Source organism: Myodes glareolus, chromosome 9, assembly GCF_982192425.1.
Source record: "Myodes glareolus chromosome 9, mMyoGla1.1, whole genome shotgun sequence".
NCBI classification, from domain to species: Eukaryota; Metazoa; Chordata; class Mammalia; order Rodentia; family Cricetidae; genus Myodes; species Myodes glareolus.
In genome coordinates this window covers 65,723,157-65,795,245 of record NC_142034.1, presented here as the reverse complement: position 1 = coordinate 65,795,245, position 72,089 = coordinate 65,723,157, and the positions used below count along the sequence as shown (strand labels likewise).

The window sequence follows — 72,089 nt, the reverse complement described above, 5'->3', positions numbered from 1 at the left end:
AACTATTATAGATGATCATCTATTATCTATATTTCTTAATTATACATTTTTAAATAAGCAACACAAATATGATAAGTTAATCAAGAGCAGAAATATACATATGACAAAACTGACCTTAAATTTGTATCAATAGACCAAAAATCCATACCAATGCAAAGTCTTCATCTCTATAGCATATCCCCTTTTAAATGTAAACAGACATTTATAAACAATATTTGGAAATTTGGGCATAGTTCTCTCCAAATTGCTTCCTGCTTTTTGTTGGGTGAAGTTTTTTGTTTTGTTTTTGTTTGTTTGTTTGATTATTTATTTTAAGACAAGGCTTCTCGGTAGCTTCGATGCCTGTCCTGGAACTAGCTCTTATAGACCAGGCTAGCTTCAAATTCACAGAGATCCTCCTTCTTCTGCCTCCTGAGTACTGGGATTAAAGGTGTGTACCACCATAGCCCAGCTAGTTATTAAATTGCAACACTTCTTGGCTTATTAGCTTGTGCATATTTCTAGCTAAATCTTCCATCTTAAATCAACATATTTATTAATCTCTATTAATCTGTGCATCACCATGAGGCCATAGCTCTATCTTCAAGGTTCTGGTGTATGTCTGCTTTGGCAGCTATATGGCATCTCAAGCAGTGTTGTAATTAATATAGTTTCTGAGTGATTATTTCAGGTCTGGGTGGCTGGGAAACAATCAGCCTCCATCAACATATGCCTTCAGAAAAGAGCAGGCCATCAAGGGATATCAAACAAACACAGTGTAACAAGATACAATAAGATTAGGCACACAACCTTATATCAAGACAGAGAAAGGCAATGAAGTAGGAGGAAAAGGGTCCCAAGAACAGGGAAAAGGGTAAGAGACACTCCCACTCCCACTGTGACAAGGCTAGCTGTTTGGGCAAGAAACTGTCCTTGCCTGTACGGCTTGATGGAATGCTGTATAAACTGGACATGTAGCACCCACAGAAAAGTGACTGCTGAACTTTCCAAAAGACAAGATGGTTCTTCATGGTTCTTGCTTCACAGAAGAAACTACCAGACATCCTGTGCAACACAGAAGAAAACAACTGACAAACTTCGTCAGTACAAATTGCTTACAATGCACTTCCTGTTTACTTAGGTAATATTATATCCTTCTGGGGTCTTTGATGGAGTTGAAGACTAGATAGTTATAATTATAGTTTTCCTTAGTTATGATAAATAGATACATTAGATACGAAACTTTAGGCTCACAAAGTTAACATAGATGATAGAATATTTTTTAATTTTTTCCAATACAAATAGACTAAAGTTGAAACTGTAGTTTTCCTTAATAACTGTTGTGTTATATGTAACTTCACTACGTTAAAGTTAAAACTTTCCTTTTTGTTCAGACCGAAAAAGGGAAATGATATGGGATGTCCTTCTGAATATGTGTTGCTTTTATGGGCTAATGAATTAAGCTGTTTTGGCCAATGGCCTAGCAGAGTAAACCCAGGTAAGAAATCTCTCTCTCTCTCTCTCTCTCTCTCTCTCTCTCTCTCTCTCTCTCTCGCTGTTGGCCAAAAGTTTGTAATTAATATAAGCCTCTGTGTGTTTCTTTGGTACTGAAAGGCGATGGGGCTGGACGAGACAGAAACTTCTGTCTACACATGTTCTCCTGGTGTTTTTGACCCCTGGATCCTACAATTCATTCCTCTCTTCTTCTGTGAGTTTCCCTGAGCCCCAGTAAGAGGTACTGAATGGAGATTTCTAATTAGGGTTCTCTCCACCTATTATCTGATGATGGGGTCTCTGCCTCTGCTATCTTCAGCTGCTGTAGGAAAACTCTCTGATGGTAATTGGGCTAGGTAATCTTCTGAGTGTATCAGAATATCATTAGGAATCATTTTATTGGTTTTTTGTTAGGTCTCAGGGCTATCCAACCTGCAGGTCCAGGGAGTTTTGGGCCTAGGCTTCATCTTGTTGCATGAGTCTCAAACTAAACCAATAATTGGCTGTCGCCCCAACAAGTTCTGTGCTTCCGTTGCTCCAGTGCAGCTTGCAGGCAGGACAGGTTGTGGCTGGATGTGTGTCCCAGTTCCACCATTGGAAGTTTACCTGGTTACAAAAGATGGTCAGTTCAGGTTCAGTATCCTCCATTACTCTGAGTCTTCACTAAGGGTCACCCTCATAGACTCCTGGGTTTTCTACTGCACTAGGTTTCCACATTGTCCTTTCAATTCCCCCCCAGTTCCTGTTGTCTCTCCCGCCATCCCTTCTCCTCTAATCTGATCCCACAGACTCCAGGTTCCTCCAATAAATTGATTCTATTTTACCTCCCAGGAAGATCCAAGCATTCTCCTTAGAGCCCTCCTTGCTACTTAGTCTTCCTGGGTCTGAGGATTGTAGCATGATTATCATCTTTTACCTAACAGGTAATATCCACTTATAAGTGAGCACATAGAATGTTTGTCTTTCTTGGTCTGAGTTAGAATGAGATTAAATGTAAGGAAAGTGGACTAATTGGTTCGGCAGAGGAAAGATGTGAGAGCAAGCTTCAAGTTGAAGTTAATATCCTCAACAAAGGTCCCTATCAAAACTCTCAGTCAACATTCATTGAAAACTGGAAGATTCCTTCCGTGGACAAGTTTATAGAGAAGAACACGGAGATAAAAATACTCCAAACTAATTAATTGTATCTGTTATAGCAAAGAAAAAGAGATGGGAATCATGTGTATTGGCAAGGAGAATAGGAGCCAGCTGCCTACGAGGCAGACTGAACCCATATCAAGCATCCTCTGGATGTCAATTCCAGTTGCCACTCTGCCTGAGCCTCCAACCCTTCATCCCTTTCCCCTTGAGCAATGGGCTCAAGGATTTCACCTCAGTGTGCAAGGAAATTCATTCTGCTCAATCTCACAGCAATTCCTATATAAACACTGTCACTACAGGAAGACACTAAGTGGGCACTTGGCCACAATCTAAATTCTCTCCATAGGGTGCCATGAAGTATTAGCACATTTGAATGTACCTAGGCCTTGCAGAAGGGTGAGTCTACTTCAGGCAGCAAGATGGTTTTCAGGGTCAGATATTCCAATATCTGAAGCATACCCAAGCCTGGACTATTCACCTCTTTGAAATATCACATTGTTAGTTTGTGCTGTTTTCCAAAGGTCTACATATTTCAGTTTGTTACTTATGAGCATCTGAGTCTCTCACATGAACATCAAAACCAGAATGGGCCTTAACACTTTCAATTGTGACTATTTGTGATTTGAACAAATATTTTGAGGATTATGAATGTTATTTTAAATGCTTTCCTGAAATGAAATGCAGACACAAACTCTCATAAATCACATCTTTTGTACATGGTGTATTTAATTGTGGACCAGAGACTAGTTTTCCCAGAAGGGCTGAGATGGAAACCCGGTGAGTTCAACACTTCATTAGGTAGCCAGACATTGGAGACACTCAAAGCACCTGAGAGGTTAAGAATAATGACAGCGTTTTGTATAAGTACCACTTTTCACTGAAGTTTTTAGTGCTGACTAAAGGTTTATTTAGATAAGGCAAAAGCAACAATTTCTGAATTCATATGTTGAGATTAGAGGCTGGAGGATGTTAACCGTTCCTCCTCAGAAGATGCAGCTCAGGTGGATCTGTCCCTTGGAGCATGTCACTTTCTTTTTCTATGTCTCTTTTATGAAAATGATCACATGTATCATGATTTCATTTAAAAGTTCCTTGAGGAAGACATAGCTGTGCTCTCTAGTGTCTCTCTCTCAATAGAGGCAAAGTGTCAGGAGCTCTTCTGTGTCTGCCTTTGCAGTCTGTTTCCCTGTAACCGTCCCAGAGGAAAGGTTTATGTGCAACAAAATGGCTAGATGTACCATATTTATTATTGAATTATTTTTTCTATGAAATGACAGTCTGTGTCTAGACATCTGGAGAAAGAGTCCATCCACATTTCCAATGTTCAAGGCTCAGGTGGGTGGAGTGCAGAAGGTTGATTCACGGCACGTTTCCTCAGCTGTCAGAGAGCTGTATGGCCAGTGAAGTCCTGAAGTGAAGCAGAACTCATGGAGAATTGTTGAGAAACAATCAGCCCTGCCCTGATGGTTCAGGTATGTCTGACAGGGATCGACCTGCACAGAACAATGCATCCTTTTCTTGTAGGCTCATATTCTAACTTAGATTTATTCCAGGTGAGAAGTGTTTCCAGGCATTGATTTAAAAACCTCTGTGTTGTTGAGGTGTGTGCTTGAGTCACACAGTGCTCTGGAGTGCAGCCTCTCACAGCTGTAGGGACAAAGGCTGGGCTCAAGGTCCCAGCATGGGAGCACAGGTGTGGTCCTGCAGTGAATTCTCTGCCTGAGGGAACAGGACCAGCAGAGTCACATTCTGTCTTCTGGAAGGAAGCACAACTCTTTCTCGTTTTCACCTACTCAAGGGAAATAGCCACTTCTGAAACATTTTGGATTTTGGATGGTATGAAGTTCAAACCATTGACATCTTTAGGGAGGGTTCAAGATCCCTGCTGCTGCAGCTGTTTGCAGTAATGATTATGGTTTTTTTCTTCATAGGTAGAGAACCTGACTAGGTGATTCTCAGTACACTGAAAAAATCCTGCTCTCATATGTGGTAAAAGGAAGAGAACAGCAAATGTGTCTTTTTCAGCGCCAATGACTTTAGAACATCTATTTTCAACCTGTGGGTTATGACCCCAGAGACCCTCGGAAAACACAGATATTTATATAAAAATTTATATCATTAGCAAAATTATACTTATTAAGTAGGAACTAAAATAATATTATGGTTGGGGCGGGGGTCACCAAAAGATGAGGAAGTGTATAAAGGGTCGAAGCCTTAGGGAGGATGAGAACCACTACTTTAGAACTTGAAAGGCCTGGTGGACTGACTGTGAATAGCACTCCTGATGACCCAAAGTCAGAGCACACTTGGGCACTGTGGTGCAGGCCTCTGATCCCAGCACTCAAAAAGAGGCAAGAGGATGGCAGGTTCAAGACACATGAGGCTCAAAGATCAAGATGGAGTCCAGCCTGGGTTCCAGGGCAGGACTCTGTGTCAGAAAACAAGGTCTGATGCTGCAAAGCACTTGGTTAGGCTGCCCAGTGCTCTGAGATAGAGCCCCAATAACACATGAACACACACACACACACACACACACACACTGAGAGAGAAAGAGAGAGAGAGAGAGAGAGAGAGAGAGAGAGAGAGAGAGAGAGAGAGAGAAACCCACACTCTTAGCAGTGACAGACAATGGATCTTGACAACACCGGACACCCAGGGTGACTCTCAGACATTGAGAGCAACAGGAGAATGTTATCACTATCAGTATAGGAGCAATGTGAAAGCCAGGGATAGTTCAGAATTTCTTTTTAGTGAGGGGAACTAGGGGGATGAGTGAGGTTAATTACATAGCTGAGGGAGACACACAAACACAGACCAGAAAAGTGCCCCAAGTTCTCTGGGATTGTTATTATTAGTTCACATCTGCATTCACGTAGCGTATTTTATTGCATTGTGAGCAACAGATGTTATATTGTGCACATAGTCTAGATTTTACCTAGAAAATCTGTGCATAGTGCTCAGAGCTGAACTGTGAGCAGATTACGATTCATGATTCAGTGGGATCTGCCTGCCTCTACCTTCTGTGTGCTGGGATTAGAGACATTATTTTATTTAACTTACAGTTATGTATATTTATGTAAATCATTTCATAGCCTTCTATTTTCTTTTTCTTGAATGACCTATTTACAACATATAGTCTAGCTACTCAGGTATTTAATTTTTTTGTTGTTGAAGATGTGTGTGTGTGTACATTCTTAATTTTACTTCATTATTTAGATTTTTTTAGCATGTGTGTTTTTCAAGAGCAAATACTAATCCACAGCAGTAGCCATGGATGGAAAAATCATTTTAAATATTTGAAAAATGTTTTCCACTTTCTTATCTTCATAGCAGTTTCCTTTTTGTGTGTTTTTAATTATTAGTTGGAACTTCATGCCATATATTTTCATCAATCTCTTTAAACTCGCCCAGCTCCCTTGAGCTCTTCTCCACCTTCCTAGCCACCCAACTTCATGTTCTTTCTATTGAAAGGAAAGACCAAACCCAAACAAAACACAAAAAAGGCAAAGTCCAACCTGTGTTGGTCAACAACTAAGCACTGGGCAGTTCTCTGCTTTGTATCGCTGGTTTATATTACTTGGTGTGTGTATTTAAAGATATAATTCTCTCACAGATGTATTGCTCTTTCTTATATCTTCTGTAAAATCTTAGGCCAAATTTTTTATGTTACCCTCTTGCCAATAATTTTCACATCCCTACGACTTGATTCTTCTTTCTGAACTTTTGTGAGTTTTTACATCATGTTGAAAATTTTGTAATCTTGAAATTGAGGGTTGATTACTAACAAAACCATCTGCTGCCATGGAGGCCGTCTATGTTTGTCCAAGAAGTATTGTTTGCTGAATGCAATATATAAACTGTTCTTATTATAAACATATTAAAATGGAACCCACATATCATTAGATGTGTATTAACAATGTGAAGTGTTTGAGGTTGCTGCAAATGCAAAAGCTGTGTGATAAAATTCTGCTGCTTTAATAATTGTAACTCATAAGTCAGCCTGTTTAGTGTTTGCTAAGATATCTTCCACTTATTGATTTTACAACATTAAAACATTTCAGTCTCATTGTAATAACTCCATTATTTTTGTGTTTCAGGAACGATTTCTCTCTGTGGTCAGATAATCAAGAGCCAGTGTTTACCAGGACATTAGTTTCCCCCCCCCCCCTGCAAATATGGAGAAGCCAGGCTCCGTGTCAGTCCAGAGCAAAAATTCCAGATCTATGGTTTTGATTTAGCAATCTTCAGACTCAAAGAATAAAAGGTACCAAGTCAAATTCAATCAAAAGATCTTTATTTTACTTTATTTAATTTTATGAGCATGGGTTTGAGGCTTGTGTGTATGTTTATGTGCCACTTATATACTTAATACCCATGGAAGCCAGAATAGAGTATTAGATTCCGCTGGAAGTGAAGATGCAGAAACTTGTAAGCTGTCATGTTTGTTCTGGGACCTGAAGCTGTGGCCTCTGAAAGAATACCCAGTGTTCTTATCTGATGAACCATCTTTCCAGCTCTGAATCAATTGATTTCTTAAATATTTGTACCTTTTCCTCCATTCTAAGTTTACATGAATAAGTTAATTCTAATTCATAAGGATGCAAATAATATATAGGTACTACAAAAACCTTATCCTACTTATAATTGAAACTATGAATTGGAAAAAAATCATTAAAAATTACACTGTGTTTGATCAACTCTGTCATAGTTAGTCACATGTGACAGAATGTTTTCACTGCTCAAAGCTTAACCTTCAGCTTCTCATATAAAGAATCTACAGAGAGGAATACAATATTTGAAAGCAAATTTGATAAAGAAAATAATTTGTTGTTCACATTTTTATTTTGTAATCCTGAAAAATCTTTGTTTCTATTTCCTCTTTGTATTTGCCGAAACATTGACAGGAATTTGCAGATTTCAATCATGGGAAATGAGCAGGAGTAGGGAAGGTGATACCCTGATTTGATGCATGCATTCTGCATTTCTCAAGGTATAAGTGCTTAAAAAACAGGACTAAAGAGAGATTGCACAAGAGCTATTCCAGAACAATCTATCTCATATGATAACTGTCATTTGTTTTCCTCCCAAGGGCAGGCCTCATCAGATCATGTCCCTTCCAGATTGTGTCTGCTCTGCTGGTTCAGTCTGAGCCATGGAAATGGGAAACCACAGCTGGGGGACAGACTTCATCTTGGTGGGTCTTTTCCAGTACGGCCAAATGGACGCTCTCCTCTTCACAGTCATCACCATCCTCTTTGCAGTAGCTCTGATAGGCAACATCACACTGGTCCTCCTCATCAGGCTGGACCGGAGACTCCACACCCCCATGTACTTCCTCCTCAGCCAGCTCTCCATCATTGACATGCTGTACATCTCCACCACCGTGCCCAAGATGGCAGCTAACTTCCTGTCAGACACCAATACCATTTCCTTTCTGGGTTGTGAGATTCAAGCCTTTATGTTTATGATCCTGGCTGGCTCTGAAGCCCTGCTGCTGGGCTTCATGTCCTATGACAGGTACATAGCCATCTGCCGGCCCCTGCACTATCCTGTGCTCATGAGCAGGAAGATCTGCTGTTCCATGGTCTCCTGTGCCTGGAGCAGCAGCTCCTTCAATGCTTTAGGACACATGCTGTATACATTTCAACTTCCATTCTGTGGATCTCGGATTGTGAATCACTTCTTCTGTGAGCTTCCATCTCTCCTGCCATTGGTGTGTGTAGACACATCCCAATATGAACACACAATCCTCATGTGTAGTCTTGTCATTCTGCTGCTTCCCTTCCTGGCCATTCTAGCTTCTTATGCTCGTGTGTTGGTTGTTGTATTCCAGATGCGCTCAGGGAAAGGGCAGAGTAGAGCCCTGTCCACCTGCTCCTCCCATCTGACTGTGGCCAGTATGTTCTATGCCACAGGTCTCTCCACCTACACCCAGCCAAACTCCCTGCAATCTCCTGCAAGGGACAAGGTTCTGGCTGTGTTTTACTCAATCGTCACTCCTGTTCTGAACCCATTTATCTACAGCCTGCGTAACAAGGAAGTTATGGGAGCCCTTAGGAGACAGATGGGGTGATGGATATTGGAGCAGGAAACATGGCTTTGTGTCGCCTTGTGGACTGATCTAAAAGCTGGTCTTTAACATTAACTGGGACGACAGCAGGATTGATGTTCCAGCGGAAGTTCATCAAGTTGTCTGACTAAACCCACAAGAACAGGAAACTTTGTCCTCCCAGTGTCACATCGAGTTGATGGTTTGAATCTGAATGTTGGCTCTGAGGGAGATCAAGGGCTTCGTCCTTGTCCCTGGGATCTCTGGCTGCCTGGAATCCTGGGTTGCTTTCCACAGAGCTTTACCACCTTCTGCACTGATGCAAGGCACCGTGTCTTCTCAGACTGTGTGAGTCAGTATAGTCATCTTCTGTGCACGTGCCCACCTTTTGCTCTGGAATCTCTTCCTGCAGTGTATGAGGACAGCTGCATGTCTGCAGAGACTTTACATGAACCTGAAATAATTTTTGTCAGAAGCAACTATTATTTAAGAGTGTGTATCTGTTTTGATACTATGATATAAGAACAATTCTGAAAAAAAATAGGAAAGGAGATAAGTTACTGCTTCCTTCGATGCTTGTGTGAATATTTCCACGTGAATAAGGTTCCCTGATTCTCCTAAGCCATTTAGTGATGTCTTAGTCCCCTTTAATAATGCCTTTCTCCAAAATTCACTAATGGCTTGGTAGCAGTCATCATCAGTGGATCTGTCTGTCAGCACAGGCTCTGTCTCTTTCCACAAACCCTTTATGTTGATTTTCCAGCATCATGATAACTTATGAGAAGTGCATTAGGGGAAACAGACCCAGAATGGTTCTGCCATAAAAGATTTTTGTGTTTTGTTCATGGTTAATATACAATTAATATTGAGAAAAATAATGTTATTTCAAGGAAATTTCTTGAGTATACCTTTTAATAATAACATTTAGTTTTTACAGTGCATTTCTTTATATTCTTGGCTATCCTGGAACTCTTTATGTGGACCAGAATTGCCTCAAACTCACAGAAACTCTCCTACCTCTGCTCACAAGTGCTAGGATTAAAGATGTGAGCCAATGTGCACAGGTTTCGTTTTATGCATTTTGCTGTTGTTTTACAAGCACTGACTTTTTTGCTTTAATTTGAAGTTACAGATGCTTATGAGTCACCATGTGGATGTTGGAAATTGAGCCCAGGTCCTATGGATGAGCAATCAGTGCTTTTAACTGCTGATCAGTCTATCTACTGCCTCCACATTCTTAAATAATTCAAATCTTTGTCATGAAACTTAATAATCAATAAATAGAAACATCTATTCACCTACGTATGAGTATAAGTAACATTATAATTCTCAGTTTTGAAGCATAAATGTTGTAAGACTAGAGAAGTGGCATGGCCATTAATGGCACCTGCTGCTCTTCTAGAGGACTTGAGTTCAGTTCCCAGTACCAATTGAGGTAGCTCACAACTATCTCTAACTTCAATTCCAGAGTGTTCAAAGCCTCTAGTCTCCAAGGCACTGATGTGCACAAATCCACATCCACACCCACACTCATATATAATTATAAATATAATATAAAATTTTGAAGGTTCATTATTACTTCTTTGTTGCTGAAGCCAAAAACTAGATTGTAAGTTTTAATGACCCCAAGAAATACCTCTTCTTGGCTCTAATAAAAATTAATTGCATCCATGAACATCTCACTTTTGTTATTTTATTTTCATGCAGTTTAATATCATCCAGAGATTTACTCAAAGTCGAAAGACTGAAGTCACTAAGTATTCTCAAAACTTTCATCTCATGTAACCCCCATCATTGCCATTTGAGGGTGATCTGTCCCTACAGATTTCTGCATTGAAATACTCAGTCCCCAGATGATAACAGTGCCTGGGAACATTTGGAACCTTTACAATAGGAAAATTCAAAGGAGTAGGTCACAAAGGCTGGGTTCTGAGGTTATGTACCATGGCTGTACTTCCTATTCTGTGTTCTGCTTCCTGAGTACAGATGCAATGTGATCAGCCAACCTTCAGCCATACCACCATAACGTCCCTTTCTGCTGCCATGTCTTTCTCAACCACTGGAGCAGTGCCCTATTAAATACCCCTGCTTTCTTATATAACTGACAGTTTGTCTCCTGATTGCCAGTTTCCAAATGACCACTCAAAGGCTTAAGATTTCTTATAAATGCTTGGCTGATTGCCCAGGCTTATTACTTGCTTGCTCTTACATAAATCAACCCATTTCTATTAATCTGTGTATTGCTACATGGCCCATGGCTTAGCAGTAGTACTCTGGTATGTTGTTCTTTAGAGTCTGCCATCTCTCAGACTCTGCCCTTCTTCTCCTATATCTCTTCTTGGATTTTCCACCTGTTTCTATCTCCCTTGTCATAGGACAAAGCAGCTTTATTTATCAACCAGTGAAAGCAACACATAGTCACAGTGTACAGGAACACCATCCCACAGCATCTCCACTTTTTTCCCTAATCAAAAAGGAAAGTTTTTCATTTTGACATTATAACATTATCTAAATGAAACAGTTATCAAGCAAGAATCAGTTGCTCTATCCAGTCTATTTGTGTTTGTAAAAGTAAAAAAATACTCTATCATCTATTCTATCTCTGTGAGTCTTAAGCTTCATATCTATCATTTATCATAACTAAGGAAATAATAATTAGAACTATACTGCCTTCTGCTCCATCAAAGTCACCAGAAGGATATAATAATACCTGAGTAAACAGGAAGTGCACTTCAATACTTTAGAGTAAGCAAAAATTTCTGTCCACTGGGTCCCACAATACTTCAGTCCCCCCAAAAAACACAAAAGGCTTATATTAATTAAAAACTGTTTGATGTATTAGCTTGGGTTTATTATTAATTAGTTCTTACAACTTAAATTAACTCACACTTCTAATCTACATTTAGCAATGTGCTTTGTACCTTTGATCAGATAGGCATTCTCATCTTGTTTCCTCTGTGTCTGGCTGGTGACTGCATCTCTCTGTTTTTCTTTTGCCCAGAATTCTCTCAGTTTTGTTGCCCCACCCATACTTCCTGCCTGGCTAATGAACAATCAGCATTTTATTAAACCAATATGAATGACAAATTTTTTGAGTGTGCAAAAGCATCATCCCACAGAACTCAAAAAATTACAAAAACGTCTGACTGCCTGGACAGTCACCCAAAGTTCTTCTGTAACATTGACTATCCTATATGCCTAGAGTTTCTGGTAGACTTTTGAGTGAAGCAGAAAATTTGAGGGTCTGTCCTGCCTATTTTTGGCAGAGTTTGTCAGATGCTTTCCTATGTGTTTTGCAGGATGTCTGGCAATTTCTTCTGTGAAACAGGAACCTGAAGGACCATTCTGCATTGCTTTAGCAAAGTTTAGTGGTCATCTTTATTTATCAACCAATGAGAGCAACCCCATATTCACAGTGTACAGAAAGGTGACCCAACAGTACCCTGAGGTTCCTTTGGGAGGAGGTACTATTATAGCAACAGAGAAGAAATGAACATAAATGTGAGTCTGAATTTGTGATCTTACTATATTTATGTTATCACCAAATGCACTGATATCGAGAATTTCAGAAAATTTACATTCAGGTGTTTTCAATAAGTTACACAGGCTGTCCATCATTCCTTTGGAAACAGTCTTTCTTTCCGAAATGATTTTATTTTGATAGAGTGAGGTTTATCATTACAAAAAGCTTATTGTTTTGGTAGAGGTATAATTTTTTTGTGTGTATGTGACTTTATATATGAATGTAAACATTATGGAAGAAATGGTGTGAGACTATGCACACACACACACACACAAAGGATAGAGGAAGGAGCTGTCTCCCCTCTGTAGTTTAGTTACTGAATATTTTCTTCTGTAGTATAATCAACCCCCTTCTGCAATTCCTAGGGTTTCTTTATGGTAACTTGTAATTCTTCAGAACATGCTCAATGTTGATTTCTCTTTCTGTTTTTTATATTTCATTTATTCTATGTATATTTAAAATCATGTATCTTGATCCCATTAATTTCCCTATCCCTTACCTATGCCCTCTGATTCTACACACGCCCAATAACAAAATTTAAGTGAAAAAAAATGAAAAAAGAAAAAATAAATAAGTAAAAATGCAATAAAAAGAGAAAAACGTTTAAACTTTCATCATGGAACCTGCAGAGTGAAACTGTGAGTCACACTGGTCCATAAATCTCTACTTGCAAGAGTTACTGCAAGGAGTCATTGGTCTGGTTCGAGGTTTCTGCTACCTTATCAACACTGGACACTCATTTGGTGTCTTTCTGGATATCATGTGTTTCTCAGTGTTGTGGAGACCCTGTACCTCTAGGTCTAAAGGTGAGGACCCTTCAAGTGCTCCAACAGATCATAGATGGGGTGGAAGATAGGGGAGGGCCATGTTATATCCTTGGGTCTGGGGTGGGCAGCTGTGCTCTCATCAACACGGTGACCTCAGTTGTGCAGCCCAGGCAGAGTGCAGGACAAGCTTTCCCATGAGTTGCTGCTGGTCAAGGGTTCAGCTCCCTTGACATCTATTATGTTCCCTTTCTCCCTTCTTCTGATACACCTCTGTCCACAGGACCTGAGCCATTTTGACTCTCTCTCCCATGAACCACCATACCACACCTCTGCTCACACCAATAGTGTCCCACTGGCTGGTTCTGCAAGGTACCAGGTCGGCCCGTGCCCCACCCCCTAGTCCAGAGTGGACAGCCCTAGAGCTGCACGGAGGTCTACTTGTCATATACAGGTTGTCCTGGTAGTGTACTAGGCCATGCTGCCTCATCACTAAGAGATCAGCACAGTGCCAAATGACCAAACACGATAGGCTCCTGACTGGTGAGTTAGGCTGTATGGCGCAGGTTGAAGGGTTTCTCTGGACTCTGGTCATAGGTCCGGGTTAGAGTGTACACGCCTGTAGCTGCCTGGTTCCCACAATTCTAGCTGCATGGGGCACAAGGAGGGGAGGGTTTTTTTTCCCATTTTCTCTTTCCTAAAATGAGATCCAAACCATGTATTTGTATTTTCACATTCTAGAAATATCCTCAGCATAGAATCCCTACCCAAACTCTTTGCCAGCATTCACAGAAAATTGGACACTTCCTAACATTGACACCTTTATAAAGTATTATTTAGAAACTGGAAAACAGTCCAAACTAATTAATAACATGTGTTATAGCAAAGGAAAGGAAATAGAAATCATTTTTATTGACTAGGAGCATAGAGCTAGCTGCCTAAAAGGCAAGTGGCTGAACCCACATCAGCTTCCTCTGGATGCCAATTCCAGTTGCCATTCTTCCCGAACCTTTCACTCTTTCTCCTTTTCCCCCTGAGCAAAGGGCTCGAGGATTTCACCTCGGTGTGCAAGGAAATCCATTCTACTCAATCTCACAGCAATTCCCCTGAATAAACACTGCTCCGATAGAAAGACATTAAGTGGGAACTTGGCCACAACCTAAATTCTCTCCATGGGGTGAGATGAAGTATTAGCACATTTGATTGTACCTGGAGCTTTCAGAAATAAAGTCTACTTCAGGCATCAAGATTGTTTTCAGGGATGGATGTTACAATATCTGAAACACACCAAAGCCTGGATCATTCAACTCCTTGTAACATCACATTGTTACTTTGTGTTGTTTTCCAAAGATCTACATGTTTCAGTTTGTTACTTATGAGCAGCTGAGTCTCACATGAACATCAAAACCAGCTCCGGCTTCTACACTTTCAATGGTGAGTATTTCTAATTTGAACAAATATTTTGAGAGTTGATTATGAATGCTATTTTAAATGCTTCCTGACATGAATTGCAGACACCAGCTCTAATGAATTACGCCTTTTGTACATGGTGTGTTTAATTGCGGTCAAGAGATTAGTTTTCCCAGAAGGGCTGAAACAGAAGCCCTGTTGAGTTCCGCCCTTGATTAGGAAGCCAGACCATTGGAGACACTAAAGCACCTGAGAGGATGAGGATAAGGAGAGCGTTATGTACAGTTCCACTTTCCACTGAAGATTTTAGTGCTGACTGAAGGTTTATTTAGATTAGGCAAAAGCAACAATTTCTGAATTCATAGAGCAGTCGTAGTTCCTAAAATATGGTTGAGATTAGAGACTGTAGCATGTTAGCCTTTCCTCTTCAGAAGACACAGCTCAGGAGAATCTGTCCCTCAGAGCACAATACTTGCCTTTTCTGCGTTTCTTTTGTAAAAATAATCACATATATTATAATTGCATGTAAAAGTTCTTTAGGAATTCATAGCTATGCTCTCTAATGCTCATCTCTATGTGGGAGCGAAGTGTCAGGAGCTCTTCTGTGTCTGCCTTTGCAGTCTGTTTCCATAAGAAAGGCTTATGTACAACAAAGTGTCTAGATGAACCATAGTTATTATTGAATTAGTTTTTCTATGAAATGAAAGACAATTCACGTTTAGACATCTGGAGAGAGAGCCCATCATCATTCCCCATGTTCAAGGCGCAGGAGGGTGGAGTGCAGAAGTTGGCAGCACATTTCCTCAGCTGTCAGAGAGCTGCATGGCCAGTGAAGTCCTGAAGTGAAGCAGACCTCGTGGAGAATTGTTGAGAAACAACTAGCCCTGCCCTGCTGGTTCAGGTATGTCCGACAGGCATCGACCTGCATAGAACACTGCATCCTTTTCTTGTAGGCTCATGTTCTGACTTAGATTTATTCCAGGTGAGAAGTGTTTCCAGGCATTGATTTAAAAACCTCTGTGTTGTTGAGGTGTGTGCTTGAGTCACACAGTGCTCTGGAGTGCAGCCTCTCACAGCTGTAGGGACAAAGGCTGGGCTCAGGGTCCCAGCATGGGAGCACAGGTGTGGTCCTGCAGTGAATTCTCTGCCTGAGGGAACAGGACCAGCAGAGTCACTTTCTGTCTTCTGGAAGGAAGCACATCTCTTTCTTGTTGTCACCTACTCAAGGGAAATATCCACTTCTAAAACACAGTTATGGAGTAACAACTAAAATAATTTTATGGTTGCAGTGGTGGTCACCACAAGATGAGGAAGTATGTAAATGGTTGAATCCTTAGGGAGGTTGAGAACCTCGGTTTTAGGGAATGAAAGTCCTGGTGGGCTGACTGTGAATAGCACTCCTGATGACCCGAGGTCGAAGCACACTTGGACACTGGTGAAGGCCTCTGATCCCAGCACTCAGAAAGAAGAGGCAAGAGGATATCAGGTTCAAGACACGTGAGGCTCAAAGATCAAGATGGAGTCCAGCCTGGGTTACAGGGCAGGTCTCTGTGTCAGAAAACAAGGTCGGATGCTGCAAAGCACTTGGTTAGCCTGTCCGAAGCTCCGAGTTAGAGCCCCAGTAACACATAAATACACACACACACACACACACACACACACACACACACACAGAGAGAGAGAGAGAGAGAGAGAGAGAGAGAGAGAGAGAGAGAGAGAGAGAGAGATTAATGCTCAGCCTTGACAGACATCATGGTATCACCTACACCCAGGGTAACTCTAAGACACTGAGAGCAACAGAAAAATGTTATCACTATCAGTATAGGAGAAATCAAAAGCCATGGAAAATTCAGCATTTCTTTTCAGTTAGGGAAATTAGGGGATACATGGGTTTAATTCTACAGCAAAGGCAGACACACAAGCACAGACCCTAAAGTGCCTCTGAGCTTTTTGGGATTGTTATTAGTTTACATCTGCATTCATGTAGAATATTTTTGTGCATTGTGAGAAACAATGCATTATAATTGTGCTCCTGGTCTGGTTTTATATTGAAAATCTGTCACTAGTGCTCAGAGCTGAGCTGTCAGCAGGTCACATAGGCTCATGACCTATAGAACTTCTTTTCATTGTCCTGTTCAGTGCTCCGATTGTCCTCAGAAAGCGACCTCACTTGACCCCTTTGTATCACAGTCATTCTGTTCTTAGAATTCCTGACTCAGGAAATGTTGTCCAGTGTTTACTAGAAATCTGAAACTGTTAGTTCCTAGGTGTTCAATGATAAAAGCTAAGTAATCCGTGAACACTAAGAAAATGCACCCCAGTGCACAACTGACTGTAATCTCAACATCATTTCCTTTTGATCACTTCATGAGATGGTGATGAAGGGTCTCACTCTGTAGAGCAGGCTGGCCTAGAGCTCACAGGGATCTGCCTGCCTCTACCTTTTGGGATTAAAGAGATTATTTTACTTAACTAACAGTGAAGTGTATTCAAGTAAACCATTTTACAGTCTTCTATTTTCTTTTTCTTGAATAACCTATTTACACTTTATATTTCAGCAACTTATGTATTTAAGGTATTTCATTTTTCTTTTGCTGAAGACACACACACACACAGGCACACTCTTTCTTACCTCATTCTTTATCATTTTTTTCAGCATGAGTCTTTTTGAAGAACAAATACTATTACATGAAAAAAAACATGGATGGCAAAATCATTTCAAATGTTTGCAAACTGTTTCCCTATTTCTTACTATCATTTCATGAGCAATTTTCGTGTGTTTTTATTTATTGTTTGGAATTTCAGGCTTTCGACTCCACCGACCCCCTTCTGCTCTTTCTCCGCCTTCCTAGCCACTGAACTTCGTGTTCTTCCTATTGAAAAGAAAAACCAAACCCAAACAAAGCACAAAAAGGCAGAGTCCAGCCTGAGTTGGCCAACAACCCCTCAGCACTGGGCAGTTCTCTGTGCCCTCTATAGCAGCGGGGCACTATACTGTGAAGTCATAATGCATGTGGTCTATATGACTCAGTGTGTGTATTTCAGGATGGAATTCTCTCATAACTGTGTTACTCTTCTTAATCTTTTCCATACAATCTGAGGCCAAATTTCCTCGTTACCATTTTGCCAACCCTTTACCATCCCGTTAGATTGTTTTTTATTTCTGAATTTTTACAAGATTTAACATCATGTTGGGAAGTTTGTAATCCTGAAGTTGAGGGTCCATTACTTCCAAAAACATCTGCTGCCATAGACTCCATCTGTGTTAGTTCCAAGAAGTATTGTCTAATTAAAGTAACATATGTGCTGTTCTATTACAACCATATTAAAATAGAGCCTACCCATCACTAGGTGTTTATTAATAATGTGAAGTGGTCTAGGCTACTGCAGATGCAAAAAATGACAGATAAAATTCTGCAACTATGATAATTCTAACTATCAGTCAGCCGATTTAATGTTTGTAAAGATATTTTTCACTTTTCAATTTCAAAATTGTAAATGCTTCTGTCTCATAGTAATCACTCATCATCTCTGTGTCTCAGCAATGATTCCTCTGTGGTCAGTCAAAGTCAAATAAATTCCAGGAAACGTAGAGCTATTTCAGACCATTTCACCGGGTATTTAGAACGAGTGTTTATCAGATTGGGTCTCCTGCAAATATGGAGAAGCTATGTTCTGTGTCATCCCACAGCAAACATTGCACAGTACATCCAAGAATAAAAAATACTAGTCAAATTCTATCAGCTGATTTTTATTTTACTTTATTTTATGTGCATGGGTGCTTGTCTGTGTGTGTGTATCTTTACAACACTTGTATACTTAGTGTTCATGGAGTCCAGAAAAGAGTATTGATTCTCCTGAAACAAAAGTTGCAGAGAGTTGTGACCTGTCATGTGTGTTCTGGGATTTCAACTTGTGTCCTACATATAATTAAATTTAATCCCTACATATAATTAAACTGAGAGGTGGAATAAAGAATCATTAAAAATTACAGTATATTTGATCGATTCTGATAAACTAAATTAGTCACAAATGTGAGAGAATGTTTTCAGTGCCAATAACACAAGATTAGCCCATCAAAATAATCTTATGAGAATAATAAATTTTTTTTAAACAGAGTAGAGACGCAAAATAATTTATACTGCACATGTTTAATCTTCAATCCTGAAAAATCTCTCCTCCCACTTCCCCTTTGTATCAGTTTTGTATTTTTATCCTTTATATTTATATATCGCCATGACTCTGAGAGGGAAGAATCTGCAGACTTGAATCATTGGAAATGAGCAGGAATAGCAAAGGTGATTCCCTGATTTGATGCATGCATTCTGCATTTCTCAACATATGAAAGCTTAATATACAGGATGGAAAAAGAGAATGCCCTAGAGCTATTCCAGAACAATCTATCTCATATGATAACTATCATTTGCTATCTCCCCAAGGGCAGTCCTCATCAGACCATGTCCCTTCCAGATTGTGTCTGCTCTGATGGTTCAGTCTGAGCCATGGAAACGGGAAATCACAGCTGGGGGACAGACTTCATCTTGGTGGGTCTTTTCCAGTACGGCCAGATGGACGCTCTCCTCTTCACAGTCATCACCATCCTCTTTGCAGTAGCTCTGATAGGCAACATCACACTGGTCCTCCTCATCAGGCTGGACCGGAGACTCCACACCCCCATGTACTTCCTCCTCAGCCAGCTCTCCATCATCGACATGATGTACATCTCCACCACTGTGCCCAAGATGGCAGCTAACTTCCTGTCAGACACCAAGACCATTTCCTTTCTGGGCTGTAAGATCCAAGCCTTTGTGTTTTTGACCTTGGGTGGCTCTGAAGCCCTGCTGCTGGGCTTCATGTCCTATGACAGGTACATAGCCATCTGCCGGCCCCTGCACTATCCTGTGCTCATGAGCAGGAAAATCTGCTGTTCCATGGTCTCCTGTGCCTGGAGCAGCAGCTCCTTCAATGCTTTAATACACACGCTGTATGTGTTTCAACTTCCATTCTGTAAATCCAGGAAGGTTAACCACTTTTTCTGTGAAGTGCCATCTCTCCTGCCATTGGTGTGTGAAGACACATCCCAATATGAACACACAGTCCTATTGAGTGGCCTTGTCATTCTGCTGCTCCCCTTCCTGGCCATTCTAGCTTCCTATGCTCGTGTGTTGGTTGTTGTATTCCAGATGCGCTCAGGGAAAGGGCAGAGTAGAGCCCTGTCCACCTGCTCCTCCCATCTGACTGTGGCCAGCATGTTCTATGCCACAGGTCTCTCCACCTACACCCAGCCACATTCCCTGCATTCTCCTGCAAGGGACAAGGTTCTGGCTGTGTTTTACTCAATTGTCACTCCTCTTCTGAACCCATTTATCTACAGCCTGCGTAACAAGGAAGTTATGGGAGCCCTTAGGAGACAGATGGGGTGATGGATATTGGAACAGGAAACATGACTTTGTGTTGCCTTGTGGACTGATCTAAAAGCTGGTCTTCAACATTAACTGGGAAGACGGCAGGGTTGATGTTCCAGGGGAAGTTCATCAAATAGTCTGACTAAACCAACAAGAGCCTCCAACTTTGTCCTCCCAGTGTCACATTGATGGCCTGAATCTGACTGTTGCCTCTGAGGGAGATCAAGGGCGTTGTCCTTGTCCCTGGGATCTCTGGCTGCCTAGCATCCTGGGTGTCTTTCCACAGAGCTTTACCACCTTCTGCGCTGATGCAAGGCACCATGTCTTCTCAGACTGTGTGAGTCAGTATAGTCGCCTTCTATGCACGTGCCCACCTCTTGTACTAGAAGCTCTTCCTGCAGTGTATGAGGACAGCTGTATGTGCACAGAGACTTTACATGAACCCTGAATATTTTGCTGGGTTTTGTCAGATACAACTATTATTTAAGAGTGTACATCTCTTTTGATAGTATGACACATCTTAAGGACAATTCTCAAAGAAATAGGAAAGGAGATAAGTTACTGTTTCCTTTGATGCTTGTGTAACTATTTCCATGTAAAGAAGGTTTCCTTATTCTCCTAGGCGTTTAGTGATGTCTCACTAACTCCCCTTTATTAATTTCTTTCACCAAAATTCACGAATGGTAGACTCTGTCTCTTTCCACAAACTCTTTTATGCTGATTTTCCAGCATCATGCTAGCTTATGAGAAGTACATTAGGGCAAATGTGCCCAGAATATTTCTGCATAGAAGTTTTGTGCGTTTTGTCTATGATGAATAGAAAATGAATGTTGAGATCATCAATCTTATTTCAAGGAAATTTCTTGAATATTCCTTTTAATTATATATATATATATATATATTATATATATATATATATATATATATTAGTGTGTTCCTTTGTAGTCCTGGCTATTCTGTAGTTCCTTATGTGGACCAGAATTGCCTCAAACTCACAGAAACTCTTCTATCTCTGCCTCACAAGTGCAAGGATTAAATATGTAAGCCGGTGTGCACAGGTTTTGTTCATGGGTTTCTTTCTGTTGTTTTGCAATCATTGCCTTTTGTTTTTGGTTAATTTGAAGTTACACATGCTTATGAGCCACCTTGTGGACGTTGGGAATTAAACCAGGTCCTCTGGATGAGCAATCAGTGCTCATAACTACTAATCAGTGTATTCAGTGTCCCCTCTTTTTTAAAATATTCAAATCATTGTCATGTAGTTTAATAATCAATAAATAGAAATATCTATTCACCTAAGTACAAGTATAAGTAACATTATAATTTTCAGTTTTAAAACATATATGTTGTGAGGCTACAGAGGTGGTATGGCCATTAATAGAACTGGCTGCTCTTCTAGAAGACCTGAGTTCAGTTTCCAGCACCCATGGGAGGTAGCTCACATCTGTCTTTAACTTTAATTCCAAGGGTGTTCAAAGTCTCTAGTCTCCAAGCCACTAATGTGCACAAAACCACATCCACACTCACACTTATACATAATTTTATATATAATAGAAAATTTTAGAGGTTCATTATTGCTTTTTTGTTACTGAAGCCAAAAACTAGAGTGTAGGTTTCAATGACCTTTAGAAACCTGTTCTTGACTCTAATTAAAGTTAATTTTCTCCATGAATATCTCACTCTTGTTATTTTATTTTCATGTAGTTTAATGTCATCCATAGACTCACTCAAAATCAAAAGACTGAAGTTGCTAAGTATCCTCAGGACTCTCCCTCATGCATCCCATCGTTGCAATTTGAGAGTGATCTGTCCCTACAGATTCCTGCATTGGATTACTCAATCCCCAGTTGGTAATGGTGTTTGGGAAGATTTGGATCCTTACAATATGGAAATTCAATGAAATGGGTCATGAATCCTGGGCTGTGGGGTTCTGTGCCCTGTCCCTGCTTCCTGTTCTGTGTTCTGCTTCCTGAGTACAGATGCAATGTGACCAGCCAACCTCCTGGCCATAGCACCATGTCTTTCCTTTCTACTGCCATGTCGTTCCTAACCTGATGGTCTATATACCTCTGGGACTGTGAGCCAAAAAATAACCCCTCTCTCTTAAATAACTGGCCAGTTCTCTCCTGCTTTACAGTTCCCAAATAACCGCTCAGAGGCTTAATGTTTCTTATAAATGCTTGACTAATTGCTTTGGCTTATTACTTGGTACTTCTTACCTTTAAATCAAACCATTCTATTAATCTGTGTATGGCTATGTGGCCCATGGCTTACCAGTGGTACTCTGGCATGTTGGTTCCTTGGAGTCTGTCATCTCTCAGACTCTGCCATTCTCCTGTATCTCTGCTTGGATTTCCCACCTGTCTCTATCTTTTTTGTAATAACCCAAAGCAGCTTTATTTATCAACCAATGAAAGCAACATATATTCACAGTGTACAGAAAGACCATTCCACTGCATCTCCCCGTTTCTGTCTAATCAAAAAAATGTTTTTCATTTTACCATAATAAAATATCATATAAGAAAATCGTTATCAAGCAAGAATCAGTTACACTATTCCGTCTATTTGTGTTTGGCAAAAGTAAAGAATTGCTCTATCATCTATCCTATCTTTGTGAGTCTAAAGCTTCATATCAATCATTTATCATAATTAAGGAAAACTATAATTAAAATTATATTGTCTTAAACTCCATCAAAGTCACCAGAAGTATATATTACCTGAATAAACAGGAAGTATACTGCAAGAATCTTCCAGTTCTCTAGTGTAAATAGAAGTGTTTGTCCTGCCATGTAATACAGCACTTCAGTCCCAAAGAAACACAGAGAGGCTTACATTAATTAAAAACTGATATATTAGCTTGGGTTTATTATTAACCAGCTCTTACAACTTAAATTAAATCACAATTATTTTTAATGTTTAGTCATGTGGTTTGGTACCTTTGATCAGATAGGCATTCTCATCTTGATTTCTCTGTATCTGGCTGGTGACTGTATCTCGCTGTCTTTCCTTTTCCGAGAATTCTCTTAGTCTTGTTGCCCTGTCTACACTTCCTGCCTGGCTAGTGGTCAATCAACATTTTAATAAACCAATGAGTGACAATTCTTTCGAGAGTGCAAAAGCATCATCCCACAGAACGCAAAAAAAAAAAATGACAAAAACATCTGTCTGCCTTGACAGTCACCCAAAGTTCTTCTGTAACATTCACTATCCATCTGCAGCCTATATGCCTAGAGTTTCTGGCAGACTTTTCAGTGAAGCAGGAAATTTGAGGGTCTGTCCTGTCTATTTTGGCAGAGTTTGTCAGATGCTTTCCTATGTATCCTGCAGAATGTCTGGCAATTTCTTCTGTGAAGCAGGAACCTGAAGGACCATTCTGCACTGCTTTAGCAAAGTTTAGTGGTCATCTTTATCAACCAACGAGAGCAACCCCATATTCACTGTGTACAGAAAGGTGACCCAACAGTACCCGGAGGCTCCTTTGTGGGGGTGTTATCATAGCAACAGAAAAGAAATGAACATAAATGTGAGTCTGAATTTGGGGTCTTACTATATTTATATCATACCAAATAAACTTTGATGGAGAATTTCAGAAAATTTACCTCCAGATATTTTCAACAACAAGTTACACAGGCTGTCCTCCATTTTTTGAAAACAGCCTTTTTTTTTCCAAATGATTTTATTTTGATAGATGTTTGTTGTCACAAAAGTTTATTGTTTTGGTAGAGGTATAATTTCTTTTTGTGTGTATATGTCTTTACGTATGAATGTGAGCATGATTAAAGAAATAGTGTTATACTACGCACACACACACACACACACACACACAGAGAGAGAGAGAGAGAGAGAGAGAGAGAGAGAGAATGAATAGTGGAAGAAGCTGTGTCTCCTCTACAGTCTTGTTACTGAATATTTTCTTCTGAAACATAACCAAATCTGTCTATAATTCCTAAGCTTTCCACATGGTGGGTTGTGGTAATTCTCTAGGCCGTGCTCTGTTGTTTTCTATTTCTGTTTTTTATAGTTCATTTATTCTATGTGTTTTTAAAATTATGTATCTTGATTCCCTTCATTTTGCCATCTCTTAACCTCTGTCCTCGGTCTCTGCATATCTCTCAAATAATACAAAATTTAAGTGAAAAAAGAAAAGAGAATAAAAGAGTAAATAAAGAGGTAAAGACACAATAAAGAGAGAAAAACTTTTAAACTTTCGTCACTGAGGCTGCAGAGTGAAACTGAGTCACATCATGAAAATCTCTGTCTATCAATCCTTACTTGCAAGTATTCATTGCAGAGTCAATGGTCTGGTTTTAGGTCTCTGGTTTCTGCTACCCTATCAACATTGGGTACCCGTTGGGGCCATTCTTGATATCCTGTGTTTCCCAGTGTTGTGGAGACCCTGTTGCTCTGGGTCTGAAGGTCAGGGTCCTTCAAGTGCTCCAGCAGATCATAGATGAGGAGGAAGATGGGAAGGGCCATCAACAGGGTGATCTCAGCTGTGCAGCCCAGACAACGTGCAGGGCAAGCTTTCCCAAATGTTGCTGGTGGTCAAGGGATCAGCTCCCTTTCCATCTCTTATGCTCCCCTTCTCTCTTGTCTCTTCTGATACCCTCTGTCCACAGGACCTGAGCCATTCTGACTCTTTCTCCCATGAAACACCATACCACACCTCTGCTCACACCAATAGTGTCCCTCTGGCTGGTTCTGCAAGGCACCAGGTGGGCCCGTGCCCCAACTCCCCAACCTGGAGTGAACAACCTCAGAGCTGCATGGAGGTCTACTTGTCACATACAGGTTGTCCTGGTAGTGTGTCAGGTCATGAAACCTCATCACTAAGAGTGATGCCAAACCACCAGTTCCCTTAGGCTCCTGGCTGTTGCATTTGACTGCATTGTGCAGGGTGAAGGGTTTCTCTGGACTCTGGTTGGGAGTCCGGGTTATAACATACCAGGCTTGTGGCAGGCTGGGTCCTACAATACCTGGGTGCATGGTGCACTAGGAACAGTGTTTCTCCCATTTTCTGTTTCTTAAGATGACATCACAACTATGTGTTTATATTTTCACATTCTAGAAATATTCTCAGCATAGAATTCCTACAGAAACTCTTGGTCAGTGTTCACAGAAAACTGGAAGATTCTTGTCATTGACACTTTTATAAAGTATTATTTAGAAAATGGAAAATAGACCAAACTAATTAATAGTGTGTGTTATAGCGAAGGAAAAGAGATGGAAATCATGTCTGCTGGCTAGGAGCCTAGGAACCAGTTGCCTAGGAGACAAGTTGCTGAACCCACATCACCTTCCTCTGGATGCCAATTCCAATCGACACAGTGCCCATACCTCCCGTTCTTTCTCCTTTTCCCCCTGATGAAATGGCTCAAGGATTTCACCTCAGTGTGCATGGAAATCCATTCTACTCAGTCTCACAGCAATTCCTGAATAAACACTGTCACTACAGGAAGAGAATAAGTGGGCACATGGCCACCATTTAAATTCTCTCTATGGGGTGAGATGAAGTATTTGCACATTTGATTGTACCTGGAGGTTTCAGAAATAAAGTCTACTTCAGGCATCAAGTTGTTTTTCAGGGTCGGATGTTACAATATCTGAAACACACCCAAGTCTGGATTATTGAACTCCTTGTAATATCACATTGTTACTTTGTGCTCTTTTCCAAAGATCTACATGTTTCAGTTTGTTACTTATGAGCAGCTGAGTCTCTCACATGAACATCAAAACCAGCTCCGGCTTCTACACTTTCAATGTTGAGTATTTCTAATTTGAACAAATATTTTAAGAATTGATTACAAAAGCTATTTTAAATGCTTTTCTAAAGTGAAATGTAGAGAGCAGCTCTAATGAGACACATCTTTTGTACATGGTGTGTTTAATTGTGGTCAAGAGACTCATTTTCCCAGAAGGGCTGAGACAGAAACCCTGTGAGTTCCACCATTGATTAAGAAGCCAGACCATTGGAGACACTAAAGCACCTGAGAGGATGAAGAAAAATACAGCGTTCTGTATAAGTTCCACTTTCCACTGAAGTTTTTAGTGGTGACTGAAGGTTTACTTCGTTAAGGCATAAGAAGCAATTTCCATATTCATAGACTGATCATAGTTCCTAAAATATGGTTGAAATTTGAGGCTGTACGACTTAGCCTTTCCTCCTCAAAAGACTCCGCTCAGGAGGATCTGTCCCTCAGAGCACTTAAGTATCTTTCCAATGTATCTTTTATAAAAATAATCAGTTGTATCATAATTGTATATAAAAGTTCCTTGAGGAAGACATGGCTGTGCTCTCTAGTGCCTGTCTCTAGGTGGGGGCAAAGTGTCAGAAGCTCTTCTGTGTCTGATTTCCAGGTCTGTTTTCCTGATACCATCACAGAGAAATGGTTTATGACCAACAAAGTGACTAGGTGTACTATAGTTGAGCTATTATTGAATTAGTTTTTCTGTGAAATGACACAGTCCATGTCTAGACATCTGGAGAAAGAGCCCATCCACATTTCCCATGTTCAAGGCTCAGGTGGGTGGAGTGCAGACAGTTGGTTCACGGCACATTTCCTCAGCTGTCAGAGAGCTGCATGGCCAGTGAAGTCCTGAAGTGAAGCAGAACTCGGGGAGAATTGTTGAGACACAACTAGCCCTGCCCTGCTGGTTCAGGTACGTCTGAGAGGCATCGACCTACACAGAACACTGCATCCTTTTCTTGTAGGCTCATGTTCTGACTTAGATTTATTTAAGGCTTTTTCCAGCAATTGATTTAAGAACATCTACACTACTGAGTTGTGTGCTTGAGCCACACAGTGCTCTGGAGTCACACAGCCTCTCACAGTTGTAGCGACAAAGGCTGGGCTCAGGGTCCCAGCATGGGAGCACAGGTGTGGTCCTGCAGTGAATTCTCTGCCTGAGGGAGCAGGACCAGCAGAGTCACATTCTGTCTTCTGGAAGGAAGCACAACTCTTTCTCGTTTTCACCTACTCAAGGGAAATATCCACTTCTGAATCATGTTGGACTTGGGATGGCATGAAGTTCAAGCCATTAACATCTAGAGGGAAGGGTTATGGATCCCTGCTGCTGCGGCGGCTGTTTGCGGTAATGACTATGTTTTTGTTTTTTCTTCAGAGGTAGAGAAATCTGACTAGGTGATTCTCAGTACACTGAAAAAAATTCTGCTCTCATATGTGGTGAAAGGAAGAGAACAGCAAATAGGGCTTTTCCAGCTCCTAAGACTTTAGAACAGCTGTTCTCAACCTCTGGGTCATGACCCCAAAGACCCTCGGAAAACACAGATATTTTTGTATCATTAGCAAAGTGATACTTATTAAGTAGGAACTAAAATAATTTCATGGTTGTGGCAGGGGTCACCACAAGATGAGGAAGTGTATAAAGGGTCGAAGTCTTAGGGAGGTTGAGAATCACTGCTTTAGAACTTGAAAGGCCTGGTGGACTGACTGTGAATAGCACTCCTGATGACCCAAGGTCAGAGCACACTTGGGCACTGTGGTGCAGGCCTCTGATCCCAGCACTCAAAAAGAGGAGGCAAGAGGATGGCAGGTTCAAGACACGTGAGGCTCAAAGATCAAGATGGAGTCCAGCCTGGGTTACAGGGCAGGACTCTATGTCAGAAAACAAGGTCTGGTGCTACAAAGCACTTGGTTAACCTGTCTGGAGCTCTGAGTTAGAACCCCAATAAGACAGAGAGAGAGAGAGGGAGAGGGAGAGAGGGAGAGGGAGAGGGAGAGAGAGAGAGAGAGAGAGAGAGAGAGAGAGAGAGAGAAACCCACACTCTTAGCAGTGACAGACAATGGATCTTGACAACACCGGACACCCAGGGTGACTCTCAGACATTGGGAGCAACAGGTGAATGTTATCACTATCAGTATAGGAGCAATGTGAAAGCAATGGATAGCTCAACATTTCTCTTCAGTGAGGGAAATTAGGAGGATGTGTGTGGTTAATTCTGCAGCCAATGGAGATACCAAACACAGACCAGAAAGTGCCTTTTAGCTTTCTGGGATTGTCATTAATATTTCACATCTGCATTCATGCAGAGTTTTTTACTGCATTGTGAGCAACAGGCCTTATAATTGTGCTTGTGGTCTAGGTTTACACTGAAAAGCTGTCGCTAGTGCTAGAACTGAGCTGTCAGCAGGGTGCACCGACTTATGACTTACGAAGCTTCTTTTCATTGTCCTGTTCAGTGCTCCAGATTGTTCTCAGGAAGCGACCCCACTTGACCCCTTTGTATCACAGTCATTCTGTTCTTAGAATTCCTGGCTCAGGAACTGTTGTCCAAAGTTTATTAGAAACTGTTAGCCCCTAAGGTGTTCAATGATAAAAGTTAAGTAGTCTGTGTGCACTAAGAAAACGTATCCCAAGGCACAACTGACTGTGTTCTCAACATCATTTCTTTTCTTATTTCTTTTTTATTTTTATTTATTTAGTTATTTAGTTTTCAACATCATTTCTTATTTATAGTTTATTGAGATGGTGATGATGATGATTCTTAGACAGGGTCTCACTCTAGCTCAGGCTGGCCCGGAGCTCACAGCGATCTGCCTGCCTCTATCTTCTGAGTACTGGGATTAAAGAGATTATTTTATTTAAGTAACAGTGATGTATATTTATGTAAACCATTTATAGCCTTCTATTTTCTTTTTATGATTCACTTATTTACAACTTATGTTCCAATTCCTCATGTATATAAGGCATTTCATTTTCCTGTTGCCGAAGACACACACACACACATACACACACACAGTCTTTCTTACCTCATTCTTTATCACTTTTTCAGCATGGGTCTTTTTCAAGAACAAATACATGACAATAGCTATGGATGGCAAAATCATTTCAAATATTTGAAAACTGTTTCCCCTTTTCTTTTTATTTATTAATTTATTTTTATTCTTTTGTCTTTTATAAGTATATATTATAGGGCTAATATCTTGGCATTGGGTAACATATCAGAGTTGGTTCTCACCCTGGAGAAGCTGAGCCCCACTCTCTCGGCAGCACTTCATCTAAATGTGGGGCCTTGGGAAATTTATTCTCATCTGTATTGGGATGTCAAATGCTGTTGTCATTATTCTGATGGGAGAGGGGGAGAGGAAAGGGAAAGACTGGAGAGAGCTTGGGGGAGTGGGAGGGTGGAGATGGAGGGGGCGGATATAGGAGCAGGGAAGAAGATACCTACATTAAGGGAGCCATTTTAGGGATTGCAAGAGACTCGACTCTAGGGGGGATCCCAGGTGTCCATGGGAATGTCCCCAGCTGGGTCCTTGGGCAGCAGAGCAGAGGGTGCCTGAACTGGCCTTGCCCCACTATCACACTGATGATTATCTCGAATATCACCGTAGAATCTTCATCCAGCAACGGATAGAGATAGAGACAGAGACCCATTTTCTTATTATTGTTTCAAGAGCAATTTTTGTGTGTTTTATTTATTGTTTGGAATTTCAGGCTTTTATTATTTTCTTTCAACTCCCCCAATCCCCTCTGCTCTTTCTCCACCTTCCTAGCAACTCACCTTCATATTCTTCCTATTGAAAAGAAAAACCAAACCCAAACAAAATATAAAAAAGGCAGAGTTCAACCTCTGTTGGCCAACAATCCCTCAGCACTGGGCAGTTCTCTGTGCTCTGTACAGCAGCGGGGCACTATACTATGACGTCATAATGCATGTGGTCTAAATGACTCAGTGTGTGTATTTCAGGATGGAATTCTCTGATAGCTGTATTACTCCGTTTTTTTAATCTCTTCCATACAATCTGATGCCAAATTTTTTGTGTTACCATTTTGCCAACCCTTTACCGTCTCTTTACATTGCCTTTTATTTCTGAATTTTTACAAGTTTTTATACCGTGTTGGGAAATTTGTAATCCTGAAGTTGAGGGTCCATTACTTCCAAAAGCATCTGAGGCCATAGACTACATCTGTGTTAGTTCCAAGAAGTATTGTCTAGTGAAAGTAACATATGTGCTGTTCTATTACAACCATATTAAAATAGAGCCTACCCATCACTAGGTGATTATTAATAATGTGAAGTGGTTTAGGCTACTGCAGATGCAAAAAAAATGACAGATAAAATTCTGCTACTGTCCAGTTTGATCCCGTGCTGGTTCAGTCCCAGTCCAGGTAGATTTGATGAGCTCCCATTAGCTCAGGCACACTGTCTCAGTGGGCGGACAAAGCCCTAGTGATCCTGACTTCTTTGTTCATATTCTCCCTCCTTCTGCTCTTTAACTGGACCTTGGGAGCTCATTCCAGTGCTTCGATATGGGTCTCTGTCTCTATCTCCATACGTTGCCGGAAGAAGGTTCTATGGTGATATTCAAGATAGTCATCAGTCTGACTACGGGACAAGGCCAGTTCAGGCACACTCTCCTCCACTGCCCAGGGTCCTAGCTGGGGTCATCCCCATGGACTCCTGGAAACCCCTCCAGAGCCAAGCCTCTTACCCACCCCAAAATGGCTCCTTCAATTAAGATATCTCCTTCCCTGTTCCCATATCCGTCCTTCCTCCATCTCAACCATCCCACTCCCCCAAGCTCTCCCCAACCCTTCCCTTATCCCCTCTCTCTCATCCTCTCCCCTTCCCTCCACCCCACCCCATGCTCCCAACTTTTGGGGCAGACAGAGAAGCCAATGATAATGGCACTGGGATTTGTCTCTACTGCATGTATGACTTTTTGGGATCCTAGTCTATTGGATGCACACCTTCCTAAGCCTGGATGTAGCGGGGAGGACCTTGAACTTCCCAAAGGGCAGGTTACCTTGTTCTCTCTTAGGACTGGAGTGGGAGGGGAGAGGGTGTGAGGGGGGAAGCAGGTGAGAAATGGGAGGAGGGGAGGAAGTGGAAATTTTGATTGGTATTATTTATAAAGTAATAAAAATTTTAAAAAAATAAAAAATCAACCTTATTTCAAAAAGAAAACTTAGGTCTTCTCAAGTTCTCTCCAACATACAGCACCTTAAACATAAAGAGTGTTTATTATTGCTCCTTCATCAACAAAATTTGATCTGAAGAGCAAAAAGGTTCTGATCCCAGTGATTTGTTAAAAGATGTCAAGCTTAAAGCCATTATTGCTGAATTTTTTAACCACAGAAAATGGTGAAGTAGATTGAAAGAGATAATATTTTAGGTACTTTAAGAAAGGTAAGATCAGAGAGTACAATATCTTCTGATATTTGTGCATTTATCCAGAAAGTTCAGCACATATCCATAACAATCAAAAGTCTAATAAATGTATACTTACTACCGGAAAAAAATTCTGCTACTGTGGTAATTCTAACTCAACCAGTCAGCCGATTCAATGTTTGTAAAGATATTTTCCACTTTTCAATTTCAAAACTTTAAAATGCTTTAGTCTCATAGTAAGCAATCCATCATCTCTGTGTCTCAGCAATGATCTCTCTGTGGTCAGTCAAGATCAAACACATGCCAAGAAATGTAGAACTATTTCGGATGTTTCACGGGGTATTTAGAGCCAGTGTTTTTCAGGGCTTGAGTCCCGTGCAGATATGGAGAAGCGAGGCTCTGTGTCAGCCTACAGCAAATATCACACGGTTCCTCAAAGAAGAAAAAGAACCAAATCAAATTCAGTCAGTTAATTTTTATTTATCTTTTTAAAATTTTATGTGCATGAGTGTTAGCCTTGTATGTATGTCTGTGCGACACTTGTATACCTAGTACCCATGGAGGCCAAAATAGAGTATGGGATTTCCCTGAAACAAAAGTCACAGACAGTTGTGAGCTGTCATGTGTGTTCTGGGATTTCAACCAGTGTCCTCTGAAAGAACAGCCAGTGCTCCTATCTGCTGAGCCATCTTTCCAGCTCCGAGTAAGTGATTTCTTATGCCATTGTACCTTTTTCTCCTCATTAATCTTACGTGAATAAGTTAATTCTAATTCATAAGGATTGTAAATTTCTTTGCAAATATGGCAGAAACCTTAATCCCTACATAAAATTAAAACTGAAAGGTGAAATAAGTAATGAAAAAATTACACTATATTTGATCAATTCTGACACAGTAAATTAGTCATAAAAGTGAATGGTTTCATTGCCAAAAACCTAAGTTTAGCCCATCAAAATAAAGAATATTATGAGAAGAATAAAATTTTTAAAAACAAAGTAAATAAGCAAAATAATTTGTAGTGCACATGTTTATCCTGCAGTTCTGAAAAATTTCTCCTCCTACTTCCCCTTTGTATTAATTTTATATTATTGTCCTTCATATTTGCATTCACCAAGATATTAAGAGGAAAGAATTTGCAGACTTCAATCGTGGGAAATGTGCAGGAGTAGGGAATTTGATTCCTTGATTTGATGATTCTGCATTTCTCAACATATGAAATCGTAATATACAGAATGGAAGAGGGATTGCACTAGAGCTATTCCAGAACAATCTATCTCATACGTTAACTGTCATTTCCTTTCTCCCCAAGGGCAGTCCTCATCAGACCATGTCCCTTCCAGATTGTGTCTGCTCTGATGGTTCAATCTGAGCCATGGAAATGGGAAACCACAGCTGGGGGACAGACTTCATCTTGGTGGGTCTTTTCCAGTACGGCCAGATGGACGCTCTCCTCTTCACAGTCATCACCATCCTCTTTGCAGTAGCTCTGATAGGCAACATCACACTGGTCCTCCTCATCAGGCTGGACCGGAGACTCCACACCCCCATGTACTTCCTCCTCAGCCAGCTCTCCATTATAGACATGATGTTCATCTCCACCACCGTGCCCAAGATGGCAGCTAACTTCCTGTCAGACATCAAGACCATTTCCTTTCTGGGCTGCGAGATCCAAACCACTGTGTTTCTGACCTTGGGTGGCTCTGAAGCCCTGCTGCTGGGCTTCATGTCCTATGACAGGTACATAGCCATCTGCCGGCCCCTGCACTATCCTGTGCTCATGAGCAGGAAGATCTGCTGCTTCATGGTTTCCTGTGCCTGGAGCAGCAGCTCCTTCAATGCTTTAGTTCATGTGCTGTATGCATTTCAACTTCCATTCTGTGGATCTCGGATTGTTAACCACTTTTTTTGTGAGCTTCCATCTCTCCTGCCATTGGTGTGTGAAGACACATCCCAATATGAGCACACAATCGTCTTGAGTGGCCTTGTCATTCTGCTGCTCCCCTTCCTGGCCATTCTAGCTTCCTATGCTCGTGTGTTGGTTGTTGTATTCCAGATGCGCTCAGGGAAAGGGTAGAGTAGAGCCCTGTCCACCTGCTCCTCCCATCTGACTGTGGCCAGTATGTTCTATGTTACCTCTCTCTCCACTTATGGCCAGCCACACTCCCTGCACTCTCCGTCAAGGGACAAGGTTCTGGCTGTGTTTTACTCAATCGTCACTCCTGTTCTTAACCCTTTTATTTATAGTCTGCGTAATAAGGAAGTCATGGGAGCCCTGAGAAGACAGATGGGATGATGGATATTGTGACAGAAAGCATGGCCTTGTGTTGCCTTGTGGACTGATCTAAAAGCTGGTCTTTAACATTAACTGGGAAGACGCCAGGATTGATGTTCCAGGGGAAGTTCATCAAGTTGTCTGACTAAATCAACAAGAGCAGGAAACTTTGTCCTCCCAGTGTCACATCGAGTTGATGGCCTGAATCTGAATGTTGGCTCTGAGGGAGATCAAGGGCGTTGTCTTTGTCCCTGGGATCTCTGGCTGCCTGGAATCCTGGGTTGCTTTCCACAGAGCTTTACCACCTTCTGCACTGATGCAAGGCACCATGTCTTCTCAGACTGTGTGAGTCAGTATAGTCGCCTTCTATGCACGTGCCCACCTCTTGTACTAGAAGCTCTTCCTGCAGTTTATGAGGACAGCTGCATGTGTGAAAATAATTTACAAAAATATGAAATATTTTATGGCTTTCCTTTACAGGGACAGCTATTACATAAGACTGTGTGTCTGCTCTTATACTATACCATATTTACGGACAATTCTGAAAGATATAGAGGCAGAGATATCTTACTGTTTCTTTTGATGCTTGTGCGACTATCACCAGGAGAATTAGTGTTACTCTTTCTCCTAAGCTGTTTAAAGATGTCTTGCTGACTCCCCTTTATTAATACCTTTCTCCAGAATTCACTAATGGCGTTGTAACAAGCACTATAACGGATCCTTCTGTCAGCACAGACTCTGTCTCTTTCCACACACCCCTTTATGCTGATTTCCCAGCATTATGCCAGCTTGTGAGCCGGGCATTAGGGCAAACATCCCCAGGATGCTTCTGCTTTAGAAATCCATAGACAATTTCTGTGTTTTGTCCATGGTTAATATACAATAAAATTTTGAGAACATCAATATTATTTCAAGGAAATCCCTGAATATCTTTTTAAGAATTAGATATTTTGCCCAGCAGTGGTGTCACATACCTTTAATCCCAGCACCCTGGAAGGCAGAGGTAGGTGAATTTTTGTGATCTCGAGGCCTTCTTGGGCTATATAGTAAATTTCAGGGCTACACAGAGAAGCCATATCTCAAAAGAAAACAAATAGATTTTTTTATACAGTGTTTCTCTATGTTGTCTTGGCTATTCCAGAGCTTTTTTTGTGGACCAGAAGGGTCTCAAATTTACAGAAACTCTGCTACCTCTACCTCACAGGTGCTGGAATTAAAGTTGTGAGCTAACATGCACAGCTTCCTCTCTCTCTCTTTCTCTCTCTCTCCTCTTCCTTTTTCTTTGCTTTTTTTGTTATAATCACTGGCTTTTGTTTTTGTTTTAATTTAAGTTAAACATCCTGATGAACTACCTTGTGGATGCTGGGAATTGAATCCAGGTCCTCTGGGACTGGAGAGATAGTCCAGTGATTAAGAGCATAGCCTGCTCTTCCAAAGATCCTGATTTCAATTTCCAGCAACCACAGGGTGGCTCACAGCCATCTGTAATGAGATCTGGTGCCCTCTTCAGGTAGAGACCTGGTCAGTTGTCCTCATCAACTTAGACCATGAAACTCAATATGCAAAAGTTCAACAGAACCGCCATGTTCAGACTGCCCATGCATGCTTCAGTATTGTCTGGGCATAAATTTAATTCAGTTTTTCCTCTGGATGAGCAGTCCGTGCTCTTACCTTCTGATTCTACTCCCCAGTCCCCAAATTCTTAAAATATTCAAGTTATTGTTATGGAATCCAAGAAATAATACATGGAAAAGTCTATTCACCGAAGTACTGTTATAAATAACACAACAAGTAATTTTCAGTTTTAAAGCATATCGGCTGCAAGGCTACAGAGGTGGCACAGCTATTTTTTTAAAATATATACAGTTTATTGCATGTTCACAATGAGTCAATAAAGCTGCTTAAATTGTCACCACCTCTAGGATTATTGAATGTACCTTGCTGTGTGCCACAAGCATTGTCCTCACCCCTCTCTGCACCAGGACTCTTTGCTATACAGCTTCTCAGCCCAGTGGGAAGATGGCTGGTTTCATGCTTGACTGAATTCACAAGGCTCCCCAGAAGGCTTGAGCTGAGAGTAGATGTGATGTCACTGTAGGGCTGGTAGGTTGGTTGGCTTGTGCATCTCTGCTAACACTTTGAGAACACGCCTTTCCCAGCCTCCTGGAGGACAAAGATGCTAGGAATACAGCCAAGTAAAGTGGTCACCTATGCAAAGGTCAGTCACTGTAGCCAAAGTCAGTCATCGCAGTCAGGGTCAGTCAGAAGCCACAGAAGGCTCAGGGTAAGTGTGTCCAGCCAAGATCAGCAGAGCTGTCCAGCTAACTACAGCTGACCCCAGAGAAACAAGCAATAAATAACTATTTTTGTAGGAATATATTTATATTAAAAGAAAAAATCCTAAAATAGCTTACTGAAATATGTATTTTTGCTCAACAACGATTGAGAATTTTACAAAGTATTAGATTATTGTTTAATTCCTTTCTACTGACTCTTTTTTATTTATTTATTGAGCTATACATCTTTCTTTCCTCCCTTCCCTTCCTCTCCCCCCTCCTTCAACCCTTTCCCATCGTCCCCATGCTCTCAATTTATTCAGGAGATCTTGTCTTTTTCTACTTCCCATGCAGATTAGATCCATGTATGTCTCTCTTAGAGTCCTCATGGCTGTCTAGGTTCTCCGGAATTTGTAGGCTGGTTTTCTTTAACTTATGTTTAAAAACCACTTATGAGTGAGTACATGTGATAATTGTCTTTCTGTGTCTGTGTTACCTCACTCAAAATAATGTTTTCAAACTCCATCCATTTGCCTGCGAATTTCAAGATGTCATTTTTTTTTTCTGCTATGTAGTACTCTATTGTGTAAATGTACCTCATTTTCCTTATCCATTCTTCGGTCGAGGGGCATTTAAGTTGTTTCCAGGTTCTAGCTATGACAAACAATGCTGCTAGAACATAGTTAAGCACATGACCTTGTGGTATTATTGAGCATCCTTTCGATATATACCTAAAAGTGGTGTTTCTGAGGATGGCACAGCTATTAATATCACTGGCTGCTGTTCTAGAAGGCCTCAGTTCAGTTTCCAGAACCCATATGAGGTAGCTCACAACTATCTCTAACTTCAATTTCACGGTGTTCAAGGCCTCTAGTCTCCAGGACACCAGCACTGATGTGCACATATCCACACCCACACTTACACAAAATTAAAATAATAATAATATATATGATATAAAATATTTTAGAGGTTCATTATTGCTTCTTTGTTACTGATGTCAATAACTAGGGTGATAGTTTTTTATGATACTTAGACCTTTTCTTGGCTCTAATAAAAACTGAATTGCCTCCATGAACGTCTCATTTTGGTTATTTTGTTTTCTTGTAGTTTAATGTATTCCATAGACTCTCTCATAATCGAAAGCCTGAAGTTGCTAAGTATCCTCAGAACTCTAGCCTCCTGCATTCCCCATCGTTGCAATTTGAGGGTGATCTGTCCCTACAGATTCCTGCATTGGAACGCTCAGTCCCCAGACAGTAATGGTGTTTGGGAAGACTTGGAACCTTTACTATAGGGAACCTCAATGAAGTGGGTCACTAAGTCTGGGCCATGAAGTTGTGTTACCCTTTGCCCTACTTCCTGTTCTGTGCTCTGCTTCCTGAGTACAGACGCAATGTGACCAGCCAGCCTTCTGGCCGTACACATGCCTTCCTTGCCTGCTTCCATGTCTTCCCCATCCCGATGGCTGGATTCTTCCAGAACTGCAAACTGAACACCTTTCTCCCTCGAGTTGCTGTCATCAGGGTGACTTAGCACAGCACCAGGAAAAGAAACTGAGATGGAATTGGTGCCAAGAGACAGAGTCCTTGCTGTGAGAACCCTAACAGGGGATCCTTTGGACTCTGGCTTGAAGGCAAGTTTAGTTCTTTGGAGTAGAAAGGCATTAGCCTGGAGGAGGAACGTAGTGCGCCATTCTGGTGGAAACTTGGGGACAAGAATGCTGACAGACACGTGGGCAGTAGAAAGCTAGCTTAGGAGATTCCAGAGACGACAAGGACTCTACCAGAAACTAAGCCCCAGTCATTTGTGTGATCTTTTAATCAAAAATCTGGTTTAAGCCCATGTCCTGAGAACTTGAAAAAGGTTAAATTTTAAAATCTATTCTTTCTTCATACTATACATCTCAACCATCGTTTCCCCTCCCTTCACTCCTCCTATTGGCCCATCCCCCACCCCAACTTCTCAGCTTGCCCAGATTCACTCCTCCTCTGCATGCCTTCAGAAAAGAACAGGCTTTCAAAGCATATCAAGCAAGCATGACAAAACAAGATACAATAAGACGAGGCACAAACCCTCTTATCAAGCGTGGGCAAGGCAATGAAGTAGGAGGAAAGGGGTCTCAAGAGCAGGCAAGAGAGTCAGAGACACCCCCACTTCTACTGTTAGGAGTCCCACAAAACACCACTTAACAACCAGAACATATATACAGAGGACTTAGCGCAAACCCGTGCAGGTGCCATGATTTTGGCATCAGTCTCTGTGAGCACCTAGGTCATGTCCTTCTGCTGCCTCTGAGCCCTGGCTCCTGCAATTCCTTCTCTTCTTCTTCTTCTGTGGGGTTTCCTTAGCTTCGGGGTGGGGGAGGACTAAGTGGAGATCTCTAATTTGGGTTCTCACTCCAACTGTTATGTGGCTCTGTGGTCTCTGACTCTGCTTCCATCAGCTGCTGGAGGAGACCACTCTGATGATAATTAGGCTAGGCACTGATCTATGAGTATAGAAGAATATTATTAGGAATCATTTTATTGATTTTTTTCTATCCTAAGTCTCTGAGCTAAGCAGCTTCCATTTCCTGGCCATCCTAGTAGTTTGGGGCCTGGGCTCATTCTCATGGCTTGGGTCTCAAACTAAACCAGTAATTGGCTGTCACCCCAACAAGTTCTGTGCTTCCATTGCTCCAGTGTATCTTGCAGGCAGGACAGACTGTGGCTGGATTTATGTCCCAGTCCCACCATTGGAAGTTACCTGGTTACAAAAGATGGTCAGTTCAGGTTCAGTATCCTCCATTACTCAGAGTCCTCACTAAGGGTCACCCTCATAGATTCCTGAGTTTTCTACTGCACTAGATTTCCATTGTCCTTCCAATGCCCCCCAATTCCTGTTGTCTCTCCCGCCATTCCTTCTCCCCTAATCTCCCCTAATGGATCCTTCCTGTTTCCATTCCCACAGACTCCAGGTTCCTCCACTTAATTCATTCTTATTTACCTCCCAGGAAGATTCCTGCATTCCCCTTAGAGCCCTTCTTGCTGCTCAGCCTTCTTGGGTCTGTGGATTGCAGCATGATTATCATCTTTTACCTAACAGATAATATCCACTTATAAGTGAGTACATAGCATGTTTGTCTTTCTTGGTTTGAGTTAGAGTGAGGTTAAATTTAAGGAAAGTGGACTAATTGGTTTTGGAGAGGAAAGGTGTAAGAGCAATCTTAAAGTTTATGCAGTGTACACAAAGGGAAAGCTATTATAGTTTTTAAAGAGGTTAATGACATCAAAGAACAACTTGTTGCTTGAAAAAGTATCTTTAGTGTAAATTTCTACCTATCAAACTCTCTGAGTTGTAAAGAAGAAAATTTACAGGAAAAGAGAGCCTGAACTGAGTTCTTGCTCCTTGAGAGTGGTTGCCTAAGAGATGTTTCGCCAGAATCAGAACTGGAAGCAGCTGTGGTCTAGTGGGACATGCTGCAGACAGGCTCCATGCCCAGCTGGCAGCAGAACTTTGCAGAGTTCTCCACATGGAACTCGATTTGAAGGCAAGAAAGATGAAAAATGGGGAGGGTGCATGGAAAGCAGCTGAGGTCAAGCAAACCTGCGGCGTGGTCATAGTCCCTGCATGAAGATGTGAGGGTGAAACCTGGGCTGTAATGGAGATGCCAGGACATTGGAGATGCCAGACTGTGACACATCTGCTGAGGATACCTGTGGACATGTTGAGGAGAAGTCCCAAGACCGAGGCCATGTGTGCTAAAGGCAGCCAGTTTGAAGCAGTGGGGACTACCTATGCCTTTGGAACTGAGAAGATTCCAAGTCTTAGATGCCAGACATGGAACTGCATGGTTACGTGTTTGCTCTGCTGGGTTTTGATCATGATCTGATCTTCTGCAGCAATGCATTCATCCTTCTCCTTTGGATGGGAACTGTGTGTTACATACCATTATATATTGAAGGTATTTATTTGGATTTTTTTTATTTTATAGAGAGCTGCAATTTAGAAATTTGTTGTGAGATGTTGTTCTGTATACGTGTTGCGGTTTTTTGGATAATGAATAAATCTGCTTTCGCCTCTTGTAGGGCAGACTATAGCCAGGCTGAAAGAGATAAAGAGAGAGAGTAGGCAGAGTCAAAGAAATGCCATGGAGCAGTAGCTGCTGAAGAAGAAAGAGGCCAGAACCTTTACTGGTAAGCCACAACCTCGTGGTGATACACAGAGTGATAGAAATGGGTTAATTTTAGATGAAAGATCTAACTAGGATTTAGATTGGCCTAAGTCTTTGGCCAAACAGTGAAGTTCTGTGTGATTATTTTGGTCTGGGCAGCCAGGAAACAAACAGGCAGTCTCTGCCTACAGAAATCCCCTTGAGCCGGGCGATGGTAACATGTGCCTTTAAACCCAGCACTCGGGAGTCAGAGGCAGACAGATCTTTGTGAGCTTGCAGCCAGCCTGATCCACAAGAGCTAGTTCCAAGTCAGGCTACAAAGCTACAGCGAAACCCTGTCTCGAAATACAAAAGAAGAAGAAAGAGAGAAAGGAAGGAAGGAAGGAAGGAAGGAAGGAAGGAAGGAAGGAAGGAAGGAAGGAAGGAAGGAAGGAAGGAAGGAAGCGAGGAAGGAAGGAAGGAAGGAAAAAAGAAAGAAAGAGAAAATTGTCTTGAGTCTCAGAAGAGCATCTGGACTTTGGACTTTTTGAAAGTTTGGGATGTTAAAGATGATGGGGACATTTGAAACTGAAAAAAATATACTTTGTATCAAGAGATGGCCTATGAGAACCAGGCATGTTATGTGGAGGTTTGAATGAGGAATGTCCCCCAAGGACTCAGGTGTCTGAATAGTTGGTCCCCAACGGCTAGTTCTTTTGCAAAAGGTGGAATCTTCATGAGGAAGAGCGTCACTGGAAGAAGGGGGTCACTAGTGATGGACTTTGGGCTTTTGTAGCTTAGCCCTTCTTCCTGTTCTCTGCTTTGCCTCCAGAGTACAGCCTTCCGTCAGTACCACCACGGCTTCTCTCCCTGATGCTATGTCTTTCCTCCTTGATGGTCCATATCCTTCTGGGTCTGTGAGCCAAACTATATCCTTCCTCCCTTAGGCTGCTTTTTTGCAGTGTTTATCACAGCAACCAGAGAAAAAAATGAACATACCTGTGATTCTGAATTTGGGTCTTACTATATTTATGTTATCACCGAATGTACTGAGATTGGGAATTTTAGAAAATTTACTTTCAGGTGTTGTCAACAATGAAACAAGTTGCTCATGCTGTTCACCATTCCTCTGGAAACAGTTTTTTACTCCATTTTTTAAATTTTTGTGGTACTGTCTATTGTCTCAACAACTTACTGTTTTGGCAGGGGTCTAATTTATTTGTTTGTGAGGGTATGTGTCTATATGGGTGAATGTCAGCATGATGGGGAGGAGGCGTATGGGTCTGTGCACACACACAGGAGACAGGAAGGGGTTGTGTCTCCTCTTTCATTACTGTCCACTTATTTCTTTGAGGCAGAGGCTCTCCCTGAACCTGGGGTGCAGGTTTGCTCAGTTAGCCTGGAGACCAGAAAGCTCCTTTCGTCCTCCTTTCTCTGCGCTGCTAGGAATTGAGGCTACAGGTAGATGTGAGCAGGAGGCATGGTTTGTGGTATCTGGGTGCTGCGATGCCAACTTTGATCGGTCTTGTGGTTTTGTTTCTGAATGTTTTCTTCTGTAGCTTTATCAACCCCCTTCTGCAATCCCTAGGGTTTCCACATGGCGGGTTGTGGGAATCCTCCAGATCGAGTATGAAATTGTCTCCCCCCTTCTTTTTTTGATTTTATTTATTCTCTGTGTCTTTTACATCATCTGTCTTGATCCCATCCATTTGTTCATCCCTTCACATCCACCCTCTAGCCCTGCCCACTCTCCAAATAATGCAAAATTTAAGAGGGAAAAAAAGATAAACAAACAAACAAACAAACAAATGCAAAGTGAAAAGCCTTTAAAATCTCAACATGGAAGCTGCAGTGTGACACAGTGAGTCACGCTGTGAACACCTTTGTCCATAGATCTTTACTTGCAAAGAGTCACTGGTTTTGTTGGAGGGCTCTAGTTTCTACTACCCTATTGATGCTGGGCACTCGTTTGGGCTGCTTCTGGATATGCTGTTGTTGCCTTGTGTTGTTGAGATCCTACAGCTTTGGTCTGCAGGTCAGGTTCCTTCTTGTACTCCAGAAGATCATAGATGGGGAGGATGGAGGGCAGGGTCATGTCTTATACCTGGGTCTGGAGTGGGCAGCCATGTTCTCATCAACAGGATGATCTCTGCTGTTTACTTGGAGGCTGCTGTTCATTTCCCAGCTGCCCAGACCAGAAATAATCACACAAAAATTATATTAATTACAATACTGTTTGGTCAATAGCTTAAGTGTATTTTTATCTAGCTCTTACATCTTAAATTAGCCCATTTTTATTATTCTGTGTATTACTATGAGGCTTGCGGTTTACCAGCAAGTTTCCTGAGCACATCTGTCTCCTTCTGTCTCCCTGATTCTGCCTTCTTTTTCTTTGTATCCCTTCCAACCTGACTATATTCTGCCTTGCTATAGGCTGAAGCAGTTTCTTTTGCTAACCAATGGTAGTAAAACATATTCACAGCGTACAGAGGGGAATCCCACATCATCTCCCCTTTCCTGTCTAAATAAAAAGGAAGGTTTTAAATTTAACATAGCAAAATTGCATATAGCAATATGGGTATCCAGCAAGGATTCCAGTTATAATGTTTATATCTACTTTATTTTTATCATATCTTTAATTATCTATAATTTTATCATATCATATAATTAACAATAATTATAACTATCTATTCTGCAGCTCCATCAAAGACTCCAGAAGGATATAATATTACCTAAGTAACCAAGAAGTGCATTGTAAGCAACTTCCAAAACTCTAGAATTGACAGAGACCTCTCACTACCTGAACAGTCACCCAAAGTCCTTCTGTAATATTGGTGCATGCATCTTCATCCTACAGGTTCATAGATTCTGGCTGACTTTTTCATGAAGCAGGAAATATGAAGATCTCTCATGCCTTGTACTAGCAAGAATCATCAGTGGCTTTCTTCTGTGTCCTGCAGAATGTCTGGCAGACTCTTTCATGAAGCAGGAACCCTGAAAGACTGTCTCACCTTCTTTTGACAAGTTCAGAAGTCATTTTTCTGTGGGTTATGTAGGTCCAGTCCATACAGCATGCCATCAAGCAGTCCAGGTAAGAGCAGTTTCTTGCCCAAATGGCCAACGAACTCCATAAGGCATCCTCTTCGATGCCCATCATCCTCTTGAAATAGATTGGCACTCCCACAAGCAGATGTGTCTCATTGTCATGGAAACTCTTAAGTTCTTAAAACATTTAAATGCCATATTCTGTAAGTCTGTGAAAGGTTTTAAGAATACCTATCCATCTGAAATATATCTCTGGTCATCTAGAAAACCTAACTAACATGACTACAAGCTTGACTATTATAGATGACCATTTGTTAATCGGTATCTCTTAATTATACATTACATTTTTAAATGAGTTGCACAGACACACTACCTTAATCAAGAGCATAAATATACATATAACAAAATTGACCTTAAACTTCTATAAATAAACCATGATCCATACCAAGAGATAATATTCATCTCTATAGCATATCTCTCTTTAAATATAAACAAACATTTATTAGCAATATTTGGGATTTGGGCTATAGTTATATCCAAACTGCTTCCTGCTTTTTATTGGGCAAAGTAATTTTAGAATTCACAGAAACCTCTGAAGGGGTCCTGGTCCATTAAATCACATTAGTCTGGAAGGAATCCACAGATTCTCATTCTCTGCGGAAACAAAAGTAGTACCTCTTTTCCAAAGCAACATATTCTTAGACTCAAATTTTGATGTCAAGATACCTTTAAAGTATATATGTTGGATTAGCTTAGCAGCCCCCAGAATCAAATATCTCTCTGTACTTAGCTCATTCACAGTCAAAAAATTCGAAGAAAACACAATAATATACATAATCCAGACTCTCTGTGTGTATTCCATCTTTATGTGGCTTATTCTTTTTTACTCCTTTACTCTGTAGACTATTTAAAAAAACATTTACTACTTTTTATAACTATTTCTTCTCTCTTCAAGCCTACATACATTTATCCAAGACTGTGACCCATTTAGAGGTCTTTTTCATCTGAATCAGTCTTCACTGCATATCTGAAAATATTCTTTGACCAGGAACAATTTTTTTAAAATGTTAAGCAGGCATGGCTAAGACCAACTCCAAGGCCCTGCCTTTTGTCTTCACCCAGTCCAACATGGAAGAGGCATGTTCATTGCCTCTGAGAGCTATGCACATTGCCCCAGCTTCAGGGTCTCAACGGGTCTATGTCACCCTAAGCAATTTGTAACACGCTGCTCACAGACCCCATTTATGTGCTCAGCCTCCTGAAAGATCCAGGGCTGCTCATGCAACCAGCACAAACCAGAAAGCCCTCCAGAAAGAAGCGGTGCAGCTTTTGCTGCCAGTGCTGCGTCAGGAAAACCTCTAGGAAGCCCTCCCTAAAGAAGCAGTGCAGCTTTTGCTGCCAGTGCTGAGTCAGGAAAACCTCTCTTAAAGGAACCACAGTGTCCATGCTCTCCACCAGCAAGAGAGTCCATCCAAAAAAAAAAAATGTGGCTACTAAGAAGCTGCACTAAACTCTGTTCTTTTGTGTCTAGAGTTCTCTCAGGTTTTATGTGGATGTAGTCAGCCTATATTGGAACACCAATCTGTTGATAGAGACTACTTGTTCATTTCCCAGCCACTCAGATACAAAATAATCACACAAAACTATATTAATTACAGTACTGTTTGGCCAATAGCTTAGCATATTTCTATCTAGATCTTACATCTTAAATTAACCCATTTCTAGTATTCTTTGTATTAGAATGATGCTTGTATTTTACCAACAAGGTTCTGGGGGCACATCTGTCTCCTTCGGCAGTTACATGGCATTTCCCTAATCGCACCTTCTTTTTCTCTATATCTCTACACACCTAACTATATTCTGCCCTGCTATAGGCTGAAGCAGCTTCTTTTATTAACCAATGGTAGTAAAACATATTCACAGCATACAGAAGGGAATCCCATATCACGGCTATGCTGCCCACATAGAGTACAGGGCAAGCTTTCCTGTGTGTTGCTGGTGGACAATGGTTCAGCTCCCCTACCCTTCCTCTCTCGTCTCTTGGATAGACCACTGTTCCATAGGATCTGAATCATTGTGACTCTCTCTCCCATGAACCAATATACCATACCTCTGCTCACAACAACAATCCCTCTGACAGGTACTGCAAGGTTCCAGGTGGGCCCATGTTCTGCCCACTCCACTACTCCCCCATCCCAGAGTTCAGAGCTGTGCACAGGCCTCCTTGTCCCACTTAGGTCGCCCTGGTGGTGTGCTGGGTCATGTTACCCCAGCACAAAGACATCACCATAGTACCCAACGACCTGGTGCCACATTTTCCTGGTTCATGTATTTGGCTACATGGCACAGGGTTAAGGGATTATCAGGACTCCTGGATGGGGTTAGGATGTTTCCAGTTTGTGGCAGGACGGGTACTGACCACCCTTAGTACATGGCACGTGGGAAAAGTGGAATCCTCCCATTTTCTGATTACTAAGATGATTATTATGATCAATACTGTGGATTTGTCTTTTCACATTCTAGAAATGTCATCAGCTTAGAGATCATACCCAAACTCTTGGTCAACATTCACTGAAAACTAGAATTTCCTGCTGTTGATACCTTTATAAAGTATTGTTTATAAAATGGAGAGAAAAATAGTTCAAACTAATTAATAGCATCTGTTACAACAAAGGGAAGGAAATTCAAATCATGTGTATTGGCTAGGAGCATAGGAGCCAGCTGCTCAAGCTGTAAAACCCACATCAGCTTCCTGTGCATCCCAAATCCAGTCACCACTCTGCCAAAGCTTCCTTGTCTCCCTGAGCAAAGGGCTCAAGGATTTCACCTCAGTGTGCAAGGAAATTCATTCTACTCAATCTCACTGAAATTCCCCTTAATAAACCTTGTTACTACAGGAAGAGATTAAGTGGCCACTTGGCTACAACCTAAATTCTTCTCCATGGGGTACAATGAAGTATTAGCACATTTGAATGTTCCTGGAACTTTACGAAGTATGAATCTCCTTCAGTCATCAAGATGGTTTTTACGGATGTTACAATATCTGAAACATACTCAAGCCTGGATCATAAACTCTTTGAAACATCACATTGTTACTTTGTGCTGTGTTCTGGTGTGGAAAGTCCTTCTGTATATGTGTTACTTTATTGGTTAAAGAATAAATCTATTATTTATTAATCTGTTTCGGCAAGTGACTTAGCAGAAGTATAGTAGGCGGGAAAACTCAACTAGAGGCTGGGAGAAAGGAGGCGGAGTCAGAGAGAAGCCTTGGATTGGCCAGAGGAGAAAGACATAAGTGGTCAGCAGTAACTTTGTTGGTAAGCCACCAGCCTCAAGGTAAAATATAAAATAATAGAAATGGGTTCACTTAAGATAAAAGAGCGAGATAGAAATGTGCATAAGTTAATAGGCCAAGCAGTAATTTAGTTAATGCAGATTCTGTGTGGTTATTTTGGATCTGGGCAGCCAGGATAAATAAGCAGCCTCCCACAACAGTTTTCCAAAGGTCTGTATATTTAAGTTTGTTACTTATGAGCAGCAGAGTCTCTCACATGAACATCAAAACCAGAATGGGCCTTTACATTTTCAATTGTAACTAATTCTAGTTTGAACAAATATTTTGAGAATTGATTATGAATGCTATTTTAAATGCTTTCCTGAAATGAAATGCAGACACCAACTCTCAAGAAACACATCTTTTGTACATGGTGTATTTAATTGTGGACCAGAGACTAGTTTTCCCAGAAGGGCTGAGAAGGAAACCCGGTGAGTTCCACCCTTCATTAGGTAGCCAGACCATTGGAGACACTAAAGCACCTGAGAGAGTAAGAATAATGACAGCATTTTGTATAACTTCCACTTTCCACTGAAATTTTTAATGGAAGGTTTATTTAGATAAGGCAAAAGCAATAATTTTTAAATTCATATGTTGAGATTAGAGGCTGGAGGATGTTAGCCGTTCCTCCTCAGAAGATGCGGCTCAGGTGGATCTGTCCCTTGGAGCATATCACCTTCCTTTTCTATGTCTCTTTTATGAAAATGATCACATGTATCATGATTTCATTTAAAAGTTCCTTGAGGAAGACATAGCTGTGCTCTCTAGTGCCCATTTTTCAGTAGAGGCAAAGTAGCAGGAGCTCTTCTGTGTCTGCCTTTGCAGTCTGTTTCCCTGTAACCATCCCAGAGGAAAGGTTTATGTCCAACAAAGTGGCTTTGAACCATAGTCATTATTAAATTAGCTTTTCCATGAAATGACAGACAGTCCATGTCTAGACATCTGGAGGAAAGAGCCCATCCACATTTCCCATGTTCAAGGCTCAGGTGGGTGGAGTGCAGAAGGTTGGTTCATGGCACATTTCCTCAGCTGTCAGAGAGCTGCATGGCCAGTGAAGTACTGAGGTGAAGCAGAACTCGGGGAGAATTGTTGAGACACAACTAGACCTGCCCTGCTGGTTCAGGTATGTCCAACAGGAAACGACCTGCACAGCATACTGCATCCTTTCCTTGTAGGCTCATGTTCTGATTTAGATTTATTCCAGGCTAGAAATGTTTCCAGGCATTGATTTTAAAACCTCTATGTTGTTGAGGTGTGTGCTTGAGTCACACGGTGCTCTGCAGTGCAGCCTCTCACAGCTGTAGGGACAAAGGCTGGACTCAGGGTCCCAGCATGGGAGCACAGGTGTGGTCCTGCAGTGAATTCTCTGCCTGAGGGAGCAGGACCAGCAGAGTCACATTCTGTCTTCTGGAAGGAAGCACAACTCTTTCTCATTTTCACCTACTCAAGGGAAATAGCCACTTCTGAATCATGTTGGACTTGGGATGGCATGAAGTTCAAGCCATTAACATCTGGTGGGGAGGGTTATGGAACCCTGCTGCTGCTGCTGCGGCTGTTTGCGGTAATGACTTTGTTTTTGTTTTTTCTTCAGAGGTAGAGAAACCTGACTAGGTGATTCCCAGTACACTGAAAAAAATTTTATTCTCATATGTGGTGAAAGGAAGAGAACAGCAAATGGGGCTTTTCCAGCTCCAGCTGTTCTCAACCTGTGGGTCATGACCCCAAAGACCCTCGGAAAACACAGATATTTACCTTAGGGTTTGTGTCATTAGCACAATGACACTTATTAAGTAGGAACTAAAATAATTTCATGGTTGGGGCAGGGATCACCACAAAATGAGGAAGTGTATAAATGATCAAAGTCTTAGGGTGGTTCAGAACCACTACTTTAGAACTTGAAAGGGCTGGTGGACTGACTGTGAATAGCACTCCTGATGACCCAAGGTCGGAGCACACTTGGGCACTGTGGTGCAGGCCTCTGATCCCAGCACTCAAAAAGAGGAGGCAAGAGGATGGCAGGTTCAAGACACGTGAGGCTCAAAGATCAAGATGGAGTCCAGCCTGGGTTACAGAACAGGACTCTATGTCAGAAAACAAGGTCTGATGCTACAAAGCACTTTATTAGCCTGTCCAGAGCTCTGAGTTGTAGCCCCAATAACACACACACAGTGAGAGAGAGAGAGAGAGAGAGAGAGAGAGAGAGAGAGAGAGAGAGAGAAACTAATACTCTTAACCTTGACAGACATCATGACATCACCTACATCCAGGGTGACTCTCAGACATTGAGAGCAACAGAAGAATGTTATCACTATCAGCATAGGAGCAATGTGAAGGCCAGGGATAGTTGAGAATTTCTTTTCAGTGAAGGAAATTAGAGGGATAAATGGGGTTAATTCCATAGCTGAGGGAGACACACAAACACAGACCTGTAAGTACCTCTGAGCTCTCTGGAATTAATATTATTAGTTCTCATCCGTATTCATGTAGCATATTATTCTGCATTGTGAGCAACAGGCATTATAATTGTGTTCCTGGTCTAGGTTTTACATTGAAAATCTGTCACTAGTGCTCAGAGCTTAGCTGTTAGCAGGTTATATAGACTCATGATCTATAGAACTTCTTTTCATTGTCCTGTTCAGTGCTCCGATTGTCCTCAGAAAGCAACCTCACTTGACCCCTTTGTATCACAGTCATTCTGTTCTTAGAATTTATGGCTCAGGAAATGTTGTCCAGAGTTTAATAGAAATCTGAAACTGTTAGTCCCTAAGGTGTTCAATGATAAAAGCTTACTTATTCATGTGCACTAAGAAAGCACATCCCAGTGCACAACTGACTGTATTCTCAACATTATTTTTTCCTGATATTTCAAGAGATGGTAATGATGATGATTCTTAGTCAGGGTCTCACTCTGTAGAGCAGGCTGCCCGGAACTCATAGGGATCTGCTTGCCTCTGTCTTCTGAGTACTGGGATTAAGGATTTTTTTTTATTTAACTAACAGTGATGTGTATTTATGTAAACCATTTCATAGCCTTCTATTTTCTTTTTCATGTATCACTTATTTACAACTTATATTCCAATTATTCACATATATAAGGTATTTAATTTTCCTGTTACTGAAATACACATGCGTGTGTATGTGTATCCTTAGTCTTTGGTTCATTACTTAGTTTTATTTTTCAGCCTGTGCTTTTTTGAAGAACAAACACTAATACATGACAGTAGACATGGATATCATGATCATTTCTAATATTTGAAAAATGTTAACCATTTTCTTCCCACCAGTTTACAAACAACTTTCTTTGTATGCTTTTACTTATTGCTGGGATTTCATGCATTGTATTTCCAACTTTTTCTTTAACTTCTCCCTAACCCTCTCAGCTCTTTCTCCACCTGTGACTTGATTTTTCTTCCTGAATTTTTATGAGTTTTTACATCATGTTGTGATATTTGTAATCTTGAAGTTGAGGGCCCATTGTTAACAAAAACATTTGTTGCCATGGAGTCTGTGTATGTTAGCTCCAAGAAATATTGTCTAGGGAATCTAACATATGTGCTGTTCTTATTATAACCATATTAAAATAGAGCCTACATATCACTAGGTGTCTATTAGTAATGTGTAGGTTGCTGCAAATGCAAAAGATGTCTGATGAATTTCTGCCACTTTAATAATTCTAATTCATACAGTCAGTTGATTTAATGTTTGCAGAGTTATTTTCACTTTTCAATTTTCAAAACATTAAAACATTTCAGTCTTGTTGTAATCGTTCCACTATCTTTGTGTCTCAGGAATGATTTCTCTGTGACCAGATAGTCATGGTAAAATAAATGCCAAGAAATGTAGAACCATTTCACCAGGTGTTTAGAGCCAGTATTTGCTAGGGCTTGAGTCTCCTGCAAATATAGAGAAGCCAGGCTCTGCATCAGCCCACAGCAAGAATTTCAGCTCTATAGTTTTGATTTAACATTCTTTGCATAGTGCCTCAAAGAATAAAAGATACTAAGACATATTGACTCAATTGATATTTTATTTTATTTTATTTTATTTTATTTTATGTGTCTGGGTGCTTGACACGTATGTATGTCTGTGTTGCTACTTGTGTAACTAACACCCATGGAGGCCAGAATAAAGTATTAGATTTCCCTGACACAGAAGTTGCTGATAGTTGTGAGCTATCCTATATGTTCTGGGTCGTGAACTTGTGCCCTCTGAAAGAACAGGCATTGTTCTTCTCTGGAACTATCTTTGCAGTTCTGACAAATTGAATTCTTATGCCAACGTAACTTTTTCTCCATGTTAAGTTAACTCTAGTTCATAAGGATTTCAAACATCTGTACAGATACTACAAAAATTTCCTACTTATAATTAAAATAGAAATGTGGAATAAGAGTCACTAACACATACACTTTATTTGATCAAGTCTGCCATAGTTAATTACCGACAATGTAAGAAAATGTTTTCACTGCCAAAAACCTATGTTCCAGGCCCTCAACATAAAGAATCTACAGAGAGGAATACGATTTTTGAAAACAAAGTAGATAAGCAAATTAATTTGTTGTTTGCCTGTTAATTTTGCAATCCTGAAAAGTCTTTGTTTCCATTTCCTCTTTGTATTTCACAAGACTTTGAGAGGGAAGAATTTGCAGATTTCAATCATGGGAAATGAGCAGGAGTAGCAAAGGTGAGCCCCTGATTTGATGCATGCATTCTGCATTTCTCAAGGTATAAATGCTTAAAAAACAGGACTAAAGAGAGATTGCACAAGAGCTATTCCAGAACAATCTATCTCATACGTTAACTGTCATTTCCTTTCTCCCCAAAGGCAGTCCTCATCAGACCATGTCCCTTCCAGATTGTGTCTGCTCTGATGGTTCAATCTGAGCCATGGAAATGGGAAACCACAGCTGGGGGACAGACTTCATCTTGGTGGGTCTTTTCCAGTACGGCCAGATGGACGCTCTCCTCTTCACAGTCATCACCATCCTCTTTGCAGTAGCTCTGATAGGCAACATCACACTGGTCCTCCTCATCAGGCTGGACCAGAGACTCCACACCCCCATGTACTTCCTCCTCAGTCAGCTCTCCATCATCGACATGATGTACATCTCCACCACCGTGCCCAAGATGGCAACTAACTTCCTGTCAGACACCAAGACCATTTCCTTTCTGGGTTGTGAGATTCAAGCCTTTGTGTTTCTGAGCTTGGGTGGCTCTGAAGCCCTGCTGCTGGGCTTCATGTCCTATGACAGGTACATAGCCATCTGCCAGCCCCTGCACTATCCTGTGCTCATGAGCAGGAAGATCTGCTGTTCCATGGTCTCTTGTGCCTGGAGCAGCAGCTCCATCAATGCTTTAGTGCATACGCTGTATGCATTTCAACTTCCATTCTGTGGATCTCGAATTGTGAACCACTTCTTCTGTGAGGTCCCATCTCTCCTGTCATTGGTGTGTGAAGACACATCCCAATATGAGCACACAATTTTAATGAGTGGCCTTGTCATTCTGCTGCTCCCCTTCCTTGCCATTCTAGCTTCCTATGCTCGCGTGTTGGTTGTTGTATTCCAGATGCGCTCAGGGAAAGGGCAGAGTAGAGCCCTGTCCACCTGCTCCTCCCATCTGACTGTGGCCAGCATGTTCTATGTTACCACTCTCTCCACCTACACCCAGCCACATTCCCTGCATTCTCCTTCAAGGGACAAGGTGCTGGCTGTGTTTTACTCAGTTGTCACTCCTGTTCTCAACCCCTTTATCTACAGCCTGCGTAACAAGGAAGTTATGGGAGCCCTGAGGAGACAGATTGGTTGATGGTTGTTGGGGCTAATAATCTGGTTTTTCAATGCCTGGTGGATTGAAGATTCCATTCAAAACTGGTCATGAAAGCAGCCTATGTGGGTGAAAAGATCGGTGTTTGTTCTATAAAGGCAACAGAGAGACTGTATTTTCATCAAGCTTCTATATCTACAGAAGCCACAGTTCAGAATTTTGCCCTCTCAGTGGTACCATGATGCTGATGATTTGAAAAGTCCTATCCAGTATCCTGAAATACAATCCATAGGAAATAGTGTCTACCTAAGCTTTCAACATAACAGTGATTTATACAGTGTCTTAAGTCTGATACAGAGAATATCCTGGCACCTGCTCACTCCACTACTCTCTCCATCAGGGGACCTTTTATATGTGAATATTTCATCCAGGGCCTCCAACAAAGCAAAGAATCAGAATACGACTATGTGGGCAGAAATAAAATAGAGGCTAATTCTGTAATTAAGAAGGAACTAGCTCAGAACCATTAGGCCATGAGAGATGTGAGCCTTCCTAGGACAGTTACACAGCAGAGCCTCTCCATCACTTGGAAAGAAAGCAGTCTTGGCAACAGAGGATTTGGAGGCTTCCTTTTCTCCATCACAGTTACTACTCTGTTCATATTCTCAGCCTTGTGTGATGTGGAAAGAAGGGACCAAGTATACAAGATACACTGCAGAGATTGTATCAGACCAAAACAAAGCTGCAAGGACATAAGGATTTACTGGTAAGACCCTACAAGGACAGGGATGGAGCCAGTGGTACTCAGCTCACAGAACCTAGTGGCTACTCTCTCTTTTCCAGCTAGAGGAGATGTGAGTCACTGAGCATGCACGGTTACAGAACCTCTGAGGGCTCCTGGGCCTCAGCTCTCTACTGGATTTCCAGCACCGCCTGTGTCACCATATTTAGTTCAGCTCCCAGCACCAACGTTATGTGACTCACGGCTACCTGTGACTTCAGTCCCAGGGGATCTTACACCCGATTCTGGCCTCCCAGGGCACTGCATTCATGCACATGCATGCACGCACACACATGCACATGCAAACGCACTTGTGCGTGCACACACACATGCACACATCCACACACTAAAATATTTTTAAAGAACCCTAAAAATAGGAACAGGTTATTATTTTACCTAATTCTGACCGTAATTAATCTGATATTTAAAAGGGATTTAGAGGGTCAGTTTTCATCTGTGAATTAATCAGAGATATGTCTATTCAAGCTGAAGAATCACCTGAGCTCTGTGTCTTCATAGAATATACTGCAACTGAAGAAAAGGTTCTACTGTATTAAAGATTAGAGAAAATAAACTACTAATCTTCAGCTTTTAAAAATATGCATTGATAGATGACTTATGTTACTTTGGCGATGTAATGTTCCCTGTTATTAAATCTGGAATACACAGAGATTTTAAGATGGGCCACAGGAACTAGGACTCAGGAATTTCAACTGGGAGTGGAGATCAGCTGCTTCAGGGGCCTTGAGGCAGGAGAAGAACTCATTTTTCAGGACAAAGACCATCTCCATACAAACAGGTCTTGGCTTAATTTTGTAAATTTATTATTACTGTTGTGTGTGTGTGCATGTGTGTGTGCATGTGTGTGTGTGTGTGAGTGTGTGTGTGTGTGTGTGTGTGTGTGTGTGAACACGGGTGTGCACACGCCACAGAGCACTAATGGAGATCAAAGACAGCTTTAAGTGGCTGTTCTGGGTTCTAGGGAACTGAACTCAAATTCATGCAGCAAGCTCTTTCCCCTGCAAAGCCGTCTCTCTGGCCCTGTCCTGACTACTGTTTTATTTCTTTCCTAAACGAGGCTTTATTCTGGGAGCAAGGCATAAACTGACTGAAAATTTCCTTCTCTCTTGCTTTGTGCAGAACTAGAAATAAATTCTTTACTATTTTCTCTCTATTTTATGTCACTTCCTCTTTTTGCCAGTGAGCATTTGAACCTGGTGCCAGGCCTGACAAGCAGAGCTTTTGAGCACAGGTTTGTCCCTTTAAGATACTGGCCATTTTGGTGTCCGGTTCTCACAGCTGCACCCTCCTCCTGAAGAGCTCCTTCTGGAGCCTGGGGTTAAGGAGCCGCTCTGTGCTGTGGTTTTATGTCTCTAATTTATGGTTCTCCCAAAACATGATTCCTCCATTCTCCATTACTAGATACAGTCTCCCGGATTAAATCGTGTGATATAAAACTCCCATCAGCTCCTGAAAGATTATAAAAGTCAGATATTTCCTTTGTTTGGGCAGTTTGTCTGAAGTTCCCTTCTCTGTCCCTGCCCCAATCTCATGACTGTTCTGTCTCTCTGTCTCGCTCTTATTGCAAGCTGTCCCTCTTAATGAAGTCCCTCTCTGGAAGAAATCCCCTCTTTCCTGCACGAGACGCACTAGAGGTCTGCTTCGGTTCTGCCAGCATCTCTCAAACCAAGCAAGTTGGTAAGACCAACCATCATGCTGTCACAGATGCTCTTGTAGCCACCTTTTCTATCTGGGTAGATGTAGCAAAAGTTCCCCAGGAAACAATCAAGGCTTAAAACTGCTTGGCTACAGGGAAGAAAAAAAAATCCTTTAATAGAGACAACTTGTGCTTCTAAAAATAGCCTTAATATCTTTTTAATTAATTAAATATAGTTAATTAATCTTGCATCCTGGCCTCAGTTTCCCATCTCTTCTTTCCTTTCAGGCCCTCCCTCTCTGTCTCCATCCTGTAATCCACTTCTCCATTTCTGTTTAAGAAAGGGCAGACCTCCCAACAAACCATGGCATGTCAAGCCATGAGTATGAGTAAGCACCTCCCCAGTATGAGGAGTAGGGTCCCGAAAGCCAGCAAAAGAGTCAGAGACAGCCCCTGCTCCCACTGTTAGGAGTCCACAAGAAGATCAAGCTACACAACTGTGTCATATGTGTAGAACACCTAGGTCAGTCCCATGCAGGCTTCCTGGTTATCAGTTCCATGTTGGTGAGCCCCTATGAACTCAGGTGAGTTGATTCTCTGCCTTTTCTTGTCATGCCTCTGACTGCTCTGGATCTTTCAATCCTTTCTCCCCTTCTTCTGCAGTATTCCCCAAGAGAACAGGAGGAGTGTACACGACAACCAGAAAGCAGGAGCTGGTGCTAGCATGTGCTCCTATTCATATCACCACTGGTGACAGTGGACTGCATTGCCCAGTTGGAACACATGGAGCCACTGGATGGGCTAAAGATAAGATCCAATATGACATCTGGATTAGTTCATTTCCCAGCACACTTGTTGGCCAACTTACAACCACCTGTAAATCCAGGTCCAGAGGCTCTGATGACCTCTGCTGGCCTCTGTTGACACAGCACTCACGTGTGCAAGCACACACATAGTTACACCTATACATACATATACCCATAAAGCACACATTCACACAGAAACACAAGCATGCATACACATACTCACACAATAACAGAAATACCACACACTCACATACAAATTTGTCTGTGTATTTATACACAGACACACACATTCACAAACACACAGACATGGTAGTAACACATATAAAAACAAACACATATATGTAAACATACAAACAGATACACAAAAACTAGCATAAAATACACACAAAAAATACATCCCTCACACACATGCCCTTAAAAATAAAATCTTTGTTTTAAATCTCAGAAAAATGGTGTAATTACTGAATTCTATCAAGTGTTACAAGAGTACGGTTCCAAATGCTACGGAAGGGGGAATACTTTCCAAACATAAGAGGTTAATAAGTTATAATACACACAGCAAAAAATACACATAGCAAAAAAGTCTAAGATAAACATTTATGTCAATTTCATGACACAATACTAGTAAATTACATTAATATCACATTAAAAATATTGATCACTATGATTAAAAGGAACACATTCCAGGAAACTTAGCTTGTTATATACATATTTAAAAAGAAATGAAACCCATACAATTGTGTCTATATACATACCAAACCCATTTCACTGAGTCAGCATCTATCTCTGATAAACTATTTCAGCAAACTAAATATAGAAAGTCCATTTTCCTGCACAATAAGAGTTCTTGATAAGAGGACCCATCATATTCTCAGACATGTGAGCATCATACAAATAACGTAAGAATGAGACAAGGAACAGCAGATGTGTAGAGGAAAGAAAAGAAACTATTCATTCCAGATTACTTATTTTACTGTTTCTTGAAAGAGGGTTCTCAAACCCAGTAATTTCTTCAGAGCCTCTGTGACATTCTTATTCCTCAGACTGTAGATCAGTGGGTTCAACAGAGGGGTGAGTATCGTGTAAAACACAGACACCACCATGTCCTTCTCAGGGGTGTGGAAGGAGACAGGGAGCATGTAGGTGTAGACAGCAGCACCATAGAAGAGGATGACCACAGTCATGTGTGAGGAGCAGGTGGCGAGGGCCTTCTTCCTGCCCTCTGCTGAGTTCATCCTGAGAACTGTGAGGAGGATGAAGGAGTAGGAGCTTGAGATGACTGTCACAGGAATGAGGAGCATGAGCACACAGCACAGGTACATGAGGGTCTCATAGAGCCAGGTGTCTGCGCAGGAGAGCTTTGTCACAGCAGGGACCTCACAGAAGAAGTGATGGATTTCCCTGGATCCACAGAATGGGAAGGTCATGGTGACAGGGGTGAGCATGAAGCCATCTAAGGATCCCAGGAACCAGCAGGCAGACATCAGGAGGAGACACATCCTGCGGTTCATGAGGACAGGATAACGGAGTGGGTGGCAGATGGCCACATATCGGTCATAAGACATAGCTGTCAAAAGGAAAAATTCAGGGTTCCACAGGACCCCTCCCTGCCCCCACTGCTGCCACCCTTTTGTCTCCTGGGTCCTGGAAATACCAGCTCTCCCTGCTGCAGTGCTGAAGAGTTCTATACAGAGAGTGCTGAGGAGTTCTATCTAGAGAGTGCTGAGGAGTTTCATCCAGAGAAGAGATGGGCAGGCGCCAATGCAAGAATTCCTCCAACAACCTGAAAGGCAACATGACATCTCCAGAATCCAGGGATCATGAAACTAGAAGAATTGAACAGCCTACTCCAGAAGAAATAGAAGAAATCGACTCTAAGCGGATCTTTATGAAAATAATAGAGGAACTTAAACAGGAGGTGAAAATCTGCCATAAAGAAATGGAAGATAAGTATAACAAAAAGATTGAGGAAATGAGTAAAGAAATTGAAGAGAAATATACCAAAAAGTTTGAAGAAATGAATAAATCCATTAATGAAATTCTGGGAAACCAAGAAAAAACAATCAAACAGGTAATGGAAACAGTTCTAGTTCAGTTGAAAACTGAAATGGAGTCAATGAAGAAATCACAAACCGAGGGCCGACTGGCTGTGGAAAATCTAGGTAAACGAACAGAGACTTCAGAAACAAGCATAACCAACAGAATACAAGAGATAGAAGAAAGAATCTCAGACTCTGAAGACACCATAGAGAAATTAAACACTCTGACCAAAGAAAAGAGCAAATCCAACAAATTCTCATCACAAAACATTCAGGAAATGTGGGACACAATAAAAAAAAAACCAAATCTAAGAATAATAGAGGTAGAAGAAGGAGAAGAATTGCAGATCAAAGGTTCAGAAAATATATTCAACAAAATTATAGAAGAAAACTTCCCCAACCTAAAGAACGATATTCCTATGAAGGTTCAAGAAGCATACAGAACACCGAATAGACTGGATCAAAAAAAAAACATCCCCTCACCATATAATAATCAAAACACAAAGCATTCAGATTAAAGAAAGAATATTAAGAGCTGCAAAGGAAAAAGGTCAAGTAACTTATAAAGGTAAACCTATCAGACTTACACCGAACTTCTCTCTATGGAAACCATGAAAGCCAGAAGGTCCTGGATAGAGGTACTGCAGAAACTAAGAGACCATGGATGCAAGCCCAGACTACTATACCCAGCCAAGCTATCGTTCACTATCAATGGAGAAAACAAAATATTCCAGGATAAAAATAAATTTAAACAATACATAGCTACAAATACAGCCTTACAGAAAGTATTAGAAGGCAAATCACAACTCAAGGAATCCAACATTCCCAACACCACCTACAATAACTCAGACATCTAGCGACCCTTCACAAACAGAACTCAAAGAAGGGAAGAACATACACTCTACTACCCCCACCCCCCCAAAAAAATAACTGGAGTCAACAACCACTGGTCATTAATATCACTTAATATCAATGAACTCAATTCACCTATAAAAAGGCACAGACTTAGAGATTGGATACGAAAACAGGATCCAACATTCTGCTGTTTACAAGAAACACACCTCAGCCACAAAGACAGACATCTACTCAGAGTAAAGGGCTGGGAAAAGGTTTTCCAAGCAAATGAACCTAAGAAACAAGCAGGTGTGGCCATTCTAATATCTAACAAAATTGACTTCAAATGAAAATCTATCAGAAGAGATAGAGATGGACATTTCATACTCATAACAGGAACAATTCATCAGGAGGAAGTCTCAATCCTGAATATTTATGCCCCTAATATAAAGGCACCCATTTATGTAAAAGAAACACTTCTAGAACTCAAGGCAATCATCAAACCACACACACTAATAGTAGGAGACTTCAACACACCTCTCTCACCAATGGACAGATCAATCAGACAGAAACACAACAGAGAAAGGTATTGAATCAAATGGCCTTAACAGATATCTATAGAACATTCCACCCAAATAGGAAAGAATATACCTTCTTCTCTGCAGCCCATGGAACCTTCTCAAAAATTGACCACATGCTTGGTAACAAAGCAAACTTCCACAGATACAAAAAAATATTAGTAACCACCTGTGTCTTGTCAGATCACCATGGATTAAAGTTAGAATTCAACAACAACACTACCCCCAAGAAGAAAACAAACTCATGGAAGTTGAACTGTCAACTATTAAATCACCCCTGGGTCAAGGAAGAAATAAAGAAAGAAATTAAAGTCTTCCTTGAATTTAATGAAAATAAAGACACAACATACTCAAACCTATGGGACACTATGAAAGAAGTGCTAAGAGGAAAGTTCATAGCACTAAGTGCCCAATTAAAGAAAATGGAGAAAGCACACATTGGAGACTTAACAGCACACTTGAAAGCTCTAGAAAAAAAAGAAGCTGATTCACCCAGGAGGTCTAGAAGACTGGAAATAATCAAACTGAGGGCTGAAATCAACAAAATAGAAACACAGAAAACAATCAAAAGAATCAATGAAACAAAAAGCTGGTTCTTGGAGAAAATCAACAAGATCGACAAACCCCTATCCAAACTAATCAAACGGCAGAGAGAGAACATGGAAATTAATAAGATCAGAAATGAAAAGGGGGACATAACCACAGACACAGAGGAAATTCAGAGAATCATTAGATCTTACTACGAAAGTTTATATGCCACAAAGTTGGAAAATGTAAAAGAAATGGACATTTTTTTAGATAAGTACCATATACCAAAGTTTTTTTTAAGTAATTTTATTAAATTATAAAAAGTTTCCATTTACGCCCCTCCTCCCAACGCCCTCCCACTCCCCCCCTCCCTCTCCTCCTCCCTCTTTGTCCCCAAGGTCAGTCAGGGTCTCCTGCCCTGTGGGAAGTCCAAGTTCCTCGCCCCTCTATCCAGGTCCAGGAAGGTGAGCATCCAAACAGACTGGATCCCAAAAATCCAGTATATGCAGAGGAAACCAGTCCCAGTGTCATTGTCAATGGCTTCTCAAAAGACTCCAGGCCAGCCACATTCAGATAATCCGGCCACATTCAGAGAATCTGGTTGGATCACGTGCTCGTTCAGTCACAGTCCAACTGGCCTTGGTAAACTCTCATTAGATCCGACCCCTTGTATCAGTTGAACCAAGACCTGGTGAACAAACTAAATAGACCTGTTAGTCACAAAGAATTAGAAGCTGTTATCAAAAATCTCCCTACCAAAAAAAGCCCAGGACCAGATGGTTTCAATGTAGAATTCTACCAGAACTTCCAGGAAGAGCTAATACCTATACTCCTTAATGTATTTCACAATATAGAAACAGAAGGGTCATTGCCAAACTCCTTTTATGAAGCTACAGTTACCCTGATACCAAAACTACGCAAAGACACAACCAAGAAAGAGAATTACAGGCCAGTCTCACTCATGAACATCGACGCGAAAATTCTCAACAAAATACTGGCAAACCGAATCCAAGAACACATTAGAAAAATTATCCATTATGATCAAGTAGGCTTCATCCCAGAGATGCAGGGCTGGTTCAACATACGCAAATCTATCAATGTAATCCATCATATAAATAAACTGAAAGAAAAAAAAACCATATGATCATGTCATTGGATGCTGAAAAAGCATTTGACAAAATTCAACACCCATTTATGATAAAGGTGTTGGAGAGACTGGGGATACAAGGATCATACCTAAATATAATAAAAGCAATATACAGCAAGCTGACAGCTAACATCAAATTGAATGGAGAGAAACTCAAAACCTTTCCACTAAAATCAGGAATACGACAAGGCTGTCCACTCTCTCCATACCTCTTCAATATAGTGCTTGAAGTTCTAGCAATAGCAATAAGACAACATAAGGAGATCAAAGGGATTCGAATTGGAAAGGATGAAGTTAAACTTTCGTTATTTGCTGACGATATGATAGTGTACATAAGCGACCCCAAAAACTCTACCAAAGAACTCCTATAGCCCATAAACACCTTTAGTAATGTGGCAGGATACAAGATCAACTCCAAAAAATCAGTGGCCCTCCTATACACAAAGGATAAAGAAGCAGAGAGGGAAATCAGAGAAACATCACCTTTCATGATAGCCACAAATAGCATAAAATATCTTGGTGTTACTCTAACCAAGGAAGAGAAAGACATATTTGACAAGAACTTTAAGTCTTTGAAGAAAGAAATTGAGGAGGATACCAGAAAATGGAAAGACCTCCCCTGCTCCTGGATTGGGAGAATCAACATAGTAAAAATGGCAATTCTACCAAAAGCAATCTATAGATTCAATGCAATCCCCATCAAAATCCCATCAAACTTCTTCACAGACCTTGAGAGAACAATAATCAAGTTTATATGGCAAAACAAAAAACCCAGGATAGCCAAAACAATCTTATACAATAAAGGAACTTCTGGAGGCATTACCATCCCTGACTTCAAACTCTATTACAGAGCTACATATTGAAAACAGCTTGGTATTGGTATAATAACAGAGAAGTCGACCTATGGAATCGAATAGAAGACCCGGATATTAACCCACAAACCTATGAACACCTAATTTTCGACAAGGTAGCTAAAGGTATACAATGGAAGAAGGAAATCATCTTTAACAAATGGTACTGGCATAACTGGATGTCAACCTGTAGAAGAATGAAAGTAGATCCATATCTATCACCATGCACAAAACTCAAGTCCAAATGGATTAAAGACATCAACATTAATCTGTCCACTTTGAACCTGATAGAAGAGAAAGTGGGAAGTAGTCTACAAGATATAGGCACAGGAGGCCACTTCCTAAGTAGAACCCCAGTAGCACAGACAATAAGAGAATCAATGAATAAATGGAACCTCCTGAAACTGAGAAGCTTCTGTAAAGCAAAGGACACTGTCAATAAGACAAAAAGGCTACCTTCCGACTGGGAGAAGATCTTCACCAACCCCTCATCAGACAAAGGTCTGATCTCCAGAATATACAAAGAACTCAGGAAACTAGACACTAAAACTCTAATTAACCCAATTAAAAGATGAAGTACTGAACTGAACAGAACTTTGAATGGCCAGAAGACACTTAAGGAAATGCTCAACCTCCTTAGCGATCAAGAAAATGCAAATCAAAACCACTTTGAGATACCATCTTACACCTGTCAGAATAGCTAAACTCAAAAACACCAATGATAGCCTATGCTGGAGAGGATGTGGAGTGAGGGGAACACTCATCCATTGTTGGTGGGAATGCAAACTTGGTCAACCACTGTGAAAATCAGTGTGGCAGTTTCTCAGGAAACTGGGAGTCAACCTCCCTCAGGACCCAGCAATTCCACTCTTGGGAATATACCCTAGAGATGCCCTATCATACTACAAAAGCATTTGTTCAACTATGTTCATAGCAGCACTATTTGTAATAGCCAGAAACTGGAAACAACCTAGGTGCCCCTCAATAGAAGAATGGTTAAAGAAGGTGTGGAACATATACACATTAGAGTTTTACTCAGCGGTAAAAAACAATGACATCTTGAATTTTGCATGCAAATGGATGGAAATAGAAAACGCTTTACTGAGTGAGGTAACCCAGACCCAAAAAGAGGAATATGGTATGTACTCACTCATAAGTGGATTCTAGCCATAGTTAAAGGTCTTTGAGTCTTTAATTTGTGATCCTAGAGAAGCTAAATAAGAAGGTGAACCTGAAGAAAATCATATAGTTATCCTCCTGGATATTAGAAGTAGGCAAGATTGCCAGGCAAACTTGGGTGCACGGGGGGGTGGGGGGGTTGAAGTAAGGGGAGATGGTTAGGGAGAGGGGAGAGGGGGAGGATTGGGGATGGCTTGGGGAATGGGAGGGGGGAGGGAGGAAGGATGGTTATGGGAGCAGGGAAGTTTATATCTCAACTAAGGGAGCCATTTTAGGGTTTGCAAGAGACTTGATTCTGGAGGGGTTCCAAGGCCCAAGGAGAGGTCCCCAGATTGTACTCTGGGCAGCAGAGGAGAGGGTGCCTGAACTGGCCTTGGCCCATAACCATACTGACGAATATTTTGCATATCACCACAGAACCTTCATATGGCGAAAGATGGAGATAGAGACAGAGACACATATTGGAACACTGGACTTAACTCCCTAGGTCCAAATGAGAAGCAAAGGGAGGGAGATCGTGAGCAAGGAAAGCAAAATCAGAGGAGGCCTTCATCTGACGATGGATGGAGATCGAGACGGAGACCCACATTGGAGCACTGGAAGTCAGGACCGCGAAGGGTGCGTTCACCCACTGATACAAGGGGACTGATCGAATGAGAGCTCACCAAGGCCAGCTGGACTGGGACTGAACGAGCATGTGATCAAACCGGACTCTCTGAATGTGGTTGACATGGTGACTGACTGAGCCCCCAAGGTCCAAATGAAGACTGAGAAACCATTGACAATGGCACTGGGTCTTGTTTCGTCTGCATGGACTGGCTTTTTGGGATCCTGGCCTGTTTGGATGCTCTCCTTTCTGGACCTGGAGGGAGGGGGAAGGAACTTGGATTTCCCACAGGGCAGGAAACCCTGACTGCTCTTGGGAATGGTGAGGGAGGAGGAAAGGGAGTGGGGGGAGTGGGGGGAGCGGGAGGGTATTGGGAGGAGGGGAGGAAGTGGAAAGAGTGTTTTCGGATACTTGAATAAACAAGTCTAACGGAAAAAAAAAGGAAAAATTCGGAACCTGCTAGTGTTGCATAGAGAAACATCTGCATCCCACAGGCAGCAGCTGAGATCCTGTGGCTCTCCAGGACCTGGTCCATGAGCATCTTGGGCACAGTGACAGAAATGTACATCATGTCCATGAGGGACAAGTGGCTGATGAAAAAGAACATGAGTGTGTGGAGCCGTGTGTCAGAGAGTATCAGAAGCATCAGGAGGGCATTGCCAGACAAGGCCACCAGGAAAACCACAAATGTGATCACAGCAAGCAAAGTGGGGTGTTTGGATTGATTGAAGAATCCCACCAGGGTGAAATCCGATTGTCCAGTGTAGTTGCTCATCCAGCAGATGATGATGTTCATGGATGTTTCCTAGGCAACCAAGAATGCCTTAAGATTAGTGTCATCGTGTGACCCGAGGAGCTGATACTCAGTGAAGTGCTCCTCAACCAGATTGTGCTAACAGAGGAAGTTCCCTGGCTTAAAGATCTGAGAATTGCATATTACACATAGTTCAATCAATTTTTAAAAGTGTAGACTTCACATCTTGGTCAGAAACATTGGTGATTCAGGGCAAATTTTCCACTGTTCAAGGTCAAGAGCTTTTCCTAACGACTGACAGTGTATTCTGTCAAGTACTACTAACTTGAGGAATGCTGCCCCCATGTTAACACAAATAGTGATTCAGTGACAAAGAACTTAAAATCAAAATTGTTTTGAAAATTTCAGTTTTAAAATGAGCCAGGACCCCCATGTATTAACAATGCAATTGGAATCTTAAAAAACTCTGAGGTATATTTCATATAAAAACACTTTTAAAAAGTACAGTTTAAGGGGAAAATTTCAACAGGTGAACCTCCTCAATACCCAAGATCCGGCTTCTCTGAGTCAAGGAGACTTTGAAGTTGGTGGTGCTTAATAGGCTCCTGCCAGTCTGTGCAGGACAACATGTAGATATGATTAAATCAAATCTCTAAATGACTGCAAGATGAATAAAATCAACAGGCAAAAAATACAGCTAGTCTTTCTGAAGCCAGCTAAGGCCTATGCCTTGTGTTCTTCTTAAACAGATTGAATTTCTCAACCTGAAAAAAATGTAGAGTTTTAAAATGTGCATGTGTGTTTTACCCGCATGTATGAGTGCGTGCATGCTACATATGTCCCTATTGAGCAAGGAGGTCAGAGGAGGATGTCAGATCCTCAGGAAATGGCTACAGATGGTTGTCAGCTGCCTTGTGGGTATCAGGAGCTAGATCTGGATTTCTGCAAAAGCAACAGTGCTCTTAACACCTGAGCCATCCCTCCAGCCCCCTTTCAACCTTTCTTTTGCTGAAATGGTGAATGCTGAGTTATGGTAGCTCTCACCAACACAGTACAAATATCTCCTCTTCCTGCGAAGAGTTTAGCTGTGGTTACAGGGGCAGGGGGATTTTAGAAAGATCTGCCAGCTCCAGAGATATCTCCACCTTTGTGAGAGTTCCCTAAGTTAACCATAATATTGAACTAATTAAAACCCTGTGCTTTCTGTGATGCTCATGGAGCTGAGAGAGCTGCAAAGTCCTGATGCCTTCACTAAAATGGTAGACAAATTAGAAGCACATTGCAGAAGATGGATGGAAAGACACATCGAGAGATGATAAATAGACAGACAGACAGAAAGACAGATTTCCTTTCTACAGAAGTTTCTTTAGTAGATGGGGACTAAGCCACTTTCAATATTTAAACGTTCCAAAACACTGCAGAGACACTAGACTGATTGGTCTATATATTTGGACACGGTAGATCTGAGGCCAGTGCAGCGGCCACCACATATGGAAACCTAAACATTACAGGGTGAATGGAGATCATGAGCAGCTGAGGGGCTGTGCTGGTCAACTCAGTGCTGCACTCTGTCAGATGGGTTTCTGACATCACGACACCCAGGACACCAGGGGCATTGGGAACACTGTGCCTGGGGCACACATGGCGATTGCAGCCTGTTCACTCCTGTTCCGCTCCTCCAGTTTGCATCTCCTGGGCCAGCCTGATGCAGCCTCACACTGGGGTTGCTCACAGCACTGGTAGAGTGACCCAAAGATACTGGAGCCAGCAGCATCAGAGTCTGTTCTGAAGCGTCCTACAGCACCTCTCCCCTAGAGTCTGAGTCACTTACCTTATTTCCTCCATTTTCACAGGAAAACTCGGATTCCAGAGTGCGGACCAAATATGAAACAACCGACAAGAGATGCACATCTCACCAGTCATGCTCCTGCCTCAGTATTCTTAGACACCCACTCCCCTCTGTAGTCTCCAGTTAAATCTACACAATGCCCTCCCTGTCACTTTAATCATGGAAAACATGGGATGAGAATGTAATTCTTGTCATTGTGACACTCTGGAAGCTTGCAATCCCATGACTGCTAGTGAACACCCTAAGATTAACTATAAGGCAGCATACATGTTCTTCTAAGTAACTGGGAATAAGACATGCTAAGTCTGTTGCATTAAATAAATAGTACTTGAAGTTTTGGAAGAAAATGCATATTGCTTTCTGCAGAAAAATAAAAATGGACAGGGGAAATACAAAGGAATATTGTTCAGGAACTCCTAGAAGATTCAGAAAGCAGATGTGAGTCAGACGCAGTGAGTGCTGTGTGGTCTCCCTCAGCTCTAACTCAACCCAGGTGCTGCTTGCAGCCTTGGACACTTGGGCCAAGGGGCAGTGGCTGGTTAAGGGCATAGGAATAGGAGGGGAGTGTTGTCATCCCTGGCTGGACTCTGCTCATTAAGGGGTGCTATGGGGGGTGGTGTTTGTCAATAATGTTCCTTGGAGACTTGAAGATGTAATTAATAGAGAAAAAAAAAAGCTGAGAGACATCTCCACTACACAGCGCATCTCCTTGTGCCTTTCACTTTTTTAAATTTATTTTTACATGATCTTTTCTCATTTTCCATAGCAATCCCATTTCCATCTTCCTCCCCTCTTCCTGCTCCCTCCAACTTCCCCACACCCCACCCACCATCCACTCCTCAAAGAGGGTAAGGCTTCCCATAGGGAGTCAACAAAGTTTGACTCATCACTTTGAAGCAGGATCATGGTCCTTCCCCAATATCTAGGCTGAGCAAGGAATCCTTCTTAAGAGAATTGGCTCCAAAAAGTCAATTCAAGCACTGGGGATGAACCCTGGTCACACTGTCAGTGGCCCCACAGACTGCCCCAGCCACACAACTGTCATCCACATACAGAGGGCCTCCTTTGGACCTGTGCAGGTTCCCCCCACTATCAGTCAGGAGGCAGTGAGCTTCCACTAGCTCAGGTCAGCTGTTTCTGTGAGTATCCCTGCTGTAGGAAGTCTTACAGCCAGTAGTTACCCGCCCACTCTTTTTTTTTCTTTTTTTTGAGAAAGTAATTTTATTAAATTATAAAATTTCCATTTCCGCTCCTCCTCCCAACACCCTCCCACTCCCCCCCACTCCCTCTCCTCCTCCCTCTTCATCCCTAAGAGCAGTCAGGGTTTCCTGCCCTGTGGGAAGTTCAAGTTCCTCCCCCCTCCCTCCAGGTCCAGGAAGGTGAGTATCCGAACAGACTGGATCCCCAAAATCCAGTATATGCAGAGGAAACAAGTCCCAGTGTCATTGTCAATGGCTTTTCGGAAAGATTCCGGGCCAGCCACATTCAGAGAATCTGGTTGGATCACGTCCTCGTTCAGTACCAGTCCAACTGGCCTTGTATCAGTGGGTGATCAGTCCCCTTGTATCAGTGGGTGATCGCATCCCTCGCAGTCCTGATTTACTTTTTCATTTTCTTCCTCCTTCTGCTCCTCATTTGGACCTTGGGGGGCTCAGTCCGGTGCTCCAATGTGGGTCTCCGTCTGTATTGCCATCCATCGTCAGATGAAAGTTCCCTCTGGTCTTGCCTTCTTTGCTCACATTCTCTTTTCTTCTGCTTCTCGTTTGGACATAGGGAGTTAAGTCCAGTGTTCCAATGTGGGTCTCTGTCTCTATCTCCATCCATCGCCAGATGAAGGTTCTATGGTGATAAGCAAAATATTCATCAGTATGGTTATGGGCCAAGGCCGGTTCAGGCACCCTCTCCTCTGTCCAGAGAACAATCTGGGGATCTCTCCTTGGACCTGGGATCCCATATATAATCAAGTCTCCTGTAAATCCTAAAATGACTCCCTTAGTTGAAATATATTCTTCCCTGTTCCCATATTCATCCTTCCTCCCTCCCCCCCATCCCGGTCCACCGAGCTTTCCCCATTCCTCCCCTACTCCCTTCTCTCTAACCCTCTCCCCTTCCAACAACCCTCCCACCCCCCCCCGTGCACCCAAGTTTGCCTGGCAATCTTGCCTACTTCTAATATCCAGGAGGATAACTATATGATTTTCTTCAGGTTCACCTTCTTATTTAGCTTCTCTAGGATCACAAATTAAAGACTCAAAGACCTTTAACTATGGCTAGAATCCACTTATGAGTGAGTACATACCATATTCCTCTTTTTGGGTCTGGGTTACCTCACTCAGTAAAGCGTTTTCTATTTCCATCCATTTGCATGCAAAATTCAAGATGTCATTGTTTTTTACCGCTGAGTAAAACTCTAATGTGTATATGTTCCACACCTTCTTTAACCATTCTTCTATTGAGGGGCACCTAGGTTGTTTCCAGTTTCTGGCTATTACAAATAGTGCTGCTATGAACATAGTTGAACAAATGCTTTTGTAGTATGTTAGGGAATCTCTAGGGTATATTCCCAAGAGTGGAATTGCTGGGTCCTGAGGGAGGTTGACTCCCAGTTTCCTGAGAAACCGCCACACTGATTTCCACAGTGGCTGCACAAGTTTGCATTCCCACCAACAATGGATGAGTGTTCCCCTCACTCCACATCCTCTCCAGCATAGGCTATCATTGGTGTTTTTGAGTTTAGCTATTCTGACAGGTGTAAGATGGTATCTCAAAGTGGTTTTGATTTGCATTTTCTTGATCGCTAAGGAGGTTGAGCATGACCTTAAGTGCCTTTTGGCCATTCGAATTTCATCTGTTGTGAATTCTCTGTTCAGATCAGTACCCCATTTTTTAATTGGGTTAATTAGAGTTTTAGTGTCTAGTTTTTGAGTTCTTTGTATATTTTGGAGATCAGACCTTTGTCTGATGAGGGGTTTGTGAAGATCTTCTCCCAGTCGGAAGGTAGCCTTTTTGTCTTATTGACAGTGTCCTTTGCTTGCAGTGGTGGCTCCACCCTGCGGAGCTCTCCCGAATCCCATCCCAGCCTTCATCCAGGTACACCTTCCTCTCTTCCCCCCTTCCCCCTGGGGCGACAAGATCTCCCCAGAGCAGCTCCCTTGCACGCTCGGCCGGGGCTGTGAGTGCAACCTGGCAGGAGGGAGTGCCTGTGTTTCAATAGACTGCCTGAGGAAAGGTAGACCTTCTGTCAGTGAAGTCCCTGCCCAACAAGGGAACCTGACCTGGTACCAGAAGATCCAATATAGAGCAGTTGAAGGAAGAGATGGGCAGACGCCAAGGCAAGAACTCCTCCAACAATCTAAAAAAACAACATGAAAACACCAGATCTCAACGACCCTACAATAGAAGGACTTGAACCTCTTAATTCAGAAGAAGTGGAAAAAAATGTCATTATGAAAGCAATAGAGTCCCTTAAACAGGATATGAATAACTCCCTTAAAGAACTGGATGAGAAGTACAACAAAAAGTTTGAAGAAATGAGTAAAGAACTGGATGAGAAGTATAACATAAAGTTTGAAGAAATGAGTAAATCCGTGAATGATACACTGGGAAACCAAGAAAAAACAATCAAACAGGTAATGGAAATAGTTCAAGAATTGAAAACTAAAATGGAGGCAATGAAGAAAACACAAAACGAGGGCTGGCTGGATATGGAAAATCTAGATAAACGAACAGAGACTACAGAATCAAGCATAACCGCCCACTCTTATACTATTTATGCCTTTGTAGAGCGTGTGTCCAGCCTCTTTTCAGGCTGCAGGATTCAGTTTCTGATCTCCGTACCAGCAAAGGATTCTGATTTGCGAGTCTACTCCAAAATAAATAGCCTTCTATTTCTCAATTCTGAGCTAGTGAGGGATTTCTTTTAAGCGTCCTTCTTCATTTGGCATGGATTCAGACTCCACACCTACTGGGTGGATGGCCTAACAGCCTAGCCAGTCCACGGCCCAGACAGTCTAGCAACCTGCCCGCTTGACTAGCTTTTACCTAAGTGTTTTTTTCATAGAACCCCTGCCACAGCAGAGTTTACTGTGTTTGGCAACTTGGAAATTTCCCAAGCACAGGCACAACTGCTGCATTCCCTGATGCAGTTCCCTGACCTGCTTCCTTGTCATGTGGCCACTTGTGCAGCTTCCTGTTTCTGCTCCCTGCCCGTGAGTTCTGGTTTCCTTGCTCTGTGTATGGAATTGATTTAATTGCTTTTAATTTGTCAAGCAAAGCATATTTCTCAGTATTTTACCAGTACCAAGGCAGAAAACTAAAGCGGCTCAGAAACAAAAGTGGCCCAGGACCATTCCTGTTGCCACTGATTGCATTGCTTCTAGTCACAGCCCTTCAACCACGACATATGCTGGACAATAAAGATTACAGTTTACCAGATCACATAACAGGCAATTAATAAGTAAATATGGCAGACTACAATAATATTGAAACTTTTAGTAACTCTTTTGCTAATATTATGGATTGTATTATGCGAGGTTTATATGGTTATGATGATACTTCAATTTATTGGGCTTTGGGACTCAGTTTTTGCCTCCATATTCTATTATTAAGGAAGAATATGGCACTTTTAGGAATGATACAGTCTTTACGGATTAATAATGAACAACTAGTCAAGAGGATTAATACCATCGAAAACCAAAAGTTACCTTAAAAAAATTAATACTATTAAAAGGGTTAACATTAATTTGACAGACAAAATTGAATCCATATCTAAGGGTACTAAGAAATTATCTTAAAGAATTCATACTGTTGAATTTGACGATCAAAATTTGTTAAAAAGTTATGATAAGTTAACAGATAGAGTATCTCTCCAGGATGGCAATCTGCATGCTATTCAATGTCCAAGGATGAGATGTTTTTTAAAAAAATATTTATTTATTTATTTATTTATTTATTTATTTATTTATTTATTATGTATACAATATTCTATCTGTGTGTATGCCTGCAGGCCAAAAGAGGGCACCAGACCCCATTACAGGTGGTTGTGAGCCACCATGTGGTTGCTGGGAATTGAACTCAGGACCTTTGGAAGAGGAGGCAATGCTCCTCACCTCTAAGCCATCTCTCCAGCCCCCAAGGATGAGATGTTATCTTTAAAGGAGAAACTTCAGACCTTGGAATCACATGTGCAGAATGAGGACCAGAGGCTAGATGCCTCAATGAAATCAATAAAAATATATATAAGCCAGAAGATTCAGGCTTTACAAAAGACAATGATAAAAAGATTTGAAATACTTGAGGAAATTATTGGAGCTGATGAACAGGGAAAGAAGACACAAGGACAGGGTTCAACATCACCAGTAGCTGTCAGAGATGACTTACCCAGGGTTTTAGCCTTCTACCCTGTAATCTACTCTGACAAAGCATCAAGTTCTAAAGGCCCAAAAGGATCCAAAGAATGAATACCTATAGGAATGAATGATCTAAAAGAAATTAAGCAAGCTGTTATAACTTATGGCTTGCATTCCACATATGTTAGGGAGATGATAAAGACATGGTCTTCTAGCATCAAAGCAATGCCACATGACTGGATTCAGTTAGTTCCAGCAGTCCTGGATGATGGGCCTCAATTAATGTTTAGAATTTATTTCAGAGAAGAGGCCAAAATTTTGGAACAACAGGGAAAAACCAAAGGCCTTGAGACTTCCCATAATCAAATTCTTGGTAAAGGCCCTATGCTGACCCACGGGTTCAAGCTCTTTACAATAAACAAATCTTGTCCCTATACCACAAAGCAGCCTTAAATGCTTGGGACAGGATTCAAGAACTAGGAAAATTAATTGAATCATATACCAGGGTAAACAGGGCCAGAGAGAACCCTTTACTGACTTTTTACAAAGATTAACTAAGGCTGTACAAATAGGAGTAACAGACCCAGATGCTAGATGAGTATTTATTGAATCTCTGGTTTTTGAAAATGCCAGCTTAGAATGCAAAAAGATACTTGGGCCTTTAAGGGTTAGATCAGCACCTATGGATGAATGGGTTTTGCATACAATGAATGTCGAGACACTTGATTATGGTACTGAATCATGGGTAGGAGAAGCAATTTCCAATGGTAAGAGAAGACGTCAAAATACCAAATGTTTTAATTGTGGTAGAATGGGACATAGGAGAAGGGATTGTAGACAATGGATTCCTAGGAATAAGACATCCTCTGAGAATGGCAGAATTAGGGGGACTCAACCTTCAGGTATATGTAGAAGGTGTGGCAAAGGCCAATATTGGACCAATAAACACAGATCAACAAAAGACAGACAAGGCAACCTGATACCACCAGGAAACTTCTTGAGGGGCCTCTTGCAGGCCCCCAAGTCAAAAGTAGTCCAGTCATTGTCAGTCACTGTGGAGGACATGTCTCACCAGAAAAATTAAACAATCCAGAACCTTTTGTAAAAGACCATACTATTCTAGATGATGGCATAAACATGTAAGATAAGTAAAAAATTCCAATAGGAAATAGGAAACATATATTCTGGCAGACTTCTATAAATGATCAAAGGCCAAAGCTAAGAGTGTGTATAATTGGCATCATAATTGTTGGTTTGATAGACACAGGTACAGATGTGAGTATCATTACTCCAGAATCTTGGCATGCAAATTGCCCTCTTCAAGAGGCAGATATTTAATTACTAGGAATTGGAACCATATCTCAATTATGAGATATGGTTAAACAAAGCATAAGATGGGTTGACTATAT

The 72,089-nt window shown here is 41.5% G+C and overlaps 4 protein-coding genes and 1 pseudogene across 7 annotated transcripts; 4 read left to right on the top strand and 1 right to left on the bottom strand.

Moving 5' to 3' along the window:
* Window positions 1-7,765: 7,765 nt before the first annotated feature.
* On the top strand, window positions 7,766-8,686 carry LOC146892930 (olfactory receptor 2AK2-like). The gene has a single exon (XM_085694980.2). It carries the CDS (start codon window positions 7,766-7,768, stop codon window positions 8,684-8,686), a length of 921 nt encoding a protein of 306 aa, XP_085551106.1.
* A 10,175-nt stretch (window positions 8,687-18,861) lies between these two features.
* LOC146892931 (olfactory receptor 2AK2-like) lies at window positions 18,862-19,782 on the top strand. Its single transcript, XM_085694981.2, has one exon. The coding sequence runs from the start codon at window positions 18,862-18,864 to the stop codon at window positions 19,780-19,782; it is 921 nt and encodes a 306-aa protein (XP_085551107.2).
* Window positions 19,783-32,272: 12,490 nt separating this feature from the next.
* LOC125402683 (olfactory receptor 2AK2-like) lies at window positions 32,273-33,440 on the top strand (annotated as a pseudogene).
* Window positions 33,441-50,723: 17,283 nt separating this feature from the next.
* LOC148120948 (olfactory receptor 2AK2-like) lies at window positions 50,724-51,767 on the top strand. The gene has a single exon (XM_087910609.1). It carries the CDS (start codon window positions 50,844-50,846, stop codon window positions 51,762-51,764), a length of 921 nt encoding a protein of 306 aa, XP_087766735.1. The 5' UTR covers window positions 50,724-50,843; the 3' UTR covers window positions 51,765-51,767.
* A 4,164-nt stretch (window positions 51,768-55,931) lies between these two features.
* On the bottom strand, window positions 55,932-65,099 carry LOC148120947 (olfactory receptor 2T29-like). 4 transcript variants are annotated; one of them, XM_087910603.1, is made up of 3 exons: window positions 65,077-65,099; window positions 63,186-63,499; window positions 55,932-56,569 (listed from the first exon to the last, which is right to left on the bottom strand). In XM_087910603.1, the coding sequence occupies exons 1-3, from the start codon at window positions 65,097-65,099 to the stop codon at window positions 55,932-55,934; spliced, it is 975 nt and encodes a 324-aa protein (XP_087766729.1). The 4 variants fall into 4 exon arrangements, with proteins under 4 accessions (XP_087766729.1, XP_087766730.1, XP_087766727.1 ...); XM_087910604.1 differs by lacking the exon at window positions 65,077-65,099 and having other exon boundaries at window positions 63,186-63,528; XM_087910601.1 differs by lacking the exon at window positions 65,077-65,099 and having other exon boundaries at window positions 55,932-56,533; window positions 63,141-63,525.
* Between the last annotated feature and the right edge of the window lie 6,990 nt (window positions 65,100-72,089).

What these genes read in the sequence shown, in the direction of transcription:
- LOC146892930 (XM_085694980.2), top strand. Translation starts at nt 7,766, where the DNA reads ATGGAAATGGGAAACCACAGCTGGGGGACAGACTTCATCTTGGTGGGT.
- LOC146892931 (XM_085694981.2), top strand. Translation starts at nt 18,862, where the DNA reads ATGGAAACGGGAAATCACAGCTGGGGGACAGACTTCATCTTGGTGGGT.
- LOC148120948 (XM_087910609.1), top strand. Translation starts at nt 50,844, where the DNA reads ATGGAAATGGGAAACCACAGCTGGGGGACAGACTTCATCTTGGTGGGT.
- LOC148120947 (XM_087910601.1), bottom strand. Translation starts at nt 63,525, where the DNA reads ATGAACATCATCATCTGCTGGATGAGCAACTACACTGGACAATCGGAT. An exon ending in CGTTAGACTTGTTTATTCAA is followed by an intron (nt 56,534 to 63,140) that starts GTATCCGAAAAC and finishes TCCTTTTGACAG; the next exon opens with CTATGTCTTATGACCGATAT.